This window comes from Psittacula echo, assembly GCF_963264785.1.
Source record: "Psittacula echo genome assembly, chromosome: 12".
Taxonomy (NCBI): domain Eukaryota; kingdom Metazoa; phylum Chordata; class Aves; order Psittaciformes; family Psittacidae; genus Psittacula; species Psittacula echo.
Window position 1 is genome coordinate 16142362 of NC_137747.1, and position 71216 is coordinate 16213577.

At 45.9% G+C, this 71216-nt stretch overlaps 2 protein-coding genes across 2 annotated transcripts in view; one reads left to right on the forward strand and one right to left on the reverse strand.

The window, feature by feature from the left end:
* The window catches only part of ACTR5 (actin related protein 5), an 11733-nt gene extending 9967 nt beyond the window's left edge, over positions 1-1766 (reverse strand). Inside the window, 1 exon segment of the mRNA XM_080627562.1 lies at positions 1170-1766. Coding sequence (XP_080483688.1) covers positions 1170-1553 — 384 coding nt within the window. The 5' untranslated portion in view covers positions 1554-1766.
* A 27550-nt stretch (positions 1767-29316) lies between these two features.
* On the forward strand, positions 29317-50942 carry ARHGAP40 (Rho GTPase activating protein 40; the record flags this gene model as incomplete). The annotated part of the gene is made up of 15 exons (XM_080627702.1): positions 29317-29324; positions 32104-32306; positions 36875-37092; positions 40161-40236; positions 40892-41043; positions 42159-42324; positions 42698-42789; positions 42905-42982; positions 43243-43402; positions 44575-44657; positions 45434-45640; positions 45893-46033; positions 48120-48280; positions 49404-49459; positions 50836-50942. The coding sequence occupies 15 exons, from the start codon at positions 29317-29319 to the stop codon at positions 50940-50942; spliced, it is 1908 nt and encodes a 635-aa protein (XP_080483828.1).
* Between the last annotated feature and the right edge of the window lie 20274 nt (positions 50943-71216).

Genomic DNA, 71216 nt, shown 5'->3' on the forward strand with positions numbered 1-71216 from the left:
CTCCGGACAACCTGTGCCAGGCCACACAGTAAAGAACATCTTATTTATATCTAACATGAGCTTCCCTTGTTTCAGTTTGAACCCATCAGCCATTGTCCCGTTGCTGCAGTCCCTGATGAAAAGAGCCTCTCTGGCCCCCTTCAGACACTGGAAGCTGCTCTGAGGCCTCCACACAGTTTCTCTTCTCCAGGCTGAACAGCCCCAGTGTTCTTAGCCTGTCTCCATGCAGAAGGTGCTCCAGTCCCTGATCAATTTTGTGGCCTCCTCTGGACTTGCTCCAACAGCTCCATGTCCTTATGCTGCGGACACCAGAACTGCACACAGTGCTGCAAGTGGGGTCTCATGAGAGCAGAGTAGAGAGGCAGGATCACCTCCTTTGATATCCAGGGATACTTACCCTTGCTTCCCCTTTAAGCACCAGCAAGGATTCCTCCAAACCACAACGAGAAAGTGTTTTCTGTGCAAGCTATAAATCATGTCAGTTAAATTATACCTAGGTGCTTAAGGGGGCAAAACAGAACCCTTGTCTATATCAAGGCTTCAAATGTTCAGTCAACTGAACTGAACTGAAAGAATAAACTCCTGAAGGTGGAGGAGAATGGATTTTTAAAGCATATACAAATTATTAAAAATTTAAATCTATGCACTGAGGAGGTGAAGCACACGTGAAAACTGGAGGAAAGCAGCTGAGCAACAGGTAAAGCTCAAAAACGCAAAAGTCTTCATGATCTGAGGAGCAACTCTCAGTCTTGCTAGCGATACTAAACAAATAGTCAAAACCAGCAATCTTTAATGTCCCTCTCAAAAACCAACCGTGGACACTGGCTCTTGGCCACAGCCTCTTGGCCACAGCCTGACGAGATGCTGCAGTCCAAACCTCTCGCCCGGCAGCTGTACCGTCCCGCTCTCCTTTTATTACCAAGCTATGAAGAAGCTCCGAGAACAGCGGAGCTCAAACGGCACCCTCGGGGAGCGCCGGGCCGGGGTCACCACAGCAGGAGGCCGCCCAGGGCCGCGTGTCTGCCAGGAGGGGACAACGCAGCGCCTCAGGACACTCCGGGGCGCTGCCGGGGCCCGCATTCCCACCGCGCACCCACACAACCTGCCGCTGCCCCCCGCCCCGGCAGGGCTCCACACGCGGCTCCAGGGCCTGCCCCGCCCGGCCCTACCTGCGAGCTGACGCCGAGGCGCTGGAAGACGTGGTCGAGGAGCAGCTCCTGCAGCTCCAGCTGCACGGGCACGTTGCGGTCGAAAGGCGAGCGGAGCAGCCAGCGCAGGGGCTCGGGGCTCCCCAGGTCGTTGCCCACCTGCGTCTCGGCGCCGGTCCCGCCGCGGGCCCCGCGGTTGCGCGCCGCCAGCGAGCGGAACCGCAGCAGCGGCTCGGCGGGGACGGCGGGGTCGGCGCAGGCCCAGCCTGCCCGCGTCTGGAAGGAGCCGTTGTCGATCACCAGCGGCACCGGCTGCGGCGTCCGCACAGCTGCGCCCGGTTCCAGCACCGGGTCGGGGGCCCAGCGCACGTCGCGGAAGGCGAACACTCGCGAGGCCGCCGCCATGGTGCGACTGCGGCTCCCTCCGGCCGAGAACGCGGGCGCCGACACTCGTTCCGGGCGGGGAGGGGCCTCAGGGAGCGTGCAGGCTATGTCCCCGCTGCCGGTCCCGCAGGAGCGCCCTGTGCCCGCCGGCTCACAGCCGAAGCCTGACACCGGCCTCAAGGAAGCGAGAAGCTGCGGCCGGGATGGCACCGGCGGCGTGCGCCGTCCCCGGGCCGCGGCAAGAAGGGCGCCCCCTGCGGTCGGGGCGGAGGACGAGAGAACATCCCAGAGCCTCCACTGGGCCCTGCCCTGGGACGCGGGGCACGGCTGGGTCCGGCCCGGCCAAGCCGGCCGCTGAGGCCGCGTCACCACCGAAGTGAGGTCACCGCTGCCCGGTTGGGATCCGTTACTGCTGTCGCTGCCCCTGATGGTCAGAAACGCCACCGACCCACAGCTCCCGCTGCTGGAAGTGCGGGATGCAGATATTCAGCCTTCTCGAAGCTCAGGTCGTTAACGGCTTTTCTTGTTTACCCAATGCACAGAATAAGGGTAATAGCTGCTTTTATCACGCAGTCATCCTAAAGTGTTAGTAACGTGAGTTAACCAAAATTTGCAAAGTTCATTTAGATCTTGGGGATTAAAAGTCTAATTTCAAGAGACTGTCACTGCATAAAAACACACAGGCACGCAAGCAAGGAATTAACTGCATGCAATTCATAATGTGCACTTATATAGCTGCTCTCTTCTGAGGGGTACCAAGAGCTACAGAAAGGATTAATTTAGCCAAACAGCCGCCTGTGAGGTGATAGATAATGGCTTTATTTTATTAAAGGAGAAACAGTCTGATGAATGTCAAGTTAGTGAAGTCATACTATCAGTTCCTACTTTGATTGCCACTGAACTGCTTAATTATTCAGCAATACATTTAGACACATATCCTGTAAAACATGCTAACTTGCCTTTCTTCAGGGAAGGGAGATAGAAAGGCAATTAAGATACAAAGGTGCCTGTGGCAGGGGTTGGAACTGGATAAGCTTTAAGTTCCTTCCAGCCCAAATCATTCCATGATTCTATGATATCCATCACTGCAGGGTTGATCCTGTTTTACCAACTTTTCAAAAGCAACCTTGGCTACCCAGTTTCAAAGTAGCTGAATCACTTGGTTATCTCCGCTATATAGGCAGACCTTTAGCTATTGTTTTAACATAAGCCTTGAAAGCTTCCTAGCTTGTGTTTATCCTTTAAATAGCAGCCAAAGAAGGACAATCAAATCAGATGTTCTCTCAGTTGCTGTCCCTTTTGCTAACCATGCAGAGTATATCAGCTGTCTGCTTGTGATTAACACAGTGATGCAATGAGAGTTATTAAAAGGTAAAGCAGAGCAGGCAAGCTAGTCTAAACTTAGTGTAACCTGAAGCAAGCAATGAAGTATCCTGTGGTTCCTTTGGTGAATGAGCTGACCTTTCCTCTGCTTTTCTTCTGGTTTTGTTTGCCATTTGTAATGCTGTTGATCCTAATGATTATCTGGCTACAGCTTCTCCTTAATGAAGGTAAGTTCTGCAGTTGATCAGATAAAATGCTCCTGCATGCTTCATGTTCAAAGCACTCTGCTAGCTATTTTTAGACTAATGCCACTTGTCACAAAAGGAAAGTAAAGGGCTTTTTCAGTACTGTTGGTAGCAAACTCAAATTATTACACTTTTCTGTTAAAATTCTTATAAGACAAGCTGCTGCCGCTGTTCTTCCTTACCCTCTCCCTTTTTCTCACAGGTAATTTAAGAAAGCCAACCTCACCCTCTAACTTTATACACTTTCATTACAGTTCTCTTATACTTCTCCTCTTTTGGGGGTGGGGGGCTGGTACCAGGAGCTGTTAAGGGATTCTTTTATCAGTGCTGATAGAAAATCTGTGGAGGGAGCAGGACATGCATTTTCATTTATTTGTGTATTTTGCTCCTCTTTCCAGTCCATCACTGATTCTTATTTCTAATACGTCAGTAACCGATAACAGGCTTTCGTTTAGGTTAATAATAGGCTTGTTGATGTACTCAGGAGGATAAAGCCTTCCTAGCTTGCTGTAATACTGAAGCATAAGAAATCCTGGCTGCGGAATCAAACCTAAGTTGAAAAACAGTGATTCTGCCTTTGCAGAACAGCTGTAGGAAAGAAAATGAGAATTAAAATGAAAATTAGACTTTTACTTTAGCAAGCTTTAACTTTATTTGGTGCCCTCTATTCCTAATAATGCAGTAGCCAGTCCTATGACAGGTCACACAGGAATAGCCACAATGAGACACAGCAGAACAGGAGGTACTCACCTCAGTAATGACTTGTACTCCTTCCTCCTTATCCATCCTGCATGTGTGTTCACCATGGATTTTTTACTTTCAGCTCTCATTTTGCAGGTTTAGCAGACAGCTGATACTATTAACTGCCTCTGCTTCCTTCAGTAGTGAAGTATCTTCCCTCTGCACACTCACATGTGCCCTTGTGGGTAACCAAGCACAGTAATTAGAAAGTGCAGGTTACAAGAGGCTGGGCAGTTGTACAAGCTACCCTGAGCAGCACAGGCATGGCTTGCTGCTCACGTCTGAAAAGCAGAATAAAATACCTATTTTGCATAGGTAAAGGGTAGCTATGCCACGTACGCTTCAGTGTCAGCTTTTTGCCTGGGCAAAGTAACTCTTAATGCTTTAAATAAGACTTTCAGGTTATGCTTAACTATGTTTACCTTCACATTTTCTGACCCTATAGTGACTGTTACTAGCACCAGGCCTCCAACAATTTCTATAAATGCTCTAAATTCCATTTGAATCAATAAGACCAAGCCCATTACTGTATTTTTACATAGTAGTGTGTTTACAGGATTAGAACATTATCGTGTTTCTCAATCACTCTTAAGAGAGAAAATTAAAATGGTGTGCTTTTTAATAGTTTCCAAATTAATTCAGTTATCTGCTTATTTTACGCTAGTTTACAGCAGGCGCAAGTAAAAAGTAGTGGGTGTTTCACCTCCTCCTTTAACATAGCTGCTGATTAAGAAAATTAGTAAAAGTCAAACACTTGTACAGGCCTCTTAATGCCTACTTGGGTTTGGAAATCCTTTATTTCAGCTGAAAAAGATTCAGAAGAACCTTGCTGAGCTCCTAGATAGAACATGCAAGGCTGGCAGCTAGATTGAAGCCATGTGCAGGTATTCTACACATTCTTTTTAAACCTCTTTCTAGCACAGATGCCCAGTGCAGAAGAAGTAAGCAAACAGTCTTCCGATGAGCCTGATTCTGACTCTAAATTTGAGGTTGAACCAACAGAGGAAGAAAACCAGAATGACACATCTAGTATAGAAATGGAAGAGGAGGTGCAATCATCTGCAGGAAAGTTGAGGTCTAAGCCTGCGTATCTGAGTTCAAATCCGGAAAGCCAAAAGCCCAGTCTTTTTGCTATAATCTCAGACAACTGGTTTCGGAGCCAGAAGATAAGATATTCCCATATTGAGAAGAGCGATTTCTGTAACACCATGATGGTGAGTTGAGTCACCAGACTACCTCTTTGCGTGTCTGCCGCTTTTGTTTCTTAGCTGATTTTTTCCGCCTCTGCCTGACTCCCTGGCTTCTTGGGTAAGAGAAAGCTGCAAGATCAATTTCTGCTTGCTTAATGACTAACAAGGGATTTCTTTTTGTCCTCCCAATTTGGAATTACTCCTGTTGTAGACAAAGTGAAGGTAACCCAGAATTCTACAGAATAACTATTATTTCTGTGTGTACTGTATAAATATATAGATAGATGTGGATGATTTTCTGGCAAAGAACAGCCACATACCCAGATCAGCAAGTGCCTACATGGAGTTCGACATGAACCAAGGAACAACAAAAGGTGAAGGAGGATGGGAGCGAGGCACTGGGAGTGAGAATCCCAGCAAGATAAGAAGGAGCTGGAATTTACTGAGTGGTTAAATTGAGGACTGTTGGAAAACTTTGAAGGTCAGGTTCTCACACCTGTGCTTAACCAATTCTATGTTAGTTGTTAAGGGCCTCACAGATATGTATCCAATCACAATGGGCCAAGTTAGTGCAAACAACTTTAAGCAATAGTATATAAAGAGTTAGTTTTCTAGAATAAACGGCTTTGTCTGATCACATTGATCTCCGACTGAGTCCTTTCCGTGACAAATAAATATCTTGAAAGTAATTGAGAATTTTATTTGAAACAGTGACAGTTGTTACCTGTTTCTCTAAGAGAAGAAGTTCAACTCAGCTGCATACAGAAACTCTCCTGGTACATACGGCTGATATTAGCTGACATTGTGTACTCTTAAAAGCAGCTTTAGATTTCTTACAGTGGAGTATGTGACTAAAAATGTATTTCACTTGCTTAATAAGAGCTGAAGCCAAGAGTCACTTTGCAGACATGACAGCCCCAATCCTCTTAGGCATTACACAAATCCCAGAAGATCTATTTGAAGCCATGGAAGAGCTTAGTGTCTTGTGTGTCGTCTTGTTGCCTGTGCCTTGACTGTATGTTCTTTTGCAGAAGGGTCTCAGAAGGGAAAGCTGGCCTGTGCCTCCACTGTCACTATTGACAGTCCTGTCTCCTCATTTACATTGCTGAGATTTTTTAATTGCAGCAACTGAGGTACTCACATTTACTTCCACCAGTTGTGCTGGAGGGGTAACCTTTGTTAGGCCAGGATAGCGAAGGACTGGTATCACCTTAAATTGCTTCAGTTGTTTGACTAACCCTGAAGCTGAGCGTTAGCATGGAATCAGTAATTTCTCAAGTCAGAAGGTTTTTGATACCATTAACACCACCATGGCAGTACCAGGTCAGTGTAGTAACATTATTTTTTAAAACTGTTGTTCAAAGGGTAGAGAAACAATGTTAAGAATGAGCCTGGACTTACCTAAGGTACCATTTGGTTCTTCTAGAGCTTTGTGCATACAAGTAATGATTTGAACACAGCATCTTGAAGAGTCAGTATTTAATCTTGTCTCTCGTAGAACTTAATACTCATACTGAAAATCTTGCTTGGGCGGGTGAGGGAAGGGAACAAGCATTTGTCTCAAATCATTTATATCTGACTGAATATTGAACCTCCTAAAAATGTCACTGCCATGACAATTCTGTTCCTCTTTTTCTTCATCAGCTGTTGTGTACCATGCTTTCTTCTCTCACCTGGAACTTTGTCTGCCAGTTGCTACAGATCTCTAACGTCCTGAGGATTCAAGTACTGCCATCCTCTCTGATTATCTACATGGCTCAGCTGTTTGTTTTGCTGAGTCAAAGACTTGTGAAAACCCTAGGCTCTCTGAGGCTGAAGAGCAGGGGGCTGTTGACTTCAGTCTTGGGGAGGAAACTGGAGTGCAGTGATGAAGGTCAGAAAACCACCTCTGCACGGTATTGACTGACTAAATATTAAATGGATGACAGCATCCAGCCTCTTGTGCAGTGCTTGGGTGTGTGCTCTGCTCCCCTCCCACTTCACAGAAGGACGAGCTCCTCCTTTGTAAGGGCTGGTAATGCTCTCACCACTACTAACCTTCCATTTCAAACAAGATCAAGGCAAGTGCTCTCACTAGCCGTTCTTACCGAAGCTTACATGCAGTACAGCTCAGTGATTACTCATGCTGCACTTAGCACTTTTCTGATCTCCAACTTGTCAGTTCTCAAAGTAGGAAACAAAGTTTCTAAGAAATGAAACAAGTTTAACTCCAATTAAGAAGAAATAATTAAGCCCTTCGCAGGTACTGAGCGTGCATTTCTTCTGTTTCTGTTCAGAATGGGCTTGGCTTTTCAACACAGCTGGCAGGCTGTGGTGAGTTTAGATTACCGCTTGGAGGCACTTGACAATAACTTGCTTTAAGGGACCACAACGAAATTGGTGGGACAGCGATAAGCTGTAATTTTGCGGCCTAAGGGTTTATCCAGTCATTGGGCTATGAACAGAACAGCTCTTCGCACACATTCAACAAACCTTTTTTAAGGAGAACCTGAATTAGGAGGTCACGTCCCAGAGAGCACGTTACCACTTGTGACAAATACCTCTGCACACCTCGTGAAGCAGGGCTGGCCGTGTGACAGTAACCGCCTGCACTGATGATGAAGCATGCCTTGGTTACGTTTGCTTGTCTTTCCCTCTTCCTCCCCTGAATTCCACAGGTCCCAGTACCCGTCCGGAGCTGTGTGCATTAAATAAAACTCGTCTGCGGCTTTATTTTTGCAGGTGCTTCATGTAGGAAAAGCCCCTCGGACCCAAAGGGCCGTTCGCCGAGGACGCCCCGTCCCTCCCTCTCCGCAGCGGGTGTCCCGGGCCGGGCGGTGTCCGGGGTCGGTGCTGCAGGGCTGGGCACAGCCACCGTTGACGCGGGGAGGCCGCGGGCTACAGCCCCGCCTCTCCCGGAGCCCGCGCAGGGGTCGTGCAGTGCCGCGGTGCTCCCGCACAGGGAGGCGCGGCCGTGACCCGCCAGCGCCGTGCGGGGGGCGGGGTCCGGGCTGCGGGGCCCTGCCCAGCCCGGGCGGTACCGAGCGTGCAGGGACCGCGCTCCTCCGCTTCTGCTCCTCCGCGGCGCTGACCCCCACAGGTAGGGTGGTGCTCGGCGACGGGAGCGGGCCGTGTCCCGGGCGCGGGTGCTGCTGCCGGCGGCGCTGCGAGGAGCGGGGCGGTTTGTTCCAGCGCAGCCGCCGCATCCCTGAGCTGCCCAACCGCCGCGCCGGAACAGCGCTCCCTGGTAGCTGAAGGTTTCTCTTCCTTTCCCACCCGGTCCATATGGACTTGCACGTGTGGCCACGAAGGACCTCACCTTGCAGCTGAACCGCTGGGGATGCCTCCTTCCTCTGCCGGTTTCACTTGTTCAGGCTGCTCGAATGTAGAATCGCAGACTGGTTTGGGTTGGAAGGGACCTTACAGGTCATCCAGTTCCAACCCTCTGCCACGGGCAGGGAAAACGTTGGTCTCGTTGTTAATCTCAGTTCAATCAGAAATCTCATTATCTTGAGGCAGTTGCCAAAATGCTGCAGTTCAAGTTAAAAACGTCTTAATGGGGTCATCACTGCAGAGAAGTAGATGAACTTGAGGTAATTCAGTAAAACACCTAAAGGGCTAGTCGAATATTGCTTCTTGTATTGCATAGTGGTGTCTTAAAGCCTGGTAGTACCAAAGTATATACACTTTGAGCTGTTTTCGTCTGTGCAAATACTCTTGGAACAGCTTTGGCTTGGCTGGGCTGGCCGTTGCTTGCAGCGGCACTGTAACAGAGCAGGGAGTCTGGTGCCAGCATGTGAAACCTGCTTGAGAAACCTACTCCAAGGATTAGCAGTTCGGTACCACAGATATGCTGATGGCAGGAGTGGTTTAAACCTGTTTTTTCCCTTCTCTTAGCTGAGTAGTAATGCATGACTAAATATTTATCTGTTAAAAATAAAACTTCTGTGTGGCGATTTGGCTAAAAGTAGCATGGAAAGGCTGTTTTGCCTCTGTTGTGGCTCCATGCCTCTTGCAAGAGGTTGGTGATGAGTGAACCTGACCTGGTGAATGGGTCCTGATCTGCAGATGTAGGGACTCACGTTGAGTCCTGTAGGCTTTCTGCTGTGGTCCACCTTTGTTAAAATGCTTCTTTCCCTGGATCTAGCTGTGATGCCTGCCCTATGCCTGTCTTTGTTGAGCATTGGAAACTCACAGTGTGGATGGAGATGACCTTTCAGCTGCCTTGTCATCTGCAAGCATTGAATAGCATCAGTGAGATTTAATTTCCCTTAGCTGGTATGTGCAAAAGCTGTTTTCCGGGCATCAGCAGGAGCATTAGAGCTTGCAGATACTGTTTTAAAGCTCCTGCCAGTGTGGTTGTTGGCGCTGGTTACAAATAGATGCAAATTTGTTACAAAAGTTACAGATACTTTTTAAAAAGTGTTTTGGTGGTGTTTTTTTTGTTGTTGTTGTTGTTCATTTTGTTGTGGGTTTTTTTTCTGCTTGGTTGTTTTTGTGGGTTTTTTTCTTTAAGGTTTTCGTGTTGTTTTGGGTTTAATTCACTTCTAAGTTTACTCTTGTTCAGCTGGTACAAACCATCATTTCTCCCATGTCTGTCAGCCTCTGTCCCAGGGCCCTTCTGTACATAGTTTTCATAGCTGAAAAAAACTTGACACCGAAACCTGGCTGGAACACTTTGGGGCACAGTACTGGTGAGAGCTGTGTTTTGTTAGTCTCTTTTGGCTGAGATTAAGCCTCCTGGGAGAGGGCAGCCTGCATTTCTATGCACCTACCTGTACCGTGGATGTTTTGTGACATTTTGCACTACCAGTCTTTTTCCTCACCTTACTTGTGAAGCATTTATGTTGCAGGCATGTTACAGGGTTGGATTTTGCTGAATATTAAGGCTATTTGGAAGTATTGTACACTGAAAAACGTAGGTACCGGTTTTCTTCTCCTCTGAGCTCAAAACTCTGGAACAAGTTGGTAAAAGACCCAAACTTCGGTATAAACTCCAGTGACCTAATACGTTCTGATGTATCTAAGTGACAAACACGTTTGAAAGTAGTATGTCAGAGCATAAGGATAAGGTCTCACAGCACACTGGAATCCCTTAACGTGTCAGCAGGGCCTCTCTCAGTAACATCTGGGTGAGCTGTGGCTGTTTACATCCTTCTGGAGGAGTCATGGGATGATTTAACTTGGCCGACATCTGGTTTTAGTAAAGAGGAATTTGGGGTTCTTGGATCCAGCTGCATGTAGAAAAATAATGCTGAAGGCTCCTGGTCCTTGTGCCCCAAGAGGGTGCTGCAGCAGCACCACAGCTCTTGTCTAACCAAGACATGGGTTTTGAGATGGTGTTATTGATGCTGAAAGGAAAAATCCGTGGGTGTGGTTTTCCAGTTCATAGCATCTGTAATTAGTTGGATGGAGAGTCGTGTCACTTGTCAAAGCTTTATAAATTGAAATGGGTGAGGGTCCAGCTCCCCTTAAGGAAAAAATACCACTCCCTGTGAGTGCAGGGGGGTGTTGAAATGGGGGCCCACAGATGCAGTGGCACCTCAGCCCTTTACAAAACCCAACTGGCCAAACCTCTCTGCATCCTGGCCTGGGTTCCATTCTGACCCTGCTTGAAAGGAGGTTGGATGAGGTGGTGACCTAAGGAGCCTTTCACATGTTCTTGTGGTAGCACATGTAAACTGCTGAGGGAAACAGCGGCCTTCTCTGCATGGGAGTAAAGAACCTCCCACCCCTTTAGAACCTGGTTAAAAACCACTGTGTGACTTGCACTGAGGTCTTCTGCTTTGGGTGGGTGAGGAGAGTACTAAACTTTATCCTTTAAAAGTGAGAGGCTACCAAGTATGACTAAGAATACGGTATATCCGAGTGTTGTATGTCTCAGTTCAGCAAAATGTTTGCTTAATTTGGGATGTTATGGCCCATATGCTTCTATTCCAAGCAGTTTAAGTGCTTTCGGTTGGAGACATAAAACTGTCTTAGTTGTGACATGGTGTTTGAGCCTTCCTGCTGCAGATGTAAAATCCATATGGCAGTGAGACCTAACTGAAACTTGCTGAAGTTTTCTCCTGCAACACATTATATGAAATATTCTTTATGCAGCTGGCTTGAAAAGACTGCCCTTAATTTGATATTTCTAATCAATTATTGCCTGCTAAGATACATGATTTTGAGTCATATAAGGTGCTTCAATTTGATATTCTACATATCAAATATGGTTTGTATGATTTATTTGTTATTTCATGCCATGCACTTTAGGTAGAAGCCATTGACTGCAGCATCGTTCATGGTGTAGGTAAACCCTCCCAGGTGTGTGGTGTAGTGAAAAGCTTGTCTGAAATCAGAACTTGTTTCTTGAAAAGCTAGGTCTCTAAATAGGTTTTAGATTCGGATATTCATGAACTTTCTGGTATGTCTTGCTGCTTGGCAAGACCGTTAGGTCAGTTTGCAGGAGAGTATGTTTTGTGAAGTTTGGAGAAAGAAATACAAAGCTGATGTAGCTTAAAGCATATTCCCCAAAGCAGATTACTCCAGGAGTCTGGAATGTGTTGGTGAGAGGCTTCAGTTTTAGTGAGATGTTGCTCCATGCACGCAGGAGTCTTTCCCTTCCTAAATAATTATTTCCATCTGCATAGCTTATTCCATCAGGCCCTGGGCTGCTAGTGCCTGGACTCTTGAGCTGTTTGCAAAACATGTGTCTTCTGTGAATCAATGAGGATCTTTCTCACTAAATCCTCTGTGCTAGCAAGGCATGAAGGGAGCTTTGCTGTTGTCATACAGAAAAATAATAGGGCAAACCTCACTGAGGGGCTAAAAACTGTTAAAATAAACTATTCTGGCCAGTCTTTCATGCCATTTTCAATTTTTAGAGGGAGATGTTTCAGGACCCTCAAATCTTCCTGTACAATGTCTGGCAAGCTCATTATTCACTAGTTGTCTGAGATGTTTAGTTTTTGTATATGAACTTGAGTCTATCTGTGATACTTGCAACGTCCTTGTCTACTTGAGTACGGTGGCCTATGGTCTGTGAGATGTCCACATGAACATATGTGCTTCCATCATATGGTGGAGCCTGGGTGTTGAAAATGCAACTGAGCACTGAATGCAATAGTAGAGACCTCAGCGTTTCAGTGAACAAGCACACCTCTAGTGCGTGAAGGCCTGTTTGTTAATTTTGTAGTGCTAATGGACTTATGTCTTTGTCATGTTTTACCATTTCATAGAAGGTTCCTTCTAGGACAATGGACTTTGTTGGCGGTGGAGGTTGGTATTGCTACATGTTATATGTGTATTTGGAATGGACTGCCCAGGATCTGGTGAGGACAGTGGCAAGAGGCTGCTCGACTGTTGTGTGCTGGTGGTTTGGTGGTAGCTTACAGGCAACCTGTGCATTGATGAAGCAGTGACAGCAGGCTCCTGGCCAAGAGTTAACGTTTATACTTCTCAGTTACCCCACCTGGGCCACTTAAAGAGGTGGCATTGCTGGGGCATTGGAAGGACTGTGGTAGTACTGCTGGTTTGGGAAGATGACTACTGCACAATGGTTCTGAAGCGTGTGCATGAGGCTGTCTTGCTGATGGGGACTTGCCATTCAACTACTCTCAAAACCTTTTCACTGCTGTTGCCAAATTAATGGTTATGCTGGAGTCTGGGAGCTCAGATTTCTCAGTGTCTCTGTATGTATGCAACTGAGCATGCTCCAGTGCTTGGACCCCCATCTTTCCTGCTTGATCATAGTCCTGACAGCCCTAACCAAGTGACCAGCACTGGAAACAGAAGCAGTATTTCTTGCATCAAAGGTTTGTGGAAGCTCTTGAGTGAGCGGAGTGTGTAAATTTTGCAAGGTCCATAGCAGGTGGCCAAGGCCAATATATAATGGAACTGGAAGGATATCCTCTTCAGGCAATGAATAAATACAGCCTTGCTGATGAAAGTTGTTTTTCTCAGTCAAGGTAAAGCCCAGACAATGTTAATGTTTGAAAATGGCAGGGCTAACAGTGGAAGGAAATCCCTGCATGCCTCATAGCGGAAGGTAGACATGAGGCTGCAATATATACATCCCTGCAGCTGATCTGTGATACCCTTGTTTTGGTCAAATATTCCAGAAGCCTGGACTCACTCCAGCTTGTGCATAAGAAGGGTAAAAGTAGATAAAGGTAACAGCTGTATTTAGACACAGTATTTCCTTTGACTAATGGGAGAGGAAGGATGCCTCCTGGGAGTAGTCCTAACGATACCTCAAATCCAAGAGTTGCAGAGTTCATTCACTTCGTGCTTCCTACGCTCTCTTGGCTGGCATAAAGCAGGAGTGAAGCTGCCGGATGTTTGCAGGCCAGGAAGTGTGGAGCAAGCACAGAGCTGCCAGGTCAGTTAGGAAAATTCAAGGGTTTATTAAATACCAACACACACCATGGAAAAAGCTTCTTGGAGAAGGGCTTTTGGGAAGTTCATTCTAGTTGCAGCTCTGTGTTAGCTGGAATTAAAACTAACCTGGGTGGGAGAGAACATGATGGGACAAATCTGTAAGTAGGACCAAGGAATTGCTTCTGTAACGCTTTCCTATGAACTCTGCTCGTGAGGGCCATGCAATTTTGTACAGGATTAGCATTACCTCATTGTTAACAAAGCAGATAGCAAAGAAAAACTAGTCTTTGTAAAAAGTCAAGAAGCTGCTGCTTGGTTGCTAGCTGAGAATTTTTGAATATCATTCAATCCTATACAAGGAGTACTTCTAATAGTGGTGCTGAGTCAAGTGTCATGGTTCATTTGCACCTCTCAAGGTTACAGGAGGATGTACCCTGTAAATCCAACTTTATCACAGGAGCTCATTAGGAACGAATCAAACAAGGCTCAGTCCTCTTTCAGTGGGCTGGTGTTATTTGTTAGTTCTCCAATTCTTTGCTTCATGAGTTCACAAACTCCCTAACTTGTATGCTTATGAGGAAGCCTGTTTCCCAGCTATTGGTGACAATTGCTCATCCTTCCTCCTCTGTCATGGTGAAGGTATCACAGTGGGAAGCCTGGGAACCTCAGCAGTGCAGATCAGTTAGCTCGAAGGTGATGTACTTACATTTTCCACCATGGAAGTTTGGTTTCCATCATTCCTGTGGGTTTTCCCACTTAATTCTGAAAAGTTTAAGTCTTATCAGAAACTGCCCAGCAGTTGCTTTCGCGCAGCTGCAAGGACAGCAGGCTTGTCTCCTCCTTTTCTCTGTATCTGGTGCACATGTAGCTCTTGCTTTAGCTCTGTGGTGCTGCTCCCAGCACAGATCAGGCTTGGACTGTGCTGGGACAAAACCTCAGCAGGAGTCTGAGCAAGCAGCTGCAGTCAAAAGATGCCTGTGTCAGAAAATGGCTATTGTACAAGAATTTGATTGCTTGGACCAGCCTGTTTAAAGCAGATAGTCCTAAGTGTTGGTTGAGTTATAAGAGTTCATCAGACTTGCCAGAGCTGTGAGGTAAAACACAGCTCACAGAATGGTTAGGATTCAAAGTGACCTCTGGAGATCTTCCGGTCCAACCCCTTGCCAAGGCAGGGCCACCCAGAGCAAGTTAGACAGGAATGTGTCTGGGTGGTTTTGGAATGTCTCCAGAGAGGGGGACTCCACAGCCCCCTTGGGCAGCCTGTTCCAATGCTCTGCCACCCTCAGTGTAAAGAGGTTCTTCCTCATGTTGAGGTGAAACTTATGTTTTAGTTTATGGCCACTGCTCCTCATCCTGTTGCTGAGCACCACTGGAAAGAGTCTGGCACCATCCTCTTGGCACCTGCCTTTGAGATACTGACCTGCACTGATGAAATCTCTTCATAGACTCTTTTATAGACTAAACAGGCACAGCTCCTGCAATCCTTCCTCATAAGAGAGATGACATATCATATATATATAATATAGTTGCTATAGTTCACTGATTGTGTATCTATCCTTAGTTTTGTGAAGCCTTCTTAATTTTCAGCATACCTGTGAATCCAAATTGATTTCTGCTTCTTTAACTTGCTGGATTCAAAAGTGCCTATCTGGTGGATGATGTATGAGATGTCATCTTTTTTGCGTTTGCAATAGCACTGCATTACTCTGAGCTTGCACACCGGGTGTAAACTGAAGAATAAAAATCTATCTTGCAGCATCTCTTGACACTGACACCTAAGGCTTCAATGTCCCATCTCCTGCTGTTGGAGCAGGGGGTTTTCATACAAGAGAGAGCAGCATGCAGGGGTTTACAGGCACTGCTCTAGTCCCCAACTGATCTTTGAGATGATCTTCCACCACTGAGCTCACCTGCACTGTGTTTTTATTCCTTTAAATTCTGCACTACAAAGCAGTTTAGGAATATCTGTATCAAACTCTTTCATCCTGTGGTTTGGTCCTAGATCATGCCTGAAATCTCCCAATCCTGGTTTTCATGAAGTCTTGTCTAATAAAAGTATTTTGGAAAAACAAGCCCTCCTCTAATGAGTTATAAACTCCTGACTACTAATAGCTCTGTAAGAGTCAGTGAGCTGTATTGTGCAATTGGGTTCAGCATCTCAACCAGTTTTGTTCCAGCTGTTGCATGATTTATAGAGGAAAATAGTACAAACAAGCTCTGTGTGATGACTTCAGAGCAGGGTGCCAGCACAGCAAAACTAGTGACAGCTGACTAACTTCTCAGCCTTTAAAGCAGGGCCCCATTCTGTTTCTGTCCCAGCTCTCTTCTAAAAGACAAACGGGGAGAATGTCAATAAATATAAATTATGAGCAACTTGTAATCTCTCCACACACAGAGAAGTTTGGATTCCTCCTGATGGACCTGTTACTGCTAAAGAGATGATAAAGTAGAATGGACGCCTGTTAGGATAAATGATGGCATTTCTGAGCACAAACATGACTTGCTTATGAGTAGAATAATTGGCACTTACTATTGCCTGACTGCTCAATAAAAGATTCTGCTACTGGGCTGTATTAGATGTTCTTTTTATTTTGGAAATCGCTGATTGGGCAATTGGGCTCTGTGAAAGTGCTGCTCCTGATGAAAGGCAGGAATCATCATATTTTGCTCAGAGGCTGATGGATGATGTCCTACCCACAAATGAGCACAGCGGTATTGCATTCCCAAGTAAATGCCTTATATCTACATATGTAGAGACAATGTGTAGGGACCTATTGGATAAATATTTTTCTCTAGATCTTAAATCTGGAGTATTTAGGTAAACGGATTTAGTTTTTCTTGTAATCATTCGACAAGACAAGCTTCAATACACAGACAGGAGTGTTCTAGCCTTATCTCTTGAAATGGTTTCAGTTAGTTTTACCCAATATGAAAACTTCTGGGGAGGTTTCTGAAACTATAAGATACTAAAATCTATCAAAACAACCCCAAACAAAGAAATGAGACATTGCTTTGAAAATTGCTTTTGTACTTTGTCCATACTCTAGTCCTTAGATGTTTCACTTTTAATCATAATAACTAGTTTAGTTGTGTACCTGGGATCAGGTCACTCCTACTTTTACCCTCCCCTTGTCTTACCATCCTTGCTAAAACTCCAGCTTATCTGAGTCAAGCTATGCGTAGCTATTGCTCAGTTGTCTCATAACCTTGGCAGCTCTGAACCATTTGCTCTGCACTGACTGTAAGGCTGTGCCATGTGCCTGACTTCTCTTCTTTCAGGAGTGGATGTTTGGCATTCTTTGTGCAGTAACTCTTGTGGGATGCCCGAAAACATACTGACTTATGGTGAGTTCAGCCCATGGAGCCCATCCTGCTGCTTGTGATTATGGTGAAGGAAATAAACAAGATGACAACCTAATTTATCATGTATTTGGGCTGAGAACTGAGACAGCAGAATAAGGTAGTCCATTTCTGTCACTCTTCCTATTTGTAGCTCTGCCCCATACATTTCCCAGGAGGGATCAGAAAATCCAGCTTGAAAAGATCATGAGATTTGTAAAGCAGGCGGGGATGTGAACTTGGGAGCGTGAGCAGCTGGTAGGTGTCAGGCATGTGGGCAGGGAGGTAAAGAAGGTCATCCTTGGAAACCTGCTAAGTCTTCTAATTTTATATGGTCTGGAAATGCCCAGGAAGCAGAAACATACTCAATTTAAACTAGGAAGCAAGTCTTGGTTATTCATCAGAATAAGTGGTTTTGACTATTAAGAATAGCTGCTGTGTCTTAGTGCTTCCTCCTATTGTTGTAGCTCTTCCTTGAGCAATGGAAATATTTTGGCTGGTTTAAATTACATTCACAGTGCTAATTAGGTTAAAACAACCTTGCAGCTCACTTATCTGAATATACATCTGTATCTAACTAGGGGATGATCATAGATTTTTCCCCTCCTCCTTCACTCCCCCGAGCCATGACATTGTCGAACGCAACTGAAGGCAGCCACGTACACAGCCACTGGCCTGTGTCTTGTCAAGATCCCTGCTCATAGCTGCTGCTTCTGATGGTGATGTGATAAAATGGCTCTGGCTTTGACTGCCTACTGGTCCTGCTCTACTACAGCATTGCATCCTGCCAGATACCCAGGGTTCCTCCTTTGCCCGGTGTTGTTTTCTGTTTATTTCTTAAACATGAGATTAATAGTCATCTGCATACAAACAGTCTCAGCTGAGAATCGCAGAATCACAGAATATCAGGAATTGGAAGGGACCTCAAAAGATCATCCAGTCCAATCCCCCTGCCAGAGCAGGAACACCTAGATAAGGTTACACAGGAATGTGTCCAGGCGGGTTTTGAATGTCTCCAGAGAAGAAGACTCCACAGCCCCCCTGGGCAGCCTGTTCCAGTGTTCCGTCACCCTCACTGAGAAGAAGTTTCTTCTCAAATTTAAGCGGAACCTCTTGTGTTCCAGTTTGAGCCCACTACCCCAAGAGAAGCATCTGTTGTTGCTATTTGTCTGTTGCCTAAAGTCGTAATCCTCTGTTTCTTACAGCTCTTGGGTGCGATAAAGCAGATTGTGTGCTCTGACATACAGCTGTGGCTGCAGGCAGGTTGGGTTTTACAGTAAGCAAGGTCTGACTGTTCATCATTGGGTCTGAGCCACCTGATGTGTGGATAGAGCAGGAAGGGTCAAGGGGGTGGTACTGGGCAGTTGGGGAAGGTGTCACTTTACCTCTCCACTTGCACTAGGTTGATATCCATGCTCCTGTGGCCATGCTTGTATCTCTCCCTGGTAGGATCAGAACCATGGAATGGTTTGGGTTGGAAGGGACCTTAAAGCTCATCCAGTTTCAGCCCCCTCCCACAGGCAGGGACACTTTCCACTAGAGCAGGTGGGATGGGACAGCCACAGTTGGCCACCCTGTGCCAGCGCCTCAGCACCCTCACAGGGAAGAGCTTCTCCCTAAGAGCTCATCTCAGTCTCCCCTCTGGCAGGTTCAAGCCATTCCCTTGGCCTGTCCCTACAGGCCCTTGTCCCAAGCCCCTCTCCAGGTTTCCTGCAGCCCCTTTAGGCACTGAAGCTGCTCTAAGGTCTCCCCTTCAGGAGCCTTCTCTTCTCCAGGCTGACCCAGCCCAGCTCTCTCAGCCTGGCTCCAGAGCAGAGCTGCTCCAGCCCTCGCAGCAGCTCTGTGGCCTCCTCTGGACTTGCTCCAGCAGCTCCATGATGAAGAGCCCCCAGGATGACAAATTAGGTCCCATCTCATGAAGTAAAGTCTTGAGCAGAAGCACTTTGCAGGGCCTGAGTGTTGCTGTGGCCTCTTGACGCTGTTCTGCTGAGGGGTGCTGGTTTGCTCCCCTGGCTCGGGCAGTGCAGGCCTGGCTGCTGGGGGCCACGCTGCTTACCCAGATCCGCAGGCTGGGTCCTACCTCCTCTGCAGGCTGCCAGCACACTGGGACTTGGGTAATCTCCCTGCCTCGGTGGCTCCAGAAGCTGTAATCATCTCTTCATCTCAATGGGTCCATGTGACAGATGAGTAACACTACTTGAGGATTTTCTTGGGATGTGATGAGGTTGAAAGGGGATAAATATTTTCAAGCCTTCCTAACATTATTCAATATTTTCTAATATTTCACTCTGTAAAAACAAACCTGTGAAGAAAAAAGAATTATGTGTTATGTCTAGGTTTTTCCAGTTTACTTCATGTTGCAGTGCCTTTTGCTCACATTTGATTTTCATGGTAACACATCATTTTGGGAGTGCTTGAAGAACTTAATGCTGCAGGATCTTGGGGTGCAGCTTGTGGACATTGTGTTCAAGCTAACCTGAAGGCCCTGATGCCAATTACTGCCAGGCAGTGTTCAGGGGCAGGTCTCCCAGGCTGGTGATCTGGCAGAGGATTCCAGGAGTCTTCTCATCTCCAGCCTGAAATTCCAGCCCAGCTGAAATTCCCAGTTTTCCAAAAGCATATTGGATGTTTTTCCCCCCTCCTTTTTGATTCCAAAAAAGTTGGGTTTTCTGAGCAAGTCAAGTCATGTCAGTCTGTCAGGGTATGTAGATACCTGTGACGATGACAGTGCTGGCCCTGTCCCAGTGATTCATTTGAGTAAAGGGGCTGCTGAGAGCATCTGTATGTCTCTCTGTCTCCGTGTTTGAGTAAGATTCAGCTCCTGTGATCTAGATTATCTCATCCTAGTGAGCTTGGCTCATCTCTAGTGACGCCAGGAGGACTGTTCTAGGGCATGAAACATGCTGGAGAGCTCGAAACTGGAGTGGAAATATTTATCCTGAATCACGCTGGCTGAAAATGCAGACTCAGCTGGCCTCATGTCTTATTCCTCCACATCTTTTCTCACAAGCTAGGAAATACATTTGGTGATTATTCTTTCTAATACTATGAATAACCAAAGTCCAGACAAGAGTGAGTGTGTGAAAGGCTGTAGGTAATAGTGCATCTGTTATCCACAGAGATCTTAAACCTTTAGTAATGCTTGTATAGCGCTTTATATGAGTAATCAAAACTGAATGTACTATTGAATGCTGTCTTCATTCTGGATACTTTAAATTTGCCTCAGTTGTGCAACAACCCCAGCTGAATTTTTCCTCCTGTGTTAGAAACCCCTACTAAGAAGCTCACTTGTACAAGTGACTGGCAGCCTATCAGTCTCATGATCTGCCAGTCAAAAAGGACAGGCAGCTGGCTGAAGGAAACGTAATGGGAAGGAACTCACTACTGGGGGGTTAAAGAAATGTAGTTGTGGGCTGTTGTGCCCATCTACTTGCGGTACGGGCAGCTTAGATGTGCTTTTGTGTACAGGAGAAGGAATTACTTGAAACCCAACCACTTGTTTGAGAGCAAGGTGCACTTGGTGGCAAGCCCTTTGAAAAGACTCTGTGCTCCCTGGGGACAAATAACACTTTCCTGAGTGTGTAAAACCAGCAAAGTTTAGGGCAGCCACATCTCCTCTCATGGATGTTTTTGCTGTCCCTCGTTACTCTCCCATGTCTCAAATCCCAGACAGTTTGCATGGGCACATATGGTGGTCTATGCTTCTGTCCAACGTGGCTTTGCAGCAGCTGTTGTCTGCATATCGGAAAAAGAGCATCAGAACTACTTTTGACTTGCTCTGTGCACGTTGCTAAGGACTTTATTACATAAATATATACAATTAGATCTTAGGCAGAAGCTCTTCCCTGTGAGGGTGCTGAGGCGCTGGCCCAGGGTGCCCAGAGAAGCTGTGGCTGCCCCATCCCTGGCAGTGTTCAAGGCCAGGTTGGACACAGGGGCTTGGAGCAAGCTGCTCTAGTGGAAGGTGTCCTTGCCCATGGCAGGGGGCTGGAACTGGATGAGCTTTAAGGTCCCTTCCAACACAAACCTGTCTGTGTTATGCTGCCTATGTATAATTTGGTGCTGTTGTAAAAGCTGTGGCTCATGGATGGGTTTGGTTATAACTGCGGACATCACAAGCTGGTACATCCTGCAGTTTATCTTGCTTTGGAGCTGATGGAGGAGGAGCTATATGCATAACCTAAGCTGGAATTGTATCCCTTATAATTCTCATTAGTACCACTTGTAGTGAATAAGCTAAATAAGAAATATGAAACACTGTATGCATGACTTGTGGCTTTACCGGGAACAGGAGGGAGCCAGGGGAAGCTGGCTCTGACTCCAGTGTGTAGAGCTTTCCCACGGGCACCTTCAGTTATCTGGAGGTTACCCTCCTTCAGCAGGGTGGTTACTTCTCACTAGAGGGCTCTCCTCCTGCTTTCCTTCGTGGTGTCTAAAATTTTGGGGGGAGGAATAAAGTTCTGCAGGAATTGGGGGTAGGAAAAGAAAGATGGGGGAGGAAAGAATCCCCATGCATATTTTGGCATACTTAGCGTGAGGAGTTGTGAGCATCCCAGACCAAATATCCTGCCCCTACCTGCCCCGCGGACTGAAGTTTGGGATCGGGCAGCGTTCCTTCTGCAGCAAATTGGCTGCACATTCACAAGGTGGGGTGGAAGTGGCTGGACTAAAGCAGTGGCTGGAAATTGGCTGTGTCAATGGGTAAGAACAAACCTGAGCTGGCCTCTTTGCGTTGCTTTCAAGAGGGATTTTCTCTAGAATACTGTTGCTGCCTTTGAAGCTGTTGGGACAGAGGAGACTGAGCCATAGATGCAGTCGTACTGGGAATATCAGAAACCTGAAGCAGGATTATTACTTGTGCTGAAGAAGCTTTGCCTGCCTTTGCTGAGGAGACTTTAAATAAATTACTTGTCTCTTCAACTTTGGAATTAGGAATAGTAAGTGTTAGAAGAAAGGGAAGTTACCAAAACACTGTGAAAGGAGGCTTGGTGGAGAAAATAACAAGGAAAGAACAAAACCTGTTGTGGATGGCTTCGGGAATCCGATTGCTTTCACCCTTTGTGTGTTGCTTGCTGATGAGATTTTAAAGGAGGTTCTGGATCTTGCAAAATACTCCCTGTGGGTGTTCTGGTTTGTGCTGCTCTTTCAACACCAGTGTCTGCACACAGCTGGGATTTACTCACTACTCAGGAAACGCTGGGACCTGAGTTAATGTTTAGCAAGCCTTAGCTTCAGCCCGGGCTTGGCAATAACTCGTCGCTACTCCAAGCTCACTCGGAGCGCTGGAGGCGGGCTGTGGGGCTGTTCCCTTCACCACGTCCCGGCGTCCGCCACGGGGTGGCTCAGCCTCGGGCACTGCTGCCTTGAAGGCTGAGGAGCGTTGAGCGGCCGCCTCTGCTCGGTCCGCCCGGAGGAAGGGCAGGATGCGGGCGGCCACCCGGCCGGCACCTCGCGGGTGACACGGAGCAGCTCTTGGTTGTCACCGCCCGGCGCTGGCGGCGGCTGCTCCGTTCGACAGCGGCGTCTGGAGGGGAGCGGGTGGGCTGCGCGCCGCTCTCCTCCCGGCTTGGACACGGCTGAGCGCGGCTCGGCCGGCTCCGGCGTAGCCTGCAGTGGGGTCCCTGGGCCCCGGGAGGTGCTGGCGCCTGCCCGGTTCGGCAGCCTCGGCAGGTACGGGCAGGGCGGTAGCGGGGTACGCGGCGATCGCTGCTCCTCTTCCTTCCCCAGTTCGGGCGCAGAGGTAAGGCAGCACCGAGGGCAGGATAGATGGAAGCAAGGCGGTTTTCGAGAGGTGAGGAGGCTACAATATGGTCTTTAAACCAGTGCTTTGACTGTCTTCACCCTGAAATGAGGCCTGTTACCCCTCCCTTTGTTCTTTTTTTATTTTCAATTAACCCTGTAACTGGGAGGAGTGCCCGTGGCAGGGGCTGGCACTGGAGGAGCTTTAAGGTCCCTTCCAACCCAAACCAGGCTGGGATTCTATGAGTGCAGCAAGCTGTGGAAGTGGGACCCGGGTGGGGGGGGGTCTAAAATGCAGACTGTGTGTTCCCTTGGGATTCAGTGGTAATGATGCCCTGTGAGCCTGTGGGGCTTGAGGGCTGTTCAGTGATTTGCAGAGCTGTATGAAGGCAAGAACTGCTTATTTATAAATATCATGCAAAGCATGTGTACTAAAGGCTAGAACTGAAATTTTAACTACTTTGCTTGACAAACACCATACTCTTCGTGTGCTTACTGGATGTTAAAGGACTTAAGGCTTCATCTAACGTATACTTGTATCAGGTTAGGAATTGCATTTTCAGAACATTTCCATGCTGCAGTAATAGAAAGCTGTTTGTTTTGTGTGAATGTGCTCACAGTCATTCTATTTCTAACCATGGCTCACATTTTCATGTTTCTGTCTGACTTGTCATTTTTCCCAGTCTGCTCTGACCTCGTGTGTAGAAGCAAGGAAGGAAATGTTTGAAAGACCCCAGGCAAAGTTTGAGATTAAAAAAAAAATAATTAATCTTATGGGCACAGGAATAATATGATAACTTACTTTAAAATGACTCGTGTAAGACAACAGGACTAAAAGCTTGAGTACTGCAGGGCTTCTTTTGTAAAAATTAAAATATTCAGTAAAAACATCTGGTTTTGCCAAACCAGTTTGTTGAGTTCCAGTGTCTGTGCTGGTGCCAGAGCACCTCTGTGGTCAGGTACAAAGAGGTGCTACAGCAGGAACCCCAAACTTGCTCACTAACTTTGACCAAAACGTTAACTCTTAGCAAGTGGCAATTCCCATCTGTGCATTCAGGACCTGCCAGCAGGTGAAATGTCCTGTGTGTATGTGTATAACGAATCCTTTCTGCTGGGATTGACCTGAAACATGCCTTACACCATACCTATACACCATACCTATACACCATACCTATACACCATACCTATACACCATACCTATACACCGCCCATCCTGGTCTGCTAATTCATTGACTTAAGTGTTTATTTTTGCAGCAGTAACTGTGGCATTCTCGCTGGGTTCCCATGAAGGCACCTACCGGCTTATCCAGCCCTGGTGGTGTCGTGCCTCCAAAGCAGTTGAGAAAAAGCCATTGCCAAGCCAGCTCTTCCTCCCTCATGCTTCTCCTCACAGTTTTGTAAAGCTTTGGTACCTGAGGTGGCTTGTGGCTGGGCTTGGAGGCAGTGCTCCAGTATGAGCTACAGACTTAGTTATAAATCACAGCCAAGGGCAGACTTTTCATGGCAATGTAATAGCCAAGCACTTTGTTTTCTAATAAATCTTACCTGTGAAATCCAAACAAGTTGATTATGACTGTGCTTCCTGTTTTCCTGCATCCTTAAGCCTCTCATGTGTGAAGCATATCTGTATTCCAGCACATCTCTCAACCCCTCCTTACTTTGCGCTGGTCAGCAAGTTAATTGTGTGACTTTTTTCAGTGCCTATAGGGGCTGCAGGAAACCTGGAGAGGGGCTTTGGACAAGGGCCTGTAGGGACAGGCCAAGGGGAATGGCTTGAACCTGCCAGAGGGGAGACTGAGATGAGCTCTTAGGCAGAAGCTCTTCCCTGTGAGGGTGCTGAGGCGCTGGCCCAGGGTGCCCAGAGAAGCTGTGGCTGCCCCATCCCTGGCAGTGTTCAAGGCCAGGTTGGACACAGGGGCTTGGAGCAAGCTGCTCCAGTGGAAGGGGTCCCTGCCCGTGGCAGGGGTTGGAGCTGGAGGAGCTTTAAGGTCCCTTCCAACACAAACCAGTCTGGGATTCTATGATGATTCCATGGTCTGTGGGGTTTGGCATCTGATGTCGTTCTGATAGGTGCAAGCTGGAAGGCGGAGCAGTGCCTTGTTACTGCTGGCTGAATACAGTTGCTTTTGTGTTTAGATGAGCATGGATTCTGTGGAGTGTGTGAGGATGGAAATAGGGATGGGAATGCCGCCTGTTTGTTAATGACTTTCACTTAATCATCCCAAAGATCAGGCTTGTCAATTCACAATTGCCTAAAAGATTGCAGCACTACTAAAGCTTTGCTTTGGACAGCCATCCATTTCTCACAGCCGGATTTCTGTGTCCACGAAAAACCTTTTCCTGTTTGGCTTTCCATGTTAACATAGGGAAAGTGAACAACGGGCTCATTGGCAGTGACCTTGCAGTGAAACAAAAAAACACATACAGAGAGCATAGCTTATGTCTTCTGAGGCCAAAACAAACCTTATTGTGATGGGGCAGACACCCGGCTAATAGACTAAACTAAACATGGCTTTGAACATTTTAAATTTAATTTAGATTTATTTAATGCAGATACATTGGCTGTATCTGCATGGGATTATCAATTTGGTGTTTGTTCTGCTCTGAGCTTTGGTCTGAGACACCTCTAGGCAGATCTGTAATTACAGGTAACTTTCACTAGTCCTTAGCTTGCTTGTTTAGGCCCTTTCTAGACAGTGGAGGCAAATCTATTCCAGATGAAGGCCTGAGATACAGATGTTGTGATGGAATTTCTTTGCCCTTAAATACTTCAATAGAAACCCTTACTGTCAGGTGAGTTATAACTTCAGTTTTATGAAGGAATTCCAGTGCTGTGGTGGAGGTGATGTCTGGAGTTTGCATCCAGCACAGAAAGTGATGGAGGTGTTAAGGTAGAGCAGCGAGTTACACACCCCACATAGCACTGGGCGAAGGATCCCTGTTCTGTCTTTCTGATGGCACTAGGGATGCCAGGGCAGGAGCATCTTGTGGAGCGGGGGAGGCTGGAGTGAAGGACTCCACACATGCAGAGCTGCCTGGCACGTCCTCTATCACTTGCAGAACAGGCTTCTTCAAAACAACCTGAAGTGACGCTGCTCCCAGAGCTGCTTGCATAATGAAGATCTTGATGAACTGATTGCTGTGTTACTGAAAACAAGCTGTAATCTTATTAGTAAGCTGTAGGAGTGACATCTTAGCTATTCTTGCTGGTGCTGTAGGGACAGACCTTCAAGTGTGCTGTCCTATGGGTGTGAATTCCTTGATAAAATGCTTTAATTCAAACAGGACTGGTGGTTGGCAGCAGTGCCATTGCAAATAGCCTGGGCTAAGGGTCTTGTGACTTCTTATAAGGGGATGTTCTGTGAAACTGCTGGGTGTATGACCATGTCCCCTACGGTTAGAAATATGCAAAGACGTATGTCAGCAGGGGCAGCCTGTTTCTAAGATCACTTTAATTCTGGCTCTTTAGCTGCTATGGTTTGTGGTAAGAGTGTATGGGGTAAGTTACTGTTCATTGCTGCCACAGTAATTTGAGAATTAGTCTGTCACTGCTTTTATGGTCTGGTCCAAGGAATTTGAACCAGCCATGTGCTTTTCATTTTCTCCTTGGAGTAAACTTCAGTTGTGCTTTTTTGCTTCTTGCTCTAGGGAGAAGGGAGGAACTGGCAGTGTTTGTGTACAGAACTGAGGACAGCAAAGCCAGGCTTTAAGGATTGCGGTAGAGCTTTCTTTAGACCTCTGGGAGAAGAGTTATGGAGCATTTGTCCACAAGGCCTCTCCTGGGTAAATTTGCTATCTGTGTTGGGAATGGTGGTTTATGTAATTCTGTGTGTATGAATGAAATAGCTGATTCTGCATATTACTTGCAAGATTTTGATAATAAACAGATTTAATTCTTCTATACAGGGACCTGTTCTTATATTAGCATTGACAACTTTGAAAGACTGAGGTTTAAACTTCCAACACTTACTGTAAGCAAGAAATATCTATATTGTATGTAGATACAGCTATAGACCTGTGACTTACTGCTTCAGGATTTTATCCAGTTTTTCAAATACCCCTCTCTGTTGTTTCTGATGCCTTTATCTGACTACATGATTTTAACCAATATAACCTGTGATGTTATGAACTCTGGTGGGCTCATCTTCAGATGATTCATTAGGTTTTAAACTGCTTGCTTAGGGTAGGAACTTGGAAGCAATGTGAAGAGGGGCAGTTTCCTGCATGGGCTTTTTTTGTTTGTTTGTTTTAATCTTGTGTTTTTGTACCCAACAGCTAGTTTTGACCTTGAAGTACATTTAAAGATGGGGAGATGTGTGATGTGATGCTGACGTGGGTTTTGTTCTTTGACTTTGTGTCTTTATCTGTCGAAATCCTACAATCAGTTGATAGAATGATGTCCCAGTTTTCATTTAAAAGAGCGTGTGTTTCGCGGGACTGGTCTGGGCTGCTGTGATGCTGTGACTTGGTGTGCTTCTGCTAACTTGCTCATGAGGTTAATTGAGAACTCACTCCTTCTGTTTCTGTGTTTGATGTGTCCCTTTGTGCTTGCTCTAGATCATTGGAAACATCTTTAAAAAGTCTAGGTGCTTGTGTGGAAGGGCTGGGGCTGGCTTGTGTGACTGAATTCTTCTGCCCTTGTTGCCTCTTTCTCATCTTAGTTCTGGAAACTGTCTTACAGAAATTCCATTTCCTTGGCTTACACTTGTTGCCTCATGTTCTGTTTTAAATGCTTGAGAAGGAGCCTCTTTATTTATTCATCTGCTAGAGAGGTATTTTAATGAGGGAAGGATGTTGAGCAAGCAGTGAAGTAGTTGAGGCAGCTCCAGATCCTTTCAGAAGCTCTCCGGTGGGAACAATTCAAGCTTGGAATGAACAGATGCATAGCAACAGTGTTTATTTTATTTTGATATTCAAGAGGGCTGAAAGTTGCATGAGTGTTTGCAGTATATTTGCCATGCTTTGATAGTATCTAGGAACAGATCAAAAACTACCCTGAGACTAGATTCTAGCCCAGGATTGGTGAGCTACCATTGCGTAGAGTCAGCACTGTGCAGGATGCAGAGCTCGTCCAGGGCTACCAGCACCCTGCATGGAGGGGATTTATAGAAGCAATAATAAGAAAATGAACTGTATAAGGTCCATGACAGTCTAATTTCTTGCAACTCTGTTAATCCTGTTGAGTCAGGGTTAGGCTGAAGATGTTAGGTAAGTCTGCTGAATGGATTTCGAGCCCCATTAAAACTGGCTCTGCTCTTTAAAAAGAGGAGAAGGTTGCATTATTGCAGTAGGGTGGTCACTCTTTCCGCAGAGTAATCTTTATGGTTGTCCTTAACCAGATCTTTCTATCAGTTTGCTTTTTGTTGGGTTAATTTTTAAAGCTTTATAATCTTAAGCTTTCTGTTGTGGTGACAGTGCAACTGAGTGAACTTGATTATTCCACCTACTTTTTGCCCAGCTGCAACTCAGCAATTAACATTTTAAGCCAACAATCTACACTTTCAATCTAAACTGTTGCTACGTTTATACGTCACAGATTGCCCTCTGGTGACTTGGGAATGCAATGAGGAAGAACAACCTTTCAGGTGCACTGTATCTAAAATTAACCTTCCACCTGGGTACCTGGATTTCTAAAGCACTGTGTTCAAGAAAAAAGAACATTTAGACCAGAAAATAAATAATTTTCTAAATGTAAAGGCCTGACTTTGCTTTGGTGGTGTCCAGTGAAGCAGGAACAATAGTGCTAGCTTAGTGTAGAGCTGCTGTGTGACAATAGCATCCTGCACCTTGTCAAAATAGATTTTAGTGCATCAGTATCTGGGGGATGTTGAGGAAAAAAGCTGGGATGGCTTTCGGCTGTTCAAATATGGCTCTCTTAGTGTAGACATATAGTGTGACTGTGGTGGAGCTTTTTGGCGCAAGCACTACTACATCATCTGTATTTCCAGCTGTGAAAGGAAGCAAAACACCTGTGGGTGGTATGGAGGCATGAGTCAGAGTGGGATGGGGTACAGCAGTTCACTGTTGTCTGGCAAAACTGTATCCTTGCAGCAGTACTCTGTTGTCTTGATGTAGACTGAAGGTGCTGGTAGATCAAAGCAAGCTGTTTGCAGGTCTATGGTCTGAAGCCAGGACTGTAAGGATGTTGTGATCCTTCTCAAATGTGCTCCAGGAATATGCCCTAATGCCTTAAATAGGTATTACTCCACTTGGTTGTCGTATCTCCTGGACTAAAACTTGCATTCAGAACCTGTTATCTGGTAAGTCTCACAGAACATCAAAGTCAAGGGTTGCTCTTTTTGAAAGACCTGAAGACTCTATTTATGTTGGCTTAACATTTTGGGTTATTTTTCCAGGCAGGCATGTGTCAGGTGTGGGGAAGGGACTGTCATAGCTGTGTGTGACACAGGCTTGCTGCAGATCTGTGCTGCTCGGGTCTAGGGTAGGTTCTTCTGGATCTGCAAACCTACATTCTGTTTTGGTGTGAAGCCAGGGAGATTTCAGTAAGCTGTGTTGGATGAGCCAGCTTTCAACCAAGCTGAACATGAAGGAAAGGTACATGTCAGAGCTGCTTTGATCAGTACCTAGATCCCCAGTAGTATAGGGCAGTAACTTAGGGCAAGAAGAGTAGTTGTGTGCCTTCAGTAGAGCAATTAAGAGAGCCTGTAAGATGATTCCTTAGCCTGTGTAATGTTGTGCGCTGCGAGACTGCTCTTTAGTGCAAGTTTGGCTCCAGTGTTTCTGGCATTGATATGGCCAAAGCCAAATCCCTCAAGATAATATAAAATCCTCTTCCTAGTTCATTTCATGTTGTAAGTGATGATTTCTGTTGACTGGTGTGTAACAGAATTCTAGTGAGATGTCATGGCCAGGTATTAAACGTCTTTTTGATGCTAGCAAGGTGGCTTTGTTTAAAGCAAATGTGAGAAAATGCAGAGGGGTGCTAAAGATGAAGAGTTAGTGTGAGGGCTGTGATCTAAATTTTTAACTCCTAGTGGGTAAAGATACAAATAAAAAGTTGAAAGGATAAAGAATAATTTGAGATGGTAACTACAGCAAACTGAGGGAGATGGACATAAACTCTGCAGGTAGAATAAAAAGTCCAGATCTTAGATTAGCTGAGTGCTCAGCCAGGCTATAAAGTGGCATCTCACCTGGAGGCCTGTTATTTGGATATCCAGGAATAGGAAAGTGGGGTGGTGGGAAAAGTGGGGATGGCTGCTAAGAAAGCAGATTGCCTCTACCCTTATCAGAGGTGGACTGGGTGGTGTAATAGCTCTTTTCAATCTTTCACTTTTGTGTTCCTCTAAAACAAACCAACAAACCCTCCTTATTCTTGTTCTCCATGATGTGGCTGGCTCCACATGTTCCTGGAATGATGCTTATTGCTTTACTTCTGACCTTTAGAAAGGAAGGCATGTTGGAAGAGGGTATGAGCATAGTATGCATGCATACGTGTAAACACAAGTGCAGAATATCCTACAACACGTCTGTTAGTTGTTAGATCTTCAAATTTAGTCCTTTATGAGTTGAAATGAGTCGGCAGTGTATGCTTGCAGTACAGAAAGCCAACCATATCCTGGCCTACATCAGCATATAAAAAGGTGATGCTGGGCTGCATCACCTTGGAGAAGCAAAGGCTCCAGAGAGACCTTAAAGCAACTTCCAGTGCCTAAAGGGGCTACAGAAAACCTGAAGGGGGGCTTTGGACAAGGGCCTGTAGGGACAGGCCAAGGGGAATGGCTTGAACCTGCCAGAGGGGAGACTGAGATGAGCTCTTAGGCAGAAGCTCTTCCCTGTGAGGGTGCTGAGGCTCTGGCCCAGGGTGCCCAGAGAAGCTGTGGCTGCCCCATCCCTGGCAGTGTTCAAGGCCAGGTTGGACACAGGGGCTTGGAGCAAGCTGCTCCAGTGGAAGGGGTCCCTGCCCGTGGCAGGGGTTGGAGCTGGATGAGCTTTAAGGTTCCTTCAACCCAAACCAGACTGGGATTCCGTGAAATGTTTCTTATAACAAGCAAGTTAGTGTCAGAACTGCTGATAATGGCTTTCTGCAATGGAAGGAGATAAAATTTTGCAGACACTTTGCCATCTCTAACTTTCTAAGCCCTTCCAGAGGTAGGAGCTAAATTGCATTTTGTAGGTGTTCTGTTGTAGTTCCCAATTTTTACCTTTTTTTCAAGTCTTTGAAAGAGCTATTTCACCAGATTGAGCTGGGTTTAAATGGCTCGGAGCCCTTTGAAGAAAATTAAAATGCATTTTAGGAGAGCTATTGTTTTATGAACTGATGACAACCTCACGACTTTCCGCACAGAGGGTGAAAGCTGAATGAGGCCAGTCTGGGACTTTGGTTGCCCGTGAATTAATCAACAGGGTGGTAAGAAACTTCTGTCTGTTGGGGTTTCACAGCTAAAAAACTGGTGTGGGCAGGAAAAGAGGGCCTCAAACATCCAACTTTTTTGAATGATCTGTAATGCAGGAGAGGGAGCTGGGCCGGCTTTTGCCATTGAGTTCAGTCCACTGTGTATGGGAATTGTCACTTGCTGTGCGTGCCAGATAACCAGAGCACAAGTGCACCAAGCTTGAAACATCTTGGTTTACTCTAGATGTTGAGGGTATCTGTGCAAGTTTACAGGGAAATCTTGGAAGCAAGTGTTGGAGTCATAGTTGGTGTCTTGAAGGTCACTACAATGACAGCATCAGAAAACCCGTGTTGATGCTGCATCCTTTCACATATTTGGACGGCAGTTTTTCCCATTCTCTAGGGAATTTGATCCCAACTTTGTCTGTTATTGCAAAATGCTAACCAAAGGAAGTCTAGCAGTTACCTCTGTTTGGCTTTTATTGTAGTCATTAATCAATGAAGGCTGCTGTATTGTGAATGCCATATATGAATACATAGAATCATAGAATAGTTAGGGTTGGAAAGGACCTTAAGATCATCAAATTCCAACCCTCCTGCCATGGGCAGGGACACCTCACACTAAACCATGGCACCCAAGGCTCTCTCCAGCCTGGCCTTGAACATCGCCAGGGATGGAGCATTCTCAACTTCCTTGGGCAACCCATTCCAGTAAAGAACCCTCTCAGTAAAGAATTTCTTCCTTATATCCAATCTAAACTTCCCCTGTTTCAGTTTGAACCCGTTACCCCTTGTCCTGTCACTGCAGTCCCTGATGAAGAGTCCATCTCCAGCATCCCTGTAGGCCCCCTTCAGATACTGGAAGCTGCTCTGAGGTCTCCACGCAGCTTCTCTTCTCCAGGCTGAACAGCCCCAATGTTCTCAGCCTGTCTCCATACGGGAGATGCTTCAGCCCCTGATCATCCTCGTGGCCTCCTCTGGACTTGTTCCAACAGTTCCATGTCCTTTTTATGTTGAGGACACCAGAACTGCACACAATGCTCCAAGTGAGGTCTCACGAGAGCAGAGCAGAGGGGCAGGATCACCTCCTTCGACCTGCTGGTCACGCTCCTCTTGATGCAGCCCAGGATACGGTTGCTTTCTGGGCTGCGAGCGCACACTGCAGCCGGCTCATGTTCAGTTTCTCATTGACCAACACCCCAAGTCCTTCTCTGCAGGGCTGCTCCGAATCTCTTCTGTGCCCAACCTGTAGCTGTGCCTGGCTTAATGTCTCTCTTTATCTCTTTCTGTCTCAGTACCAGAAATTGCCTTTGCAAAATGAGCCAGCTTCCTCCAGAGAGTCTTTTGGCATCCCCAGTGTCAGAAGGCACGAATCCCAGGGTAGAGCCTTTGGACAACTTGTCAATGGACAGTTTTTGGCTGGAAGTAGAGAACATTAAACAGAGTGCTGAAGTGGAGCAAGAGGAATGCAGCCTTGCAGATGTCAAAGCACAAGAAGGTAAGCTGCCGAAAAGGTAGGGAGTGAGGGGAGGAAGGTCATAGAATCATAGAATGGTTTGGGTTGGAAGGTGAACATCCTGAAAACAAAATTTGCTTATGCACCTGAATGATTTAGAAGCATGTTCCAATATGGCTTGAATATTACCTGTCAAATCAGATATGTCTGTCTTTTTATTTGGGTGGTGGCTAATGCCCTGCTCAAGGGAGTGCTGGCCTGGCCTGGTTTCAGCTTCTGAAACAAAGCTGACTGTAAAGGGCGGTTAGGAGTACCTTCAAGGCTCCAGACTTTTTCCAGCAGGAGCCTCTTGCTCCCTGTGCTGGTGGCTGTGTGGTGGTAAACACCCTGTGATAGCTGGTGGTTATCTGGAAGGCTTGTTTGTGTATGTGCTTCTCTAAGACTCCATCATAGTGGCTTTTCTGAGAGTTGCTTTTGTGGAAGGCAGACATTTCCCACTCTAATTTACTCTTCAAGAGGCCATAATAAACATCCAAAATGACTGGAGTCCATCCACACAAGGTTTTTCTTATATGCCTCCTTCCCCCCCCCCTTTCATTTGAGGACTGCTTCATCTACATGAGGTGTTTCTAATGGGCTCTCTCTAGTGGTGATGTTATTCAGTAGTTTGGAATAACTGGATCAATTGCCTTTTGACATGGAAGGTACAACGTGCTGGGGCTGGAGGGATGATAAGCAGTGATAAGCAAGTTGGCATCACAGATTTTCCAGGTCCATTTTGAATAATACGGTTTAGTCGGCTGTACATGCTCTGGAATGGTTGGGTTTGTCACCTGTACAGCCTACATCTGTTGTGCTGCCCTGATCATAGAATCAGACCACTTGAAAAGGACCGTAAGATCATCCATTTCCAACCTCTGCCACGGGCAGGAACATCTTCCACTAGAGCAGGTTGCTCCAAGCCCCATCCAACCTGGCCTTGAACACTGCTAATCTTGAGAAGGAACCATGGGTGTAATGGGAACATGTTTCAGTGAAAGTCCCATGTGTAGCTGTGCTGGAGAAGGGTAAATGGCTCTCCTAGGTGCATATTAGGGACTCTAGGGAGATCACCATTTGTGTCAGCCATAGTAGGCAAGACACAGTAAGCATTAAGGTCTGCTGTTAGTGTCCCTGTGTAAAGGATGTGAATTTGGTTTTTAGAACTAGAAGAGATGCAAAAATGCCAGGAATGTGCTTGGAAGAAGACTCTGGAAAAGAGGCGATGCCATGAGATGAAAAACTGTCTGGGATATCCGAAAGACTGATATGCTAGAGGCAGTATGATTCCTCTGTGTAAGCAAGGGCACAAGGAAAAGTGTCTTTTAATGCTAGTGCTGTATATTAAACTAGCAGGCAAGAGCTGACTGCTTAATTGGCCACTGAAACCAGACAGACTTGAAATAGTGCCCAAAGGTGTGAAGCCTTCCCGGCAGGCTGGGGCAGGAGGCGCGCAGCTCGGCTCCTGCTGCCTTCTGCCGTGGAGCGGTCAGATGAGCATTGTGCTGGCAGCGTTAGTGGTGAGGGGAACCTCCCGGTGGTGCGGATCCCGGGCTTGGCTGGTGCCTGTCTTGTCTCTGCAGTTTAGGATTGGAGCCCTGTGAGGTGGCAGTGCCAGGCAGAGGCTGTGGGGGCTCCTCGGAGCCAAAGGCACCGCTGCTCTTTGCATACAGCCCTGGAAGTTGTGCTTGGGCAGGTGCTGGCAGCTCCATGGCTGACAGAGCTGATCCTAACTGAAGTGCAGGGGCAGCGTGGAGGCTGCTTGTGGATAAGGCATTGCAGATATGCCGACCTCCTTGGAGAGCCCCGTGTAAGGGGTGGCGTAACGAATGGAAGCTTCTTGTGACCTGGTGTGAGCTGGAGCCCAGTGCATAACTGCAGAACTGGGTCAGCTCAAAGGAGCTGCTGACACTTGTGGCCTCACCAGCAGCTGAAGGGAGCAGAAAGGAGCTTTCCCCTGGAGCAGAACAGCGGTGTCCTTTCCTTGCCGTTCACCCAGCTCCCTCTGGGGTCCGGCAGTACAGCAGCTGGTGAGGTGTGCTCTGTGTGGTAGTGCCGCTGAAATATCTGCTGCCATCCTTACAGCACGTAATCATGCCGGGGAAGCGTCAGCAAAGAGTGATCCTTCCCTACCTTCCAACACTGTATAGGAAGCTGTGTTTAATGTTTAGTCTGAAATTGTAGGGTACTGAAGCTGTCCCTTTAACCTTTTGGAAATAAACCCCGTTATTACCACTGCTGGTTTTGGCCAGCTTACATTCTGGAGTTCTTTAGTTTTGCAAATTTATTCCTGATTGTGGCCACTGAAATGCTACTTGCCTGGAAAGCCCAAGGCAGCTCTCCAGGCCTAAACCTGCAGCTCAGCTTCTGTGGACCTCTCGGTTCTGCCCTGTTTCTCTCCGATTTCCCTCTTCTCCCCATAAATAACCTATTTTACACGTTTCCTTTTGTGTAACTGGCAAACATATCTGGGCCAAAAATATTAAACAGATGAATTAAAATCTGGTGCTTTGGCATCAGATGGGGCAGTAGGCTCACACAATATCCGATTTGGGGCCCGCTGTTTAGCATTGTGTATTAGATTAGTTTCCTGTTATGACTGGAATTGGGTATTTTCAAAATTTGCAAGCAATACACTTCACTTCCTTTGGTTCCAAAGGTAAAATAAACCAGAAGATTTTTGCATGCTGTGCTTCTGAAACCACGGGTGCAGCACAGATTGCTGTGAGGAGTCAGGCACAGGACCACGGTGTGTGAGCGACTGTAATCGAGCAAGCAGTTCCAGGGGGATCATAGAATCCCAGACTGGTTCGGGTTGAAGGGACCTTAAAGCTCCTCCAGCTCCAACCCCTGCCACGGGCAGGGACCCCTTCCACTGGAGCAGCTTGCTCCAAGCCCCTGTGTCCAACCTGGCCTTGAACACTGCCAGGGATGGGGCAGCCACAGCTTCTCTGGGCACCCTGTGCCAGGGCCTCAGCACCCTCACAGGGAAGAGCTTCTGCCTAAGAGCTCATCTCAGTCTCCCCTCTGAGGCAGCTTGGAACTGGATGAGATTTAAAGTCCGTTGCACTCAAACTATTGTTATGTTCTAAGAAGAAACTAAATGGCTTTTTTATTTAGATGCAGCAATAATAAAACTGTGCCTAAGCAGCTGTGATACTATAATACCAGTTTGCATAGGAAAGGCAAAGTGAGAATGAACAACTCTGTTTCAGTCCAGTTGTGATTTTACTTTTTCCCAGTATAACCTTTGGTAGAGCTGTATTGGAGCTGCCTACAGTGAACAAATGAGAGCAATAGAATTAGAAAGCTAAAGGCTTCGTGGTGTTCACCGTATCAAAGTTGAAGCCACCTGCTAAATTGCTTCTTTTATTCTTGGATTTCAAGTAGCTGCCTTTCTCAGGGCATTTTCTCAGCTGCACAGAGGGTGCAGCCCATAAGGAAAAAATTGTCTTCTGTGTTTGAAGCACATCGTAATAATGCATTGAAGTATGAAGTGGAATTGAGCTCGTTTGAGTAATGCTGCTGTACTGTCTCCAGGCTTCTCACACCTCATTCTGGAGCTGAAATGCTCTTTAATTTTAGGGATGTGTTGAACAGGCACAGACATAAAGCAAATGCACAGAGTAAGAATATCATTTTTGCTTTTGTTGGGTGACTGTACTGGTACCAGTACACCTAAAATGATAGAGAATGGTGCAGGCAAATAGTAATGCAAATGTATTGTGAATCTACCAGAGCAGTGTCTGGATATTAAAAAAAAAAGAAAGAAGAATTAAACCAGTTGAAGCACAGGCCTGTATGTAGATAAATATACAGTAAAATAAAGAGCCAAGTAACTGGGAAGAGTCCTACAATCAAACATGCAGATGCTGTGGCTTCTCATAGATCTTTTTTTGTCCATTCCCAAAGCTGTCAATAAACCAAGGATGCTCCAGGGAGGCACTGCTGTTCATTCTGAGTGCTGTTGCCTCCATGCAGACATACCCTTTGTAAAGGCAGATTTAAGAAAGTGTATCTGGCTCTCCTGCTGTATCCTGTGAAAGCCCTCACCGGGTTCAGTTCCTGTGCTAAATACCACAGATTCACACTTAGAATCATAGAATCATAGAATAGTTAGGGTTGGAAAGGACCTTGAGATCATCTAGTTCCAACCCCCCTGCCATGGGCAGGGACACCCCACACTAAACCAAGGCCTCATCCAACCTGTGTCCCCTCTTCTGCCCAGCTTCCAAGGGAGCCTGCATTCCCAGCAATACCTGTGCTTTTTCTTCTCTTTCCTCACCCTAGGTGAGGAGAAGGTACTATGTGGGCAGTCATAGCTGCCTAGAGTGCTGTGTCTCTTCCAGTTTCACCTGATACCCAGTGGGGAATCTGGGAACAGGGCTAAGGCTTTGAGAGTAACAGTGGCTTCGTAACAAAGATATGGCTTCCTTCCAGTGATGTCCCATTGCCACCCCAGGAAGGGGATGTCTCAGCCTTCTGGTTTTCTGCCTCTGAAGTGTTGCAAGCATTCAAATTGCTGTTATCCTTCCTCATCTCACTCAATCTTCTCACCCCTTGTGTCGCAGAGGGAGAGGCTGAAGCCAAGTGGCTCCAGGACGCAGGTCTGTCCAACCTCCTCGGGGACTGTGCCTCTGAGAACGATAACATCGTGCTGCTCTCCACCCTGACCAAGACTCAGGCTGCTGCTGTGCAGCGGCGGTTGGACACCTATTCCCGGTCTCGGAGGAGGAGCAAGCATCCTGTGCGTGATGTCAGAGACATTTTTGGAGTGGTCAGCTCAGAGGTATGCTGGTGTAGTGGGATCTTCTGAAAGACTTGGTTGCATCACGGTAGCTGAGTTGGCTTTCTGGGTTTAGGGCTACTGTCATTTCCAGATAGACAAAATTCATCTCTTGAGCTGAAATAAAGCTGAGATGGTAGAGATTCTGCATCCAGGTTGCAGTGTTGAGAAGTTGCTGCAAAACCTCCATAAGCTTCCTAGAGACTGCCTGAAGACTTTATGTAATGCCTACAGCCCCGCAGCCTCGTGGAGCACTGGTATTGTTTGGAGCCCTCTTGTGTTTTCTTTATTCCAGTGACACGTCAAAGTATTATTATCCAAAAAAAAGAGAGAACTTCCTATGTTCCATTCTGACAAGATGACCCTGGGCAGCTGGTAATCCTGAAGAAAGACTAGCCACTGCCTTTTTCTTGATTTTGCTAGCTGATACATAACCATTAGCTTTTCAGCTGCTTTTCTGCCCTGCTGCTCCTGTTCTGGTTGTGGCCACAGGTACAGTACCTATATTTCTTCTAGGGGCCGCTGGAAAGTATCCCATTCAGGGCTCCTTGTAACTTCCTCTGCTCAGTTAGGTGTCTAGTCAGAAGGTGTTGAGCTTAACCAAGATCTACTGTTTTGAGTAGCATGGGTCCCTTGCTGTCTGCCAGAAGTGAGTATTCCTTTTCCTCAGCCCGAGCCTCCTTGAAACTTCTTTTACTATAGTGAGATTAATTATACCCCAATAATCCCTTGAATGCCTTAAAGGAATGACACTAAGAGCCTACATCATCGTGGGAAACTGCTGTGGTTGTGTTCTTTGTAACTGCCCCGTGCTGAGATGCAGATTACTTCCTTACTGTGAATTGCACTGAGGCAGAGTCATGGCTGGTTCTCTTTTGCAGAGCACTATTGCATTCCTCCTTGAATGGGTGACATTTCTAGAAGCAGTAATGCTTCAGGGTTGTCTGAAGTGCCTCAATTGAACTTCAACAAGTTTTAACACTTACACATTAAATAGAAGCCTGTTATATCTCTTAAAATAATTTTACTTTTTATTGTATAGGAGTGGAGATTTTTGAGTTCTTAATCTTATGTGTCCACACACTAGGTCATGAGTATTTGCATTTGATAAGCAACTGAAATCCAATTTGATCTTTTAAAATGACATTTTGGTGTAATGAAAGCATGTACCAAGATGCTAAAATTGTCTTTTAAAGTAGCTTTAGTTTGATTAATAGTGAACCATTTTATCTCACTTATTATTTGGGCAAGATCGCTGGACTCTTTTTTTCTGGTAACTGCTGGAATTATTCATATTTTCTTTGACTCAACTCTTTTAAAGTTTTGGTGATTTTTTTAAAGCTTTGCAGTTGCCTCTGAGATCTACAGATTTTAGTGGATGTTGCTGACACAAAAAGGCAGTGGGGTTCACCCCCTTTTTAATTAGAGATAGTAAGAAAATGTATTTTAAGTGAGTCTATATGACTGCTTTTTTCTTCTTCACTGAGTGGCCAGCAGCTTAACCTCAGTATTCCTTGTCTTTTACAACACCCAAGAGTGGTGTTTACCCTCTTTGTTTCATGGGAAGTGACAGAGGCTCAGCTTAGGCAAATGAGTGATTTTTATTTCAATCAGTAAATATTTGAGATGTTAGGGTATGACACTGATGTAAGCTCTGAGCAGAAGTCCTTTACCATTGAGTAATTCCTGGAGCAATCCCAGAGGGATGCAGGCTTTTTGGTTAATTTTCCATACTCGTTTGCTGTGTCATTCCAGTTCCAAGCACAATTTCTGGGGCTCAGAAGGACATGTTCAGGATGTTTATTTCCATCAGTGTTTTAAGATGGATTTGCAGCTTGCCTTCAGTCTGCCTCTCTCCTGAGCTACTCGAGCATCAAAGCTGTTCATATTTCCTTCAGAACTTCTCCACATATTTCTTCTGCATTACTCTTCACTGTGGCCTGTTTACACAGCAGCTGGATATGAAGGTGCTCTGGCATTACTGCATGATATGTATTTTAGCTGTAGACACTAAATGAATTGGTTCTGCTTTTGTGGCAAGCACATCAGTTATGCAACCACCCTAAAGATACACATCTGTGTAGATTAACTGTTTTGCCTATTTGCACTGACTTTGCGCAGGTTCCTTTTATCTTTGTTATCACAGAATCCTAAAATGGTTCGTCTTGGAAGGGACCTTAAAGCTCATCCAGTTCCAATCCCCTTGAACACTGCCAGGGATGGGGCAGCCACAGCTTCTCTGGGCACCCTGTGCCAGTGCCTCAGCACCCTCCCAGGGAAGAGCTTCTGCCTAAGAGCTCATCTCAGTCTCCCCTCTGGCAGGTTAAAGCCATTCCCCTTGGCCTGTCCCTACAGGCCCTTGTCCCAAGCCCCTCTCCAGGTTTCCTGCAGCCCCTTTAGGCACTGGAGCTGCTCTCAGGTCTCCCCTTCAGGAACCTTCTCTCCTCAGTCCTTAGCCCACAACTCCATGTCATAAACAGGTTCTGAGAAAGTTGCTAACTTTTGGTAATAAAATAAGCTTTCCTATATTCTAACTAGTTCTATTAAGTTCTAGTAAGGTTTTTATTAACAGAATTGCCCACCAAATGCTTCCTTACACTTTTAAAGATTCAATTCTCTCTCTAGATGTGAAGAGGTAGGTTAGTATGAAACCAATGAAGGGAAGCTTTTAGGTGCTGATGTCTACTTTATGTGTTCTTCCTGGTGAAAGATCTTGTGATCGCAGGCAGTGGGTAGATCCTGTGTAGCTTGTTTGGTTCACTGTTTGTTAGCCCCTCAGTGAGTGAACTAGTAGGAGGAAATTGGCTAATGATTGTGTGAAAGGAAGAACTGGCTTAATGATATGCAAATTTATCACAAATACTGTCTATGTAATAGTAATTTGATTGCCACTTGCCTGCCAAATCATCTGATCATGATTCTTAATTCCAGAACACTCTTGTACCCCTGTGCTTGAGCAGCATTTTCTTGGACCAACAGACAATGTCAGGTGTTTGCTTTCTGCCCAAACCAGGTGGTCATATCATAATTTCTTCTTTGTGTGGATGAACATGTTCTGGTTTATTTTTCAGGTGACAGCAACAGAGAAAAAGGAATCCAGGCCAGATCAGCTGTGGCACAATCGACAGACTTCAAATGTACACAGAAGTAAGAAGGAAGCTTTTAAATGTAGAATAGGAGTGAACAGGAGTAGGAGCTGAAGTGGGACTGGAACTGGAAGGGAAGTTATACTAATTTGGGCTCTGAAACATTGGCCTTGTTTGTGGTTTTGGGGTCCTTGTCTGTGTTTTTATGGTGGCTTTTTATTGGTAATTTTTTTTTAATGATTCTATTTTTAAATAGGTGGTTATCCACAGCTGTGCATTTCACAAAACTTTTCAGGCACTAGTGCTGTTAGGAATTGCTGCTCAAACTGATAACTGTAACTCTTCAAGAAAGCAATTCAAGACACAAATAACATCAGTCTAGCAAAGATTATGTGGTGAAAAATTCTAGACACCGTGCGCGATCGTGTGAACAGAAGTTAGCTATAGGATGTCCTTTCATTTAAGGCTATGCTCATGTGTTACCAGTGATCTGGTGATTGTAGGGTGATTATAACCATAATGTTATGGCTTTAAGCTAACCTTCCTGTACTGAGCAATCTCAGGACTCTGTGGTGAACACTGTTCTCAAATGTTAGTGTATAGGATTTTTTAAAAGCAGTGGCACCTAGAACTCTTTCAAGTTTTTTTTAGCACACTTGTTTGCTGAGGTTCACCCTTCTGGCTTTCTGAAATTCAAGACAATTTCTTCCCTGTAGCAGAAACCCAGGAGTACTCCTGCACAGTTCGAAACCCTGGAAAAGAGGAGATGTTCAACATGGATGTTGCCTACTCGGAGCAAGCGGCTGTCCTGCTCAAGGGATCGTTCCTGTCTGAATCTACGAAGTTAAAGGATGTCAATGCCCTAACTGTAAGCACTGAAGGAATTTCTCATGTTAGAACTTATTAGTCTCTTCTTGTTGAGGGGTACAAGACATTTGATTCAGGTGAATGATCAGCTCTTGGAAGCATCCTCTATTAATAGTGTTGCAGTGGGTCTATATTAGGTATTTTTGGACAGGTAGTGCAATTATCCACGAACTGTTGGGCAAGGATGACCACTTGGGGGTCAAAAGAAGTAAGGCTTATGTGTGAAACTAGGTATTTTGATATGGTTCTAGGTTGTTTCCACTGAAAAGAGAATAACTGGGCTTTCTCACTCATAATTCTAACAGATTTCTTCCTCCACAAATGTACGGGGCTGCTTCCAAAGTTCAGGTGGGTCAGGGTGGGGACCATGCTGTCTTTAATTTACATAAATTAAGATCTGTAATATGATTAAAGAGCAATACTGAAAAGAGAAAGTATTTATTCAGCTGTGGGCTGAGTAGAAGTAAGAGTAGTTTTGGACATTTGTCTGGTATTGAAAACAAGAGAACGAATAGGTACACGGTTCTGGCGTCCCCAGCATAAAAAGGACATGGAGCTGTTGGAACAAGTCCAGAGGAGGCCATGATGATGATCAGGGAACTGAAGCACCTCCCGTATGGAGACAGGCTGAGAACATTGGGGCTGTTCAGCCTGGAGAAGAGAAGCTGCGTGGAGACCTCAGAGCAGCTTCCAGTGTCTGAAGGGGGCTACAAGGATGCTGGAGAGGGACTCTTCATCAGGGACTGTAGTGACAGGACAAGGGGTAACGGGTTCAAACTGAAACAGGGGAAGTTTAGGTTAGATATAAGGAAGAAGTTCTTCTCTATGAGGGTGCTGATGCGCTGGCACAGGGTGCCCAAGGAACTTGTGGCTGCTCCATCCCTGGCAGTGTTCAAGGCCAGGTTGGACAGAGTCTTGAGTAACATGGTTTAGTGTGAGATGTCCCTGCCCGTGGCATGGGGTTGGAACTGGATGATCTTAAGGTTCTTTCCAACCCTAACTCTTCTATGGCTGGTTATGGTAGGGAATGATAAAAATGCAGCCAAACTTGGTAACTAGTAGGATTAGTAGTAATAACTTGCACTGAACCTTTTGGGTGTGTATGTGTTTCCTTAGAAATTTAAGATCCCCAAGGGCAGACTTGGTGTGACCAGGATTGGAGATCTGTCTGCTCAGGACATGAAGAAGATCCCCACTCTGGCCCTTATTGAACTAACAGCTCTCTGTGATATCCTGGGCTTTGAGCTGAAGAGAAACAAAGCAGCAAAGCTGAAAACAACAGGTTAGTTGTATGTCATCTTAATTTGTTTGTGTGTGTACCTTTGGGTTTTGTTTTGGGTTTTTTTTTTAACACTGATCTTATCATAGGTTTGTGTTTCAAATGTTACAACAGTGAGAGTCTTTAATAAGAAACCTTGTGATGGTGTGTTTTCCTTTATCAGAATTTCTCCTGGAAGTCACTGGATCATGACATCAAGATCTGGTACCACATTTACGCTTGCCTACCAAATGCACTTGTCCTGTTTAAATCTTCCTCTCTTTTTCTCCAGTATCTGTGCTTATAGAATGTGTCATCTGAGTCTAAAGTGGTGGATATATTCCTTACACTTGTATTAGAGGTGATACAGACTTAAAGCCTGTTGTTTCTGTTGTAGAGAAAAGACTCTTTGGAGTTCCACTCAACACCCTATTGGAAAATGACCAAAAACTGCTCCCCAACACCAAGGTTCCTCTGTTACTCCAGGCAGTAAGTTCTCTTCTGGTTTTATTCTGATTCTCAGAGTCAGGAGGCTGTGATAAGAAAGGGCAGACTTCTCATCCTTTGTGCCTAAGAGCTTTCTTCTCCCTCCCCACTTTAACAGCTGCTGTCCTGCTTGGAAAAGAGAGGACTTGAAACAGAGGGCATTTTGAGAGTTTCTGGGTCCCAGACGAGGATCAAGGTATGAATTCTTTGGTAGTGTTTGAAAGTGTCAGAGGTGATCAGGGAGCATGTTACTGAAGCAATTGTCTAAATAACCTGAATTGTCTCGTGTCCCTTCTCAGTACAACTGAAACTTTCATTGCTGGAAAATCCAGGGGTGTCTGCTGTGAGGGTCTCTGCACTCCTCGGACTTCATAGGTTGCCTTTATAGTGCTCAGCTACAGAACTTCCCTTGTATTTGCTTATTAAAGCATGTAATAAATTCCATCTTTTTACTAGAGTCTGGAACAGAAACTAGAAAGGGACTTCTATACTGGCCTTTTCCGCTGGGATGAAGTCCACCAGAATGATGTGTCTGGGCTACTGAAACGATTCATAAGGGAGCTGCCAGCCCCACTGCTGACAGCAGAGTACCTCCCTGCTTTCGCTGCTGTACAAAGTGAGTCACTGCTTTGGCTGTTTAGCACCAGTTTGTTGGTTTGTGCTTTTCTTGCAGAGCTCTACAGGTGCTCTACTTGCACTCTGCTGCCAGGTGTGTTGGGAGCCTGTGGATTCAGCGGGAATACAGAGCATGATATGTCTTATGGAGACAGGCTAGTTCAGCCTGGAGAAGAGAAGGCTCCTGAAGGGGAGACCTTAGAGCAGCTCCAGTGCCTAAAGGGGCTGCAGGAAACCTGGAGAGGGGCTTGGGACAAGGGCCTGTAGGGACAGGCCAAGGGGAATGGCTTGAACCTGCCCGAGGGGAGACTGAGCTGAGCTCTTAGGCAGAAGCTCTTCCCTGTGAGGGTGCTGAGGCGCTGGCCCAGGGTGCCCAGAGAAGCTGTGGCTGCCCCATCCCTGGCAGTGTTCAAGGCCAGGTTGGACACAGGGGCTTGGAGCAAGCTGCTCCAGTGGAAGGGGTCCCTGCCCGTGGCAGGGGATTGGAACTGGATGAAGTTTAAGGAACTTACCAATCCAAACTATTTTGTGATGCTTTGTTATGAACCATAGCCAAAAGTTGTGTGCTTTGTGCTATGTGTACTACTATGTATCAGCCTGAGAGTCATAGTCACTGGTGGTTGGTTTCATATACATTTGTGTAGGACTGCTGTCCTGGAGTCTTAAATTACATTGTTTCATTTGAGGCTGAAAGGTTGCTAATACAAATTAGGACAAATTGATAAATAATGATATGCAGGCTGAGTTGGGACAACTGACCAGGGTGCAGGGTCTTGGCTTGTCTGCAAGTAATGCAGCGTTCTGCAAGCACCTTATTTTGAGGTTTGTGCCTCAATAGATGGTTTGAATGTGTTAAGCTAACTGGTTAAGTGCACGACTTCTTTTGTCCAAGACATGGGGGATTACGGGGTCTTTTGATGCCCTTCAAGGGCATCAGGCTTGCTGGTAGACTGTGTACTCCAAAGCAAATCAGCCAGTCTTCTAAAACACAGGGAGTTCACTTCATAAAGGGCAGGTTGAGTTTGATTTACTTGTGTAAAACAAGGCCTCAAAGCCCAGTGGCAAATGCTACAAGAAGAAATTGCCTTATTTCTTGGTGTATTCCCCTGCTTGAAAACAAAATAAGTGTCAGAAGCCTGAATCCTCTGTCCTGTTGTTGCTCTCCCTCATTAGATATTCCAGATCTGAAGCAAAGATTGCAAGCTCTAAACCTTCTGATCCTGATTCTGCCAGAGCCCAACAGAAACACTCTTAAGGTAACTTACCTGTTACGGATTAAACTGGGAAAACATGATCTTGTTCCAGGTTTTTATTCAAGGAAACTCTATCAGTTTTTGTAAGTAACAGCCATCATGCTCCTTGGTTTTATTTTGCTGACTTGAGAATGGAAAGCTATGATGGGGGGAGCAGGCAAGCAGGCTGTGCAGAGAGCGTAAGCTGTAAGCACATTCTGCCTTGTAGGTACAAACTGAAAAGCAGTAGGATTCCATGTGGTCTTGCAGCATCTGGCATTCTGTTCAGAAACATGCTCTTCCCCTTCAGTGTGTTAAAGCATTTCAGTATGAAGTGAAAGATGTACAGGTTTTACATTGTCTGTGGGCATGCTAAGGCACAGAGAAAGAAATTCAGTCTTTTGGTCAATGGTTTATGATATTATCATCTATGAAAGATGGTTTCAATTTAAAAAAACAAACAATAAAAAAAGCTGTTAAGCTTCTAACTTCCCTGTTCTGATGAGGAGGCATCTGAAGCCCTTTCACCTGCTGCATTTTGAAAGAACAGATGCTGATGGGATCAGCCATGCTGGCAGTGCACAGCATCTGACCTTCCATGCTTTAGAAGAAATGTGGTGGTGCTACTGCTTCCTTTGAGTTTTTTTCTCCTGAGTAGTTCAGCTTCCCGGCTGGAAAAATAGGATTTGCTCATAGGTATCAAGAGAAAGTGCTAGTTAAGTGATCCCTCCAGTAATTGCCACAGTAGTTCTTGAGCATTATTAGTAATGGATGTCTTAAGTCTCTTCCCCTCTCTTCAGGCTCTCCTTGAGTTCCTCAGCAAAGTGGTTGCCAGGGAGAACAACAACAAAATGAACCTCTGGAACGTTTCCACAGTCATGGCCCCAAACCTCTTCATGCACAAGGGACTGCCAAACAAGATCCCTGAAGGGAAAGAGAAGCAGCTGGCTGAGGGAGCTGCTGATGTCGTGCGGATGATGATCCATTACCAGGATTTGCTTTGGACAGTAAGTTGCCCTGGTGTGTTGTGCTATGGTGTAGAAGTGTCTCAGTCTGGTTAGAATTGGAATAGGGGAAAGGATAGTCTTGGAAATTTCAGAGTTAAATATCCATTGGCAAAGTCTTTGGCTGAATTCCCAGACTGTTTTCAAAGTATATAGATGTGTCTGCTTAAGGATCTTCAGAAAGTTTAGGTTCTTAAATGGCATCCTCCTCTCTGCTTGGTTTAATTCCTATTTATTCCCTTCTCCACTGCCCAGGTCTCCTCTTTTCTGGTAGCTCAAGTGAGAAAGCTAAACGAGAGCAATAGCAAAAGGTACCAGTTCTGTGACAAGCGAATTAAACATTTGCTGCGGAAGATTCATGCTGATAAAGACAAGGTGGAAAAGAACCAGGCAGAGGTGAGTTAGGGCTTGGAAAACCTGAACCCTTTCACAATAGTGTCAAATCCTTTCATGAGAATTTGGAAAACTGTAAGGATTTTGCTCTTTAAAGAGCAAGAGAGAGAAAAATCTGCAGAACAGTGAGAAAGAGCTTCCCTCTTTGCTAGGTTATGGCAAAAACTGATCCCAACAGCAAGAGCACTAAGTAAATTTCATGCCACAAAAACGTTATCAAGATGCTGCATGGTTGCAGGTGAGGAGGAAGAGACCAGAAGCAGAAATGCTGGTCTTTTCTTCATGTGCAGAGTAGAATTCATCTGGCTTTAGGTGTCCCATGTGTTCAGACAGATATGTCTGCCATAATAAAGGCAGACTTAATTTCATAAACCTAAAGAAAAAAATTAGGCTATTACAACAGTATAAAAGCACGGTTTGCATCTAATTTTCTTTTTACTCCATGATTCTGCTGATCTGTGTGGGAGGGTTTGAGGACAAGGTTCTTTCCACTTAAAAAGGGAGATAAATGAAATCGTTCTACTCCTCCTTGTCTTGATGGAGACAGATTTTTAAACAGATGCAACAACCAGATATATCTGAATATCAAATCTGAGACAAGAACCTTGGTGTCATTCTGCCTTTTCCTTTGGTTGCCACTGTTGGTTAAGTAAGGTAGATCTGTAGATTACTTCATGCAGTGCTGGATTTTGAGTATTGCATAGCAGTGGTGGTGCAATTGGGTTGCTCTAAGGACACAAGCTAGATGGAGTCTGCAGGTGGAATTAATACATTGAAAGCTTAAATTTGAATGGAACTGCATGATCTCTAAGGACCCTTCCAACCCAAACCATTCTATAATAACTGAAGAGCCAGCACACAAGCCAGTATAACACCCACCTTTTTGTATGAGTTGGGATACTGACATCTACCTAAAATTTGGCTTGTCAAGGCAGCATGTCACTGTGGAAGATGCTGTCATTTCAGAGAGCATAACTACTGTTCAGGCAATCAAATAGACGATCGATGCTTAGGGCTGGTTAACACTGGTCCCACAGTTTCAGTCTTGTACAGTGGTTTTGCAGAGGATTTGGGATTGCAAAATCAGCTTGCTGCAGATCAAACCCCATTAGAACAGTTTAATGTTTCATAGAATCATAGAATGGTTTGGGTTGGAAGAGACCTTAAAGTTCATCCAATTGCAGCCCCCTGCCACGGGCAGGGACACCTTCCACTGGAGCAGCTTGCTCCAAGCCCCTGTGTCCAACCTGGCCTTGAACACTGCCAGGGATGGGGCAGCCACAGCTTCTCTGGGCACCCTGGGCCAGCGCCTCAGCACCCTCACAGGGAAGAGCTTCTGCCTAAGAGCTCAGCTCAGTCTCCCCTCGGGCAGGTTAAAGCCATTCCCCTTGCCCTGTCCCTACAGGCCCTTGTCCCAAGCCCCTCTCCAGGTTTCCTGCAGCCCCTTTAGGCACTGGAGCTGCTCTCAGGTCTCCCCTTCAGGAGCCTTCTCTTCTCCAGGCTGCCCCAGCCCAGCTCTCTCAGCCTGGCTCCAGAGCAGAGCTGCTCCAGCTCTCGCAGCAGCTCCGTGGCCTCCTCTGGACTCACTGCTGCAGCTCCACATCCCTCTTGTGCTGCTGCCTCAGAGCTGGATGCAGGACTGCAGGGGGGATCCTGGTGTTCTCTACAAAAGGTCTGAGGAGTTTCTTCATGAAAGAATTGATGAAAACAGTCTTTAAAAAAATACGACTTGATGGTTTGTCGTAATTTATTCTGACAAATTCTATTTTCACAAAGTCTGTGGTGCTTCTGGTGCCAGTGCTGTGTTTGAACAGCAGAGAGCGCTTGCGCACGCTGATAGAGAATGGTGCTTTTCTCCCCAACCACACCACCAATGTACTGATGAATTCTTTATAATGCTCACCTTGATGCTTCTATAAGCTTCCAGTGTATAGTATGTATTGGATAATAAAGAAACCTAAATTCTTGGAACTGCTGGCTGTAATTCTGGTGTAATTCTTCACATTCTTCAATCTAATTTGAAACTAAATGTTTTAGCAGAAAACAAAGTCTTTCATTACGTACTTTCTTTTTTGCCTGCCTTGTTCAGCCTTCCAAGATTGTGAAAGTCCATGCTTCACTTCTCCTGAAGGATTCACTAGAAGTGCACTTGAACAATGCAACCAGAGTTGCTGATGTCTTGAGGCAGTTTCAAAAGAACATGTGCCAGCATGGCTGGAATATTGTGAACACTGTCAACCTCCTCAAGTGGTAAATAGCTTTTTCTCTGCTTTTAAAATTAAAAATAAAAAAAAAGTGAGCACTCGGTGGTCTAGTTGCTGGTTTTGGTTTTCTGGCAGAGCTGACCAAAGAATCCTAGGATGGTTTGTGTTGAAAGGGACCTTAAAGCTCATCCAGTTCCAACCCATGCCATGGGCAGAGACACCTTTCACTAGACCAGGTTGCTCAAAGCCCCTTGCAACCTCGACTTGAAGGAACCTTATGCAGTAGCTCAGTGAGCAATTAGGAGACTGTTCTCTGCTCCTCTAAGCTTTGGGAATAGTGTGTTGGATGGGGCAAGCAACTATTAGTTCAATGGAATGATTCCATCACTGTGCTCTGGCTGTCTTGAGCTCAGGAGTTCTCTCTGGGCTGCTGGATGGCAGGTGAACTTTAGCATCCTTGCTGAGGAAGGGAAAGTGGAATAACACTGACCCTGTAAAAGAAACTCTCTCTAGCTCTCTTGGAGAAAAACAACACCTGTGCAAACTATTTGCCTAGAATAGTATTTCCAACATGTTAATATAGGGATTTCCTAAAATAAACTCTGCTTCAGTGGTGAATCTCTGAAATAACCCAAAAAAGGAACAGAATTCCTGCCCCCCTTGTCACCACGCCTGCAGACTGTATTTAGCAGGTGAAGTGTTAGTGCATCTCTTGACTTTGCCCCTGCCCAGGAGATGTCTAGACAGGGAACATGGATGGGAAGTTGGCTGAATATGGGTCAGCTGGTGTCTCACTAACAAGCTCCTACAGCTGCTGAAGTCTTCCTGCAGATGAGCTTCTCTTGAACAGGCCATCAGCTCTAGAGGAATGTTGCCAGTGAATTTTGGTATTTATGCCAGTTGTCTACCTTTTGAAAAGTCAGTGTTTGCATATAATGTGCTTCTTTCTACCAGTGAGGAATATCTGCTTTGTTTTCTTTTTTCCCAATTTTGGGTGTCTGTCAAGAGCTGTGCTGTTAGGACAATCAGCAACGGTCTCTGAAGCCTGGAGCTTCCTTGACCATTGTTGGCTTCTGAACCATAAGCAGTTCACTTGGAAGAAACATCGCTAAACTGCCTAACCTGATTTTTGCAGAGCTTTAACTTCACTGTGTTTTTTCTCTCTGCAGTAACAACTCAATGGAGTGCACAAACTTGCTCCTGTATGAAGTGGGAGGCAATATTGGTAAGTCTTGAGCAGTAACCGAAAATAAGGACTCTGATACTCAGTATTTATGCTTAACTTGTCTTAGGAAGGAGTTATAAAAAGAATGAGATTTGGAGTGGGGCTCCGAAAGTTAGAACACAATTGAATGAGCATGGGTCAACTTCAGTCACAGCAAACAGCACCTGCCAAAGCTCTTTGGTTGATAGTTCATATGTCTTCCAGCCCACTCTCCAAAGCCTTTATAGTGCAAGTATGTGGGAAGGCTGAATCCTGGACTTCCAAAGGAAAAGATAAATCTTCCCTGTGAGGGTGCTGAGGCGCTGGCCCAGGGTGCCCAGAGAAGCTGTGGCTGCCCCATTCCTGGCAGTGTTCAAGGCCAGGTTGGACACAGGGGCTTGGAGCAAGCTGCTCCAGTGGAAGGGGTCCCTGCCCGTGGCAGGGGTTGGAGCTGGATGAGCTTTAAGGTCTCTTCCAACCCAAAACAGTCTGGGATTCTAAGTAACAATAATGGATCTTATTCGGGAGCTGCCTGTCAAGAAAACTGGAAACTCAAGAGTCCAAAAGTCTTGCGAAAATTTTTTCCGTTTTAAAACCAAACCATTCTATTAAATGTACTGTGTTAAACCCCCTCTCCCCACAACGATAAAGGAAACTACATTTCTCTAAGTAAAGGGAAACTTCATCCTATATCACTAGGCTTTTAATTCTGTGCCTCTTATCTGGGCTTTAATTAAGTGTGGTAGGCTGGCACATTGCATCTGTACCAGATGCGAATCCTGTTTGCCTCCATCCACTTCCTGATTAAAGAGCTTGTACTAACTTGGGTCAAGGTTTCTTAAAGCGTGTAGTTAAACAAGTTAATGTTCATTAGTCACCAATTTCTACTTGTCAGTAGGGTAATGTCATCAAGTGGGGAAGAGATTCAAATAATGTGATTGCAGCAGCAGATTGGGGGTGTTTGGAAATGGGAAAGAATTCTTATGCTCTGTTACAGATGCTTCTGGAGGCTGTTGGTTACTGTAGTGTTTTGGCTGCCTCTTTGTATTTCTCTTAGTAGCATCTATAGAGGAAAAGCTCAGTCACTGGAAACAATTCAGTCTCTGGATTTGATCACTAGCATATTTCATGATGGCTTTCAGGTGCTAAAGTTATGGAGTATTAATGTTAGAGAATCTTTCCACAAAGGTCAAAGCTGAGGCTTAGCAGAGTTTTAAGAAATGTACGTTCATTTAAACATAAATAACTAGAAATTTTCCAGATCTGTGGAAAAACTTCTGAATGGTTGTGATATTGAAATTAATGTGAACAAATACCCAGACAAAAAACCAAACACCAAAAACTAGCAACTATAGGACTAAAGATAAAAGAAATGCTTTTCTTCTGATTTGTCATAGGTGAACATTGCCTGGACCCGGACACTTACCTCTTAGACTTGTACCACATCAATCCGCATGCTGAGTGGATAATTAAGCAAAATCCATCTTATCCTCGGGTGTTTTAAGGAAAGCATGAGCAAAATGAAGCGTTCTGCTGGAGTTTTGGAAGGTGTGGAAAAGCCACAGAGATGTTCCTGGTATAGTCACAGACTGGACAATGTTTGTGTCTTTGAAGGAAAACCAGCTTTCTTTACTACTTCTGTGACAGCTGGCTGTGAGAGCACCTACATGCTACAGGGGTGTCGATAATGAGCAGCAATTATCTTCATGTAGCAGGCTTTGCAGGAGGTATGACTATTTTTAAACAAAATATACCCCCCCCAACAAACTCTGCAAAGAAAGTTACAGTGATTGTGCAGCAAAGATGGAACAGGAGAAACGGCCTCCTGAAGATGGTAGAAGTAATCTGTTTCTTCTGGATTTGCTCTTTGTTTTGATTACACCCACATTTTAGAGGAGAGGGTCAAATGCTGCAGCGGTACTAATGACATCCCATAGGTGAGAGCCACTGTCGACTGTTGCATATCGCCACAAAAAGTTGTGAGCCTGGGTTTCACTAATAAGACACTCTTGCATTCTTTGAAGAATGAAAAAGGATGTTTCCAAAACAGCCAAAGGGGATGTGAAGCCAACATCCTGTATTTAATGAGTACCATTCAATACATCTATGCAACCCAAGAAAGCAACTTTCCTTGGAAAAATGTATGGGATGGACAGCAGCCTTTGAAATGTACAGTGTGCGTGATAGAAAGTGCCTGTCCCACAGAGCTCTGCTGGTAATGCAAAACCAGACATATAGGTTTGCCACTGATGAAGGTAAACCATTGCATTTATTTTGATGCACAACCTATATATCAACAGACAACCAAGGAAATATTCTGAGGTAATTGGGGGTCAGTAATCTGACCTGGCCACAGAAACTGAACTTCTTTTTGGAAGACTGTCTGTGAACATGTCTGTTTAAAAACAAATCAAAGAACGCCTAAGATGTGCAGTGGCTGAACAAAGAGATCTGTGCTTGTACCTGGTTGCACAGTGGGTACTGAATTGAGCCTTCACCGCTCTGACGGCAGGTTTTCATCCCACACAGTGCAGTGATCTCTGTGATCAGGAGAGATGACAGCAGAGCAGAATGCTTGCATCTCACATCACTGCATAACCATTACACGACCTCAAATCAGACTGCACTTGTGGAAGAGGTGTGCAGAAGTATTGTTTTCCTTTGTGGTGATGCTGAAATACCTCACGAGAGGAAAGCTACTGTGCAGTGCCAGGGGATGGAACATGCACCATCTCTGAAAATCGCAACATCTTTTTTTATATACTGTTTTGAAGCACTGTTGGATATTTATTCACGTGGCAGAAGCAGGGCTGCCCTGCAAGTGTATACTCCAAATATTTCCTTTGTCAGATCCTAGCTGCACTGGTGACAATCTCCAGTATTCGTTCTTTTGTTAAATGATTTTTTTTCCATTGCAGTCTGGACTTCCCCTCCTCTGTTTTTTTTTCCCCCAGGCTGAGGTATAGCTACCCCTGGTCATTAACTCAAAGCCCCAGTTTCTATTATAAGGGAACTCATTTTGTAGTTTGCCTGTCTGTGTGGTTAAATTCTCTTGGTGGTTGAGGAACAGGTGAGCCGTAACCCATATTCTTCCTTACCTGTTGTGAATGTTGTGTGAGTCAGTGAGGCTGATGTCTTGAAATGATGCATGTATTAAAGTGTTAGTCTATTTTTTTTAGTTGAGATGATGCAGATGGCACTGAGTGCTGAGATCCTCTTCATAGCTGTCTTTTTAAGTACCCGTAATAGAAACTTGCAAAGAACCCACATCCCAACCCTGACCCAGAACCCCAAAGTCAAGGCTTCTTGAAGTGCCTCTGTTTTATAGGGATGAAATTGTGCCCAAAAGGACCTGATTCCTGTCCCTGAGGATGGCTGATTTGTGTCTCTTGAAAGACCAAGCTGTTTTAAAGTCAGGCATTAAAAATCAGGCCTAAAAATTGATGGTACCTATTCGCTCATCACTTGTGGAAGTCTTTGTTGCAGTGATGGAGCTTAGCAAAGAGTGAATGCCAGAGATGTGACACTGTAAGAAATACCCAACTCATAAAGGTATCAGTGTAAGCTCAAAGATCTTTCATAAGCTAAATTACATCCCTGCAAATCACGTAACACTGCATTTTCTTATACGCCTCATATGCTGGATGTTCTGTTAAGCAAACTGGCTTCCAATGCACATGAAGGGGAAACACTACATTACCGCTGCTGTAAACAGCAAATGAGTGGGATTTCTTTTCATCACCAAACCATGTGAATCAGCGCTGTGAAAAACAGGTTGGTGGGAGGTTTTCACAAAACAAAAACCAGTTCTCAAACATGGAAGGAAATGTAAAAAAGAAAAAAACCAAAAAGCCCATCTCTTTCCAGATAATGGATATGCTTTTTATTTTTCTTTCCTATCTTTGTACCAAAAAGTAAATATGAATTTTTCAGTCACCTACTGAAACCTACTGCAACCTACTTCTGAATGCTGGCTTTTAATAACTTTTTTACAAATTTTTAATGCTTTATTTAAAATCCATTTATTCAGTGAAACAATAAAAATGTGGTTAAACCTCTTGGATCCAGTTTCATTAGTGCTGAAAATAAGCTATCATGGTAAATGCTGCACTCTGGGGCGACCCCCCCTGCAGCCCTGATCCAGCTCTGGGGCAGCAGCACAAGAGGGACGTGGAGCTGTTGGAGCGAGGGCAGAGGAGGCCACGGAGCTGCTGCGAGGGCTGGAGCAGCTCTGCTCTGGAGCCAGGCTGAGAGAGCTGGGCTGGGTCAGCCTGGAGAAGAGAAGGCTCCTGAAGGGGAGACCTGAGAGCAGCTCCAGTGCCTAAAGGGGCTGCAGGAAACCTGGAGAGGGGCTTGGGACAAGAGTCACAGAAGAGCAGAGTACCCAGGGGATCAACCCCAGCCCTGCTGAGGGTTTGGGTTATAACAGAACAACCCACCTGCCTGTTCAGGCTCTGGCTCTGTCGTGCTGTGCTGAGGGAAGTGCAGCACGAGTGCTTTTTGTTGGAGACAAAATTACCCAACAAAAGATAATAATGTGACATTAACATGAAAAGTGCTGTGTGGGGAAGAAAAAACAACCAACCATAAGAGCAACCCTTCAAGCCTCTGTATCCTGAGGGCTGCAAACCCCTTTCTCTACCTTTGTGCTGAATAGGTCTTATTTCGCCCTATTTGTTCTGTCCCAGCCGGACAAAGTGAAAATAGGGTTGATCGATTTGTTAATTACAGTAATTTTATCTTAAACACAGACAGCTGAGTGTTCATCAAGGCACAACTTTGCCTGTTACTGAGAGACCTCCCCCCTGCTAAATAATTAGGGATAATAAGTGGCTCATAATAAATGCAACCCACAACAAGGCACTCTGAGAGCTCAGTGCAGGATCATGAGGGCCATTAGGGAACCCCCAGGTCTATTTCTCCTTTTGAAGAAAACAATGCAATATCTTTAATTGTCTCTCTTGAAACCCTGAGCAAGCTCTGCTGGTTTGTTATAAGTAAAAGGCAATTACTCCACTTTCTGACTGCCTCTTGTGTTCAAAGAAGGCTTACTACAGAGTCATCTGCACAGATCATAGCAACTTTCTCTGCCTGCATTGCCCAGACCCGACAAAGAGCTGAGACAGGAGGTAACACAGGTAGGTTATACATAACCATACTTCTCAGGACTTTTCAAACTGTGGATAAGGCTCAAAAGATTCAGTTCCAACACAAGTCACAAGCAAGCAGTTCATTCACAACTTGAAGCGTCCGTCCACACATGGACCAACATAAAGTACATTCAGTACTGAAGGCTCACCTCACCCTCCCGGCATGGAAAAAGGGTTATCCAGCCAAAGGTGCAAGCAAGGGAAACCAGCCTCTGGTCCTCAGCCTGCAAAGGACAGGGAGCCACTGAAGCACATTTCTACTGCAGTCTGCCAAGAGCAAGGTTTGGAATAAGCAAGGAGAGGCCAGCAGAACTTGTATGTATCTGCATCTCCTCCAAACCCTGCAAAACAAACTCAAAAAACCCACACAGGGACACCAACACCCTTCATTTCTATTGGTTTCTTTCTCTTTTCCTTCTTTATCCCCTAGGTAGTCACACCTTCAACTTCATCAGCCTGGCAAGTATGAACAACCAAGAGGGTCAGATAGGTGAAAAAAATCACCATGTCATCACTTAGGAAGTTCCCTTCATAAAATGGTTTGGGCTGGAAGGGACCTTAAAGCTCTCCCAGTTCCAACCCCTTCCACTGGAGCAGCTTGCTCCAAGCCCCTGTGTCCAACCTGGCCTTGAACACTGCCAGGGATGGGGCAGCCACAGCTTCTCTGGGCACCCTGGGCCAGCGCCTCAGCACCCTCACAGGGAAGAGCTTCTGCCTGAGAGCTCAGCTCAGTCTCCCCTCGGGCAGGTTAAAGCCATGCTGTGTAAGAAAAGCACAGTCACATTTATTTCACAGATTGTTTAAAAAAACAATCCCTCAGGGCTTTAAGGGATCGGTACTGCCTAACTGGGTGAGTCGTCTTCGCCCCATCCCTTTTCACATATGCCCGTGAGGAGGTTTGTCCTTGCTGTACCTACACCTACAAGCAGCTGCAGTACGATAAGGGTATTATGTCTGATGAGTAAATGGGAGCTGGAGGACATCTGGCTTGGTCTGTGGTACCAGTGCCTCAATGCTTCGGAGGGCCCCATCATGGCTTCCTGTTTCAGGTTGTGTGTGGCTGCCCTTCAGTTTGGAGGCCAGCTGTATCTGTGGGTATTCTGCTGCTCTTCTCTGATCCTGTCCATCGCTCTCCATTGGGCATTTCCTTCATCGAGCCCCGGAAACACCCCTGGCTGGAGGGATGTAACTGTCACAAACATGCAAAGAAAACCCATGTTGACCTGTTAAAGGCAGAGCTAAGAGCATTTGAAAGCTTCATTAGCCTGGCTTTGTTCTGAAGGTGCAGTCAGGCGGGGAAATAATGCGGAGAGTGTTATCAGCCATGTGCAGGAGGTGGTTGCGTAGCAACCCTGATGGGGGCTCTGCGCTCTTTGGAGAGAAGAAAGAAATGCTCATTTTCTTCAATTTAAAGCCACTGCAAATAAGAATTCATTACTGAAAGGATTCACTTGGCTTTTACATCTTGTAAAGAGAGGCAGACAGTGTTTGCCTCATTTTACCATCATGTAGGTGCAAACTCACCATTAAATAGACCCAGGACAATCCAGGGTTTGTATGTGTTTTCAGATGCTGTTTTTCATCCGTTTGTCCTGCTGGGCTTCAAAATGGGATGAGGACTGGAAAATTCATTGTTGCTTCTACATCTGATGTAAAGGCGCCCTCCTTGGCATCACATTGGTTATTACAGGTGAGAAAGATGACTCCCTCTTCCATCGGAGCCCTGTTTAGAGGCTGAAGCGCAGAAGGAGAGTGGTTCTGCTACTGTATCTCCATCTCAGGCTGAAGAAGTGGTCAGGCTTCAAAGTTCCTTCAAATCTGCAATACCTGTGGAGCTGTTAAGGATCACTAGATGTATGAATAGGAAATAGATTCACCAACCTGTTTCTTGTCTGGAATCCTAGATGATGAGATTGAGGTAAAGAGAGACTGCCCAGGTTTGTTTTGAAGAGTAGCATGATTACGTGGAACAACAAATACATGCATCACAGAATCCCAGACTGGTTTGTGTTGGAAGGGACCTTACAGCTCATCCAGTCCCAGCACCCTGCCACGGGCAGGGACACCTTCCACTAGACGAGGAATCCCCTCCCTGGGCTGCTGCTCACGCCCTGGGGGTGCAGCCCAGCACATGGGGGGGTTGTGGGCTCAGGTGGACCCTGAAGCTGGGTCATGGGGAGCTTCTCCTCTCCAACATCTCCCAGTCGTTCTCCTCGGGCTGCTCCATCCAGTCTCCCCCAGCCCGTGATTGTGCTGGGATTGCCCCGATCCAGGGGCAGGGCCTTGCACTGGTGCATTCTTAACACTGAGGAGTGGGATTGCTGGGTGCTCAGTAGGACGAGATATCCCACCATCTCCCTGTCCAGCTGCAGCTCCAGCCATTTCACACTGAAGCGGCGTAAAGAGCGTTTTCCAACTTCAACTTTGGTGTATCGTGTGCAATAGCACTGGTGGGGCAGAGGCAATCTGCCCTGACAGAGGGATTGTCTGCTGAGATGTCGTGTGGGCATCCCTAACAAATCTCTCTAGGTTTGGCGACTAGGTACAGGGAAGCACGCTCTTCATGTGCCTTTCATCTGGACAATGCGTCTGGTTTTCCAAACAAACCTGCATGGACTGGAGCACCTACCCTTGCACGTTCCTCTCCAGGTGCCTAAGGCAGTGCTGTCATAGAAAGGAAATGCCTGAATGATTCCAGGGGAAGATATTAAATAGAGAATTAATAACTAAAGAATATTTCTTGTGGTTTTGTGTCTCTGTAGAGTAATCTGGAAATTACTTTCATTTTTGTTCACCTGCTACTATCTGTACTGCCAGATAGCAGGTATGTGTGCAGACAACAGCAGAAGGGTGCTGGCATTGGAGCGAGACTTGGGATCAGTGATGGAGGAGACCTGAAACATCCTCTGTGCTGTCTCACCTGCTAAGAAAGTGGAGGCATTTTATTTCACTGATTAGCTCATGCATCAAGTGATAGCAAGTCAAAAGAATGGCATTTGTATATTGTGCAACTCCTTTCTTTGGTCTGTCCTCTAACTCCAGTCTTTCAATATTGAACAATAATACATCTTCCTTTCTCATTAGCAATTCAGTTTGCAGACTGATTCACATGAACTGGGACAGTTGCTGTATTAAACACTTTAAGAAAAAAGCATAGGAGCTCAGGATGTTTATGAAAAGCAATTTCCTCAGTGCCAGGCAGTTTAATAACTCTACAGCCGTGGCATTCAGGCTCATTTATTTTAAGCTATGTTTCCAAACTGTGACGGGTCAATAATAAATAAGGCAGTGTGGCAGATTTTGCATGGAAGAGAGCTCATTTTGAAGAAAAGAACACAGGCAAGGTCAGTCAGGAGTGTGGAGAATAATGTAGCTTTAGGTCTGTCAAAGGCTCATTTGAGAAACCAGATCTTATATTCTATACTTCCCTGCTGAACTATTGGCAGCGAGTAAGGATTTGGAGATGTATATGGCAAAAGGGAAACAATGGTGCTGCTCTCTCATCCAAACAGTTCTGTTTCTTCTAACAGTAAAATTGGTGTTCTCTGCATCGGTCTGAATTTTTCTTTTAATCAAGTTCTTGGTGGAGAGAGGCATGTAGCCCCAGGCAGTGTTTTGCACCTGAGACCTCAGACCTATTCAAGCAATAAATACAGACATCACAGCGTGTTTCAAAGGACTTGTTAAAAATATTGGAAATCAGTATCTTGTAGAAAACAAAGTGGGTTAATGCTATTTGTTGAAAACACATTTTACAAACCACTTGGGACACTGAGCAGGTCAACTGGAATGTGTCACAACATTCACCTATCTCCTGCTTGCACCTGTGAATATCCAAGCAGAGATCTTGGTGGTTTTAGGTTTTATTATCTCCCTTTGAAGCATGAAGTAGATTTAGCATTAGATGAGCTCTTAGGCAGAAGCTCTTCCCTGTGAGGGTGCTGAGGCGCTGGCCCAGGGTGCCCAGAGAAGCTGTGGCTGCCCCATCCCTGGCAGTGTTCAAGGCCAGGTTGGACACAGGGGCTTGGAGCAAGCTGCTCCAGTGGAAGGGGTCCCTGCCCGTGGCAGGGGTTGGAGCTGGATGAGCTTTAAGGTCCTTTCAACACAAACCAGGCTGGGATTCTATGGAGCATGCTGAAGAAACAAGCTGGGTTGTTTGCTTTGTGCCTGTTCCACTTACAGAAATTCTGGGCTTTCCAGCTCAGGAAGGTTCTTTCTTCTACACCTACCATGTTCAGGGGAGCAGATTCAAAATGCAAATAGGCATCAGAAAGCTGGACTAGACAGGCTGTTGTTAATATACAGGGATTGGGAAATTGGTTTCTGTTGGAGAAGTTACTCTTTGGGTTACTCCCTGGTAGAAGGTTACCACCTTCCTTTCTGTGTGGAGTGTGAAGTGCTGAGCATAGAGAAGCTCCTCGCTAATCAAAATTCTGAGCTTGATAAAAATGCTCTCTGGCTCAGTACTATTTCAGAGATATCCACGGGGTAACTCGTGTGACTAACTGGGCAGGTAGGTTGTTGCTAGTCCTTACGAACCCCACAGGGAGGTTTTGCTCTGGCTGACCGGGCTGAGCTGGCTCTGCTTTTATTCTGGTGGAACAGTAAGTTTATAATCAGGTGCCCAGCATGAATGTCTGTTTCAGAGTCCTGACTCTTCATCCTGTTCCTGGGTGCTCACTTAGTAGAAGCTCACACTGTGAATTCAGGATATGTTTTATTTATCTGTGTCACTAAAAAAAAGCTCCCAAGTCTGCAGAACCTGGTACCGCTGCTGAGCAGGCTGCCCGTGCGAGCCACCTTCTCCAGCTTGACAGAAGGAGCTGCACCAACATCTCGGGGTCTTTTGCTTGCCAATGAACTTACAGGCACAATTTCTTTTTTGAAACAGGGGCTTCAGTGGTGCTTGTGGTGCCACTGTCTCCAGTGGTTGCGTGGGTAATGAATGGCAGGAGCTGTGATGGGCTGGTGCTGGCTGAACATCAGGTGCTCCCAAAGCCACTCTATCTCTCCGCTCCTCAGATGGGCAGGAGAGAGAAAACATAACAGAGGGCTGCAGGGTTGAGATAAGGGCAGGGGGAGGTGACGCAGCTCTCTCCCTGTCACAGGCACTGTGAACTTAGCTTTGGGTAATTCATTTGTTACCAATCAAATCAGAGGAGGACGGTGAGAAATAAACCCAAATCACAAAAACACCTCCCCCCGTTCTTCCTAGTCTTAACTTCCCCTCCCTATTTTCTCTGCCTCCTCCCCCCCAGCGGTGCAGGGGATGGGAATGGGGGCTGTGGTCAGCTCATCACACCTTGTCTCTGCTGCTCCTTCCTCCTCAGGGGAGGACTCCCCGCACTCTGCCCCTGCTCCAGTGTGGCGTCCCTCCCGTGTGAGACAGTCCTTCACAAGCTGCTCCAGTGCGGGGACCATCACTTCCAGTTCATGCCTTTATGATATCACAATATGGAGATGTTTTTCATAGTGGACAGTGGTCTGCCAGTGACACTCAGTGTGTCATTACTCTGCAAGCAGGGGTGCCTACAAATGCTCTCTCAGAGCTGTAGCATTTTAACAAGGCTGCTTCCAAGGTCAAGACCTGGATCTCTGAAGAAACAAACCCCAAATCCTGACCTTCAAGAAAGGTCAAGCATAAAAATATCTTCACCTCTGCCTTTTTCCTTCCCTCTGTCCTAAGGCCCATGATCTCTATGACCCAATGAATCAGGGCTCCTGGCAAGTATCTCTGCCATCAGAGTGCTACAGCTTGCAGGCTAATGGGACAGAAATATAAGCCATCCTGAACTCACACCCCCTCCACTGCTCCAGCTCAGTGCACACATCTTAGGTGTGGGCATATGCACATGTGGATACCCATCGTAGGGTGCAGATGCAGCACACAGGGACAAATATTGCTTCTCTGGTGATTAAAGTGTTATATTTTTTTAAAGCTATCATAATAATTTAAGTCCTATAGCCTGCTTGCATGGGCAAGGATGAAATGGGAAGAAAATGTTCTGCCTCATCCTCCTTCAGTCCTATCCGCAAGGACATCTCTGTTCCCAAAGCCATTTCTGAATCATGACTTGATGGGTTTGACTGCAGGGGCTTTGACTAAGTCCTCAGCCTAGTCTGGGGGTTGCATCACAGTGTGCAGTGAAGGGATGCCTGTGTCACCGCAAGGGGCATGCGCTGCTGCTTGCTTTTATTTGTTCCTTTGATATAAAGGCATTCTGCCAGGGCGTGGGGGTTCATTTTGCTTAGATAATGCTACTTACAGAGTTGTAGAGAGCAAGAATTGTCATCTGAACTGTTTGTAATATTTTCAGGCACTGCCTCTGGTTGTGGGTGCTTCTGTTTTTCTTTTCTGTTTATATTTTGGCTCACAAATTATGAATAGAACGCTTTGCTTTCTATTTAGGTTTGGAGGGATATGACTTCTTTGTCTGATCTTCCTTCCCACTGTATGTCTACTGCATAATGAAGGCTGTGGAAAACTTCTATCTGAAAAACTGAATCTGATTTAAGGCTTCCCTGACTTAATGTCTGGTCAAGTAGTGGGAATCATATGTAAAAATGATACAGAAAGGAGGTAGTCTGCCAGCTTTAACAGTGTTCAGCTCTGGTGATGGCATCCCAGCTGATCCCAATCTTCACCTCGCTAGGGAACCCATTTCCATGATGAGAATCATTTGACAGCTGTTAATCCTCCAGTGCAGATGTGACGAAATAGTTCTATAATCTGCTCCTGTACATCAGGCTGCTCACTTCTGCTCCTGGAGGTCTGCGGCTGACTAACGTAAGGCTTTGCCCCATGGTGTCTGACACAACTGCACCAGCTGGCACTGCTTGAGTCAAAGGGCTGTCATGTTACAGCAAATGCCTCCAGAAAGTTGGTGTACTGTTAATGCAGCACTGTGATTTTTCTTAGTATGCTCTGGAAACTTCTAGCAAAAAGCCACAAAACCCCATGGATAGAACCCTAAAATACTTTGGTATGAATGATTGTAAATGAAAGTCAGCGAAGTGTAGTAAACAGGGAAAGAGCAGATGAGGACATCTGCTGCATGACAATTCTGAGTAGTGTTAGAGGGAGGGAATGCTCCCCTTCTACAGTGCCCTGGGGAGACCCCCCCTGCAGCCCTGATCCAGCTCTGGGGCAGCAGCACAAGAGGGACGTGGAGCTGTTGGAGCGAGGCCAGAGGAGGTCACGGAGATGCTGCGAGGGCTGGAGCAGCTCTGCTCTGGAGCCAGGCTGAGAGAGCTGGGCTGGGTCAGCCTGGAGAAGAGAAGGCTCCTGAAGGGGAGACCTGAGAGCAGCTCCAGTGCCTAAAGGGGCTGCAGGAAACCTGGAGAGGGGCTTGGGACAAGGGCCCGTAGGGACAGGCCAAGGGGAATGGCTTTAACCTGCCAGAGGGGAGACTGAGATGAGCTCTTAGGCAGAAGCTCTTCCCTGTGAGGGTGCTGAGGCCCTGGCACAGGGTGCCCAGAGAAGCTGTGGCTGCCCCATCCCTGGCAGTGTTCAAGGCCAGGTTGGACACAGGGGCTTGGAGCAAGCTGCTCCAGTGGAAGGGGTCCCTGCCCGTGGCAGGGGCTGGAGCTGGATGAGCTTTAAGGTCCCTTCCAACCCAAACCAGTCTGGGATTCTATGATCTATGGGCTTCAAGCCAAAAATAGGAAACAGTGACTCACTCCCACTCCAAAAGGGTGCAGAACAGCAGGCAACAGTCTGCTCCACTCTGCCACAAAGGTTCCACTTACTCAAAAAATCCCCAGAGACATTTCTGTGAGTCATTTGCACAGGGATGATGTAGAACAATTTGAACGTTGTGTCATCCAAGATGTATGCTACAAAACCTGTGGGAAGTCCATAAAGCATGAAGATCTATCAAAGCTGCACCAAGAGGAATGTGTGGGAAGATCTCATTATACATCTGAATATTCCATTATAACTTGCAGATGTGATCATTTGGCTCTGCATTGCATATATATTTGCACCAACCATACACTCAGCAATCCTTGAATTTATTTTTAGGAAGTGGCAGTGAGCCCTACAGGGGAAAAATGGCAGAAAAAGATCTTTTTCTCTTGAGACCATACCTGATTAAACAAGAAAGTTGGTAGAAAGAGAAAACAATTTCCACTTGGGCCTAATGAATCTACCAAAAAGACTATGAAATGTGTGCATGGAAGGTTGTGATAAAGAATCCGTAATTTGTTTTACTAATAGTAATAATACTTAGATATAGGTAAAGATGGAAATTAGACCAAAGCTAAGTACAGTGTAAATCCCATCATTTATCATCTGTATTCTTTTAGAAACAAGAAATGACTGACATACATGCTTAATTCAAACTAAATAGCCTATAAAACAAGTTCCCCAAGGCTAATAATAATAATATCAGGAGAAATGAATATAAGAATGATTGAATACAGGATACACTGAAAAGTGAATATGGAATATAGATACATATCATGCTGGCGAGAATGTGCTGGTGTTTATGGTATGCTCGAAAGTCCAATCCATCATCTGACCAGAGAATGTAATGCAGTTAGAATCAAAAAAGATGCCTCTGTTCGAAGCAATACAAGCACATTATAAACAGCAAATGCAAATAATCAATCAAAAGCAGCAAGCAAGCAAGAAAAAGGGGAATATCATCAAGTAATAATTCAGATCACAGCTGTGATTATGAGAAATAACTTTAAATCTGTTATTTAATTAACATTAATCTTCTAACACCCTCCAGGATGGGGCATAAAAACCTTCTCAGTCTAATATGGTTATAGTAAGAGAAGATGTTATGTTCCTCAGATATTTAAGAAAGTGAGTTAACCACTCTGCCTGGGAAGAGAAGGCTCCTGAAGGGGAGACCTTAGAGCAGCTCCAGTGCCTAAAGGGGCTGCAGGAAACCTGGAGAGGGGCTTGGGACAAGGGCCTGTAGGGACAGGCCAAGGGGAATGGCTTTAACCTGCCAGAGGGGAGACTGAGATGAGATCAAGCAGCAGAGATCCCAGTTCACGCTGGGACAATAGAACAGGTACAGTGCCCCAGTTACTGCTGGGGTCCTTCTTTTGGTGCTGATCCAAGGCTGCTGTGTGGCCTGGTCTTTGCTCCCCAGGGAAGAAGAGAGATCACCTGTATGACCCTGCTAAGCACAACTGGCTGTAGCTGCTCTGTGTCCAAGGCTGGTGACTGAAGTTTGGTTGCCTTAGTGTAGGATGAGGGTGCCCAAGTGAAGTACTGAGCTTCAGAAGAGATGATCAGTTGCCAAATGTACATATAGAGAAGTGGCTCCCATCTGCTGCAAGAGCCTGGATGTTCGTTCACATGCAGATCTTAAGAATGGAGCTTCTTCTAGGTGAGTGCACTGGCTGTGGATAGATATATCTTTGTAGTAAGATTGTAGATTTTCATCATCAGTGGAGTGACTGTGATTCCCAAACTGGGATTCAAAGAAGCTTCCATCCCCTTCCCCTGTTTTGTGAGTGTGTGTGTGTGGTAATGACCTTTGAAATGAAAATATTAACAGAAAAGGAAAACATGATTGCAATTTATGAAATGTTAGCCCAGATTCCTCTAGGGCAGAATAGACCTTTCAGTCTTGCAAGCTGATACATCACTGGAGTGCCTGCATTGACACAGGTGCATTTAAAGAGTCAATTAAGGGGAATCTGTGTATTTACACAGTAAGGATTAATTTTGTGTTTTGGCAACTTTCTTTTTAAACAGTTGACACTAGTGATATTGCTTAAAGAGGTTGCTTGTTCAGAAAGTACTGGAGAAGGTACCAGAGGAAGGAGGTGAAACACAGACCTCCAGTAATGAAGCATTTAGGTGGACATTCCAGTGTGGGAGAGCATCAGACTAAAAAGACACTGCACATCCTGGAACAATCCTTGATGATGCGATTTGGGCTCTTGGATGAAAACAGTGTGCAAATGGATCCAAATAATTGTCAGATTTCAAGGGGTGTTATCTCAGGGAGAACAAAGAAAGCAGGTACTCCCCAGTTTCTTTGTGCACTTCAATTTTTTGGGTAAAACCCCTGAGTTTCTGTATTTATTACAGACCAGGTGCATCCACATAGGGCTATAAAATCCTTAAAAGGCTCTTTTTGAACTTTGAGGCAGATCCACACAAATTGGAATGGGGGAAAATTGTTTATTGCTGCGGAAAACACAGCAGTGTGAATAATACGGAAGAGAATGCAGCTGAGGGCTCAAATTGAATCTCTATTATGCCTATGATTATAGATAATGTGCTAGGAAAAGGGGATTACAGAAGGGTTTCTGTGCTAGGCTGAATGGATGAAAATGTGGTGATTTTGGCGACTGAGTCCTCGTTGGCCTTGGCTTGATATCTAAATTATAGGGCTATTACACAGAAATGAGCTGTCTGAAATGTAGAACCCCTTTGCTGCCCAGCCGACTGGGGAGACTAGTTCTGCTTGAAGCATGGAAAATCTCTGTCTATTTTCATTGACAGCTAAAGGTTTGTAGAAATTTGCATAACCATGGAGTTGGTAGGGCTCCTTCTTTGTCTTTCATGCAGTGGTGAGCAGGAGATGAGTTGGTGTGATGCAGGAGAGTGGTTATATCCTCGGTGCTGATCAAACTCCTTCCCAAGGTGTCTGTTTATCCCCACTTTGTTGGAACTGAGCTGGTGCCTCACCAAAGCACCCTTTGGGGCTAGAATTGAATGGGACTTGAATTATCTGAATTGTTGCTTTCACAGAATCACAGTTTGTGTTGGAAGTTCCAACCCCCATCACAGGCCCTTGTCCCAAGCCCCTCTCCAGGTTTCCTGCAGCCCCTTTAGGCACTGGAGCTGCTCTCAGGTCTCCCCTTCAGGAGCCTTCTCTTCTCCAGGCTGCCCCAGCCCAGCTCTCTCAGCCTGGCTCCAGAGCAGAGCTGCTCCAGCCCTCGCAGCATCTCCGTGGCCTCCTCTGGACTCGCTCCAACAGCTCCACGTCCCTCCTGTGCTGCTGCCCCAGAGCTGGATCAGGGCTGCAGGGGGGGCCTCCCCAGATCGCAGCAGAGGGGCAGGATCCCCTCCCTGAGCTGCTGCTCACGCTCTGGGAGTGCAGCCCAGCACACTGGGGATGTGCCTGGGCTCAAGCAATTCTTCCTTGAAAATCTTGGAAATACCAAGTCAAAGAAAGGGGAAGAAACTGCAGCCTGACATAGCTCAGACTCGTGAGGTCCTCCCCTAGCAGGACCAGCTGAGGAAGGGGAAGAGAACCGTGTGTGGAGTGACTGGGTAATGCTGACAAGCTGCAAGGACTGGACTTTGTTTTGGTTTATTATGGACATCATTTAACCTCGAGTACATCACTGGCCCCCTACAATACTGTGGGTAGCATAGGATAACAATATTCCTTTGGTGTATTTCGGACTGTGCAACTTATAAGATCTTTTGCAGGAGTGTAAAGGGGCATCGGATTTTGTTGAACTTTCTGGGCTGAAATAAATTGCAATAATGTGTACAGAAGCCTTGGGAAGAAACAAGCAGTGACAGAGACGTGTGGGTCTACAGTAAACTGCTTCATTTGAACTTAAAACTTCACACTGAAGCTTTTTTTTTTTAGGAAAATAAAAAAAAGGCTAAAAGAATCAACTGTGTTGAGGTTCTTACCATCATCTGCACACACACACACCCCCGCCATGTAAACTGCCAGAGTTCATGAGTGACAGCTTTGGTTTAAAGCTGGAAGCTTTTTTGTTTTAACAAGGCCTGTGTACCTTTGCTGGTGAGAGCAATGGATGGGGAGGCAGTGCACATTTCCAAGGATAAACCTGTGTGAAGCAGTTAGGCTTCTACGTGATGGCTGAGGAGTCGTTATTTGGAGAAGCTGATTACATTTGAAATGTATCTGGCCTTGAATTTGGGAGATGCTGCTTTCTGGTTAAAACCAAACGATTTCCTGGGATGAGAAGAAGATTTCAGTGACATGTTTTTATTTAGGAGGCTCAAGGCACTTTCCACAAACTTCAGAACCATTCAGCATCACAAACCATTTTCTCTGGGAAATCCTTCCTGCTATGCATCTGCAGCCCCCACGAGCCTTGATCTGGGAATTGCTGCTATCAGCTGCCTGCAGTGTTCTACTCCCGGCTTATCTTCTCCTGACACAGAAAGGACACTGTCAATTGCTAATCAACCTTGAGCCCACACGTCTCTCAGAAACATCAGCAGGATCTGCAGTGTCCACTCTTTTTCTTTCCTTCTCATCTTATTGGGGGGGGGGGGGGACATCCTTTGCTGTCTGCAATTTCCCTAAGCTTAGAAATTGAAGTATAATTTATTGTGCTCGTTCAACTCTTACATTGACATTTAGCTGAACTTTATGTTTGAAGCACAGAGCTACTAAAATTTGGGGTTATGTGGCACACAGTTATCCTCTTAGTTTTCCAGCATTCAGGTCAGACCTCCCTCTAGCACCGGTAACACCGGCATTTGTACTATGGCACTGGGTGCTGTAGTTCTACTTCCACCTTGGCTTTGACACCCCTCTAGGGGACGTGCTGCAGATCCTCTGCCCTTGGAGCCCCAGGCTGGTTGTTGACTCCTTGGTGTCACATCTGGGTCACTCTCCCTGTTAGTGCTGAGGTTCTGGGATGTGGGTGCCCTGCAGAACTCAGTCAGCACCTCTGCAGGTGTCACCAGTCTGGGATGACAAACTGTAGTTCCTCAGCAAACAACAAGAGTAAAGATGCTGTGATAAGAACTACATCTTCTGCAGGAGGACAGGCCAAACTGTGATTTGGTCCATCACCCACACAGGTGTTTTGGGCTGGAGTATCTAACCAGTGCAAAGTGCACCCTTTCAAGCCATTGTTTACCTTGATGTTCCCTGGATTATTCAGTTTAAAAATAAGATACAAACCTCAGCTTTGCTTTTGGTATTCCTGTGGCTGTTCCTATTTCTTCTGCTGCACTGGCTGCCTTTGCCTGGAACATTAATATCACAGTTGTCATCACTGTGCCAAAATGTGATGGGAACAGCAAGTGTTTCTGCAGGAGAGGACTTGGGGTCCTGGGCACTGGAGGTGTCTAGGGAGAGTTTGGCTGATGAACCTAAGTATGTGTTTGATGCTTCTGTGATTTTACTGAGAAATCAGGTAAAATGTGTAGGGTAATCCTCAAGCTATAAGTTCTGCTCAATTTTTACTGTCTTTAAAGGAGGAAAACTGGTTGAAGGTTTGCAGGTGCAACCTGTGGTATTAGGCTGTAAATCTCTGGTGAGCAACACACTGGTGAGCAATGCAGCACTGTCCAGTGTGGTTGGAGACCTGTGGTCAGGTGCTGCTCAGCTCCATGGTGAGGACAAGGCAATGACATCTGCTTTGGTTTACGAGTCTTGTATGACTGGTTCCTATGAATTTCCCAACATGCCTTTGTAGTTAATGAAAATCAGTGTTTGCCCATGGTGAGGTTTAGCCTGGCTGTGCTAGACTCCAGCCTCTGCCCTTCCATGTCTTATTATTTAATGTGAACAAACATAGTCAGAGGTACAGGAACTACCCCCTCCTTCTTTCACAGTTTTGCTTTAATTTCTTAAGAGCCGGCCACATGTGATATCAGGCGAAGGTTAAATTGTAAGGCTCTATTAGCCAAGGAAAGCTTTGACTCGTAGCCTGAGGCAGGGATATCTAATGTGAGCTGTTACATTGCTTGTTAGATTCTGATTTTCATAAATAAATCATATCAACAGCATAACCTCACCACCCTTGTTTGCTGCAAGAGGTGATGCCTTTTAGTTAATACGTGTAAACCTGATATAAGACACCATAGTAACATATCCATAACCCACCCAGCTTTGGGCTGCAAAAATGGGTGGCACTGTACTTTTACTGACTCATACCAGCAAGAAGCCTTTTGTTTCTCTGCATCTAGTATCTGGTGAGTAGGATCTGGGAATTATTAGATGTCTTTTCAGATTTATGTCACTGCAGATGAACAAGGCTTGTGTTGTGTGTGTATATGGAACACAAAGCTGGGCTGTGCCATGGCCCTGAGTGCTGGCTGCTCACCTCTGCTTTGTCAGGAAATTGAGAAAATTTAACTTCCATTACATCAGTTCACTCACATTGAAATATACACAGATGCAGCCTGGAAGCATATTGCTGCAAGCGCCTTAGGTGGCAGCTCTGCTTGGGTGGCCGGACAGGCTGAGGGAGATCCCTTAACTGAATAACGCCACAGACTTTGCTGGTCCTGATAAGCCTTTCTATGGCTTTTCATATAAAACTAAAGCGAAATTGCAGCACAGGAAACTGCATTAAAACTGCAGTGTGGGACCATCCATGTGGACCATCTGGCAGACCAAACCGAGTCGCTGAGCCTGCAGGGCTCTGTGTCCAGTGTCAGGTGGAGGGAAGCCACGCAGAAACAAAAGCATTGCTCTTTTCATCAGCAAGAAAAGTGCTTAAATATGACAAGGAGTTTCACAGTGACAGTCATCTTCTATGAAATCTATTACGGTTAATTTTCGTCATGGTGAAGTAAGAAGACCTCTCCTCTACAATCTGCTGTATTTTTCTTGACCCTGCACAAATGCCGCTGTACTCCATTTTCTGGTCCCTTTCCTCGGGATGAAGGTAGTGCTTTCTCTACATGATCCGTCCAGTTTGCCTGAATACGGGTTAGACTTGTAAGCAGAGAGGAAAATTGCAGGAAGTCCAACAATGTTTCTTAAGTCTCAAATATGCTTTGAGGCCTCAACAGACATGTTCGTTTTCCTTCTGCTTATTCCTTCTAGGCATGCCTGTCCAACTAATACATTCACAAAATAGATTTGTTGGTTATCAGCCCCCACATACAGACTAGCTCCAGGCTTCTTTTAAAAAGCTTTAAGACCCATTTCTGCAATGATGGTGCAGTGGATGGACAGGCCGGGGTACAGCTACAGCAGGTGGGAGTGAAAGCCCATCCCTGTTTCAGCTGAGGCTGAAGCACAGATAACCACCCTTCAGGTGAATTATTGCCACATTAAAATATTTGGGAGGCCAAAGAAACCAGAATTTAAGGCATACCAAAGCTGTCAACATCTAAGGTGAATTTTGGAAGAAAGTCTAGTTGACCTCTCTTTCCCTTATGTGGACTGCTTATTTCTCTGGTGTCTGTACGGCATATGCCCCTGTAGACAGAAAGCAATCTTTGCTTTCACACTGGGATTCAGATAAACAAAGGCATCATCAGCTTCCCCCAGAGAGGCTGGGCTGTAATTGACGTTATTAGCTTTGCCATTTTTCAGAGCGTGGAGCAGGCTGGCAAGAAGCCAGCCCCTCGCCTGTGCTGACAGCATCTCTGCTGCTCCTGTAACCCCTGCGTTAAACGCCTCCTGCACAGCCCCGGTCCCCACCGCCCCTGCTTCCTCTGCCCCAGCCTGCCAATCCCCCTCTCACCGAGAGCCTTGGAAATGGCAGAGTGTCTGATTCAAACCAAAATGAAACTTTAATGACCGCAAAATACACTCGCCTTCCACCCAATTCCCTCTGGAGGAAGGGGTGGCTTGGGAAGTTGGGAAATGTCTAAGATCTGACACAGGGGTGAACGAATCTCACTTGCTTTACAGGGGGGTATGGTGTGTGTGGGGGGAAGAAGTAGAACAGATATTTTAATTAACCAAATTATTTTTTATTAATAGCTTTTAGTGTCGGGGATGGAGAAAAGTGACTCAGTAATCGCTTGTTAAGACTTGGTAGTGGCATACGCAGGCAACTGACTCTGCTTATATGGTTGTGGTAAAGAATCAAATCTGGAGCATCTGCCCCAGGGAAGGATCAACAACCGTAGCCAGTTCTGCCTCTTGCCCCTCTGGGTCATGCAGCAGAGCTGCTACCATCCCATGGCCAGGGATGAACTCTAGTGAGGCTCCCCAGGAACTGAATCTGTAGCACAGCTCATCGTGATGGTTACTGAGGAAGTCATAGGGAATCCCAGGGGTTACCGAGCCTCCACAGCCACTCTTCTGCCAGGTACATGCTGGCACATTTCAAAGGCTGCAGGAAAGCACAAGCCTTGGACCATGGAGGGACCAGTAATCATAGAATCCCAGACTGGTTTGTGATGGAAGGGACATTAAAAATCATCCAGCTCCAACCCCTGCCACGGGCAGGGACCCCTTCCACTGGAGCAGGGTGCTCCAAGCCCCTGTGTCCAACCTGGCCTTGGGCACTGCCAGGGATGGGGCAGCCACAGCTTCTCTGGGCACCCTGGGCCAGCGCCTCAGCACCCTCACAGGGAAGAGCTTCTGCCTAAGAGCTCATCTCAGTCCCCCCTCTGGCAGGTTAAAGCCATTCCCCTTGGCCTGTCCCTACAGGCCCTTGTCCCAAGCCCCTCTCCAGGTTTCCTGCAGCCCCTTTAGGCACTGGAGCTGCTCTAAGGTCTCCCCTTCAGGAGCCTTCTCTTCTCCAGGCTGCCCCAGCCCAGCTCTCTCAGCCTGGCTCCAGAGCAGAGCTGCTCCAGCCCTCGCAGCATCCCCATGGCCTCCTCTGGCCTCACTCCAGCAGCTCCACGTCCCTCTTGTGCTGCTGCCGCAGAGCTGGATCAGGACTGCAGGGGGGGTCTCCCCAGATCGTAGCAGAGGGGTGAGAATCCCCTCCCTGAGCTGCTGCTCACGCTCTGGGGTTCA